Source organism: Saccoglossus kowalevskii, chromosome 16, assembly GCF_978046115.1.
Source record: "Saccoglossus kowalevskii chromosome 16, keSacKowa6.1, whole genome shotgun sequence".
Lineage (NCBI taxonomy): Eukaryota > Metazoa > Hemichordata > Enteropneusta > Harrimaniidae > Saccoglossus > Saccoglossus kowalevskii.
The window spans coordinates 31,657,376-31,717,422 of NC_140656.1; the positions used below are offsets into that span (position 1 = coordinate 31,657,376).

The window sequence follows — 60,047 nt, forward strand, 5'->3', positions numbered from 1 at the left end:
ACAAGCATATGGCATCTCATTACAATGGGATTACATTGTGTGTGTTATGACCAGATTCTACAAGCATATGGCATCTCATTACAATGGGATTACATTGTGTGTGTTATGACCAGATTCTACAAGCATATGGCATCTCATTACAATGGGATTACATTGTGTGTGTTATGACCAGATTCTACAAGCATATGGCATCTCATTACAATGGGATTACATTGTGTGTGTTATGACCAGATTCTACAAGCATATGGCATCTCATTACAATGGGATTACATTGTGTGAGTTATGACCAGATTCTACAAGCATATGGCATCTCATTACAATGGGATTACATTGTGTGTGTTATGACCAGATTCTACAAGCATATGGCATCTCATTACAATGGGATTACATTGTGTGAGTTATGACCAGATTCTACAAGCATATGGCATCTCATTACAATGGGATTACATTGTGTGTGTTATGACCAGATTCTACAAGCATATGGCATCTCATTACAATGGGATTACATTGTGTGTGTTATGACCAGATTCTACAAGCATATGGCATCTCATTACAATGGGATTACATTGTGTGTGTTATGACCAGATTCTACAAGCATATGGCATCTCATTACAATGGGATTACATTGTGTGTGTTATGACCAGATTCTACAAGCATATGGCATCTCATTACAATGGGATTACATTGTGTGAGTTATGACCAGATTCTACAAGCATATGGCATCTCATTACAATGGGATTACATTGTGTGTGTTATGACCAGATTCTACAAGCATATGGCATCTCATTACAATGGGATTACATTGTGTGAGTTATGACCAGATTCTACAAGCATATGGCATCTCATTACAATGGGATTACATTGTGTGTGTTATGACCAGATTCTACAAGCATATGGCATCTCATTACAATGGGATTACATTGTGTGTGTTATGACCAGATTCTACAAGCATATGGCATCTCATTACAATGGGATTACATTGTGTGTGTTATGACCAGATTCTACAAGCATATGGCATCTCATTACAATGGGATTACATTGTGTGTGTTATGACCAGATTCTACAAGCATATGGCATCTCATTACAATGGGATTACATTGTGTGAGTTATGACCAGATTCTACAAGCATATGGCATCTCATTACAATGGGATTACATTGTGTGTGTTATGACCAGATTCTACAAGCATATGGCATCTCATTACAATGGGATTACATTGTGTGAGTTATGACCAGATTCTACAAGCATATGGCATCTCATTACAATGGGATTACATTGTGTGAGTTATGACCAGATTCTACAAGCATATGGCATCTCATTACAATGGGATTACATTGTGTGAGTTATGACCAGATTCTACAAGCATATGGCATCTCATTACAATGGGATTACATTGTGTGAGTTATGACCAGATTCTACAAGCATATGGCATATCATTACAATGGGATTACATTGTGTGAGTTATGACCAGATTCTACAAGCATATGGCATCTCATTACAATGGGATTACATTGTGTGAGTTATGACCAGATTCTACAAGCATATGGCATCTCATTACAATGGGATTACATTGTGTGAGTTATGACCAGATTCTACAAGCATATGGCATCTCATTACAATGGGATTACATTGTGTGTGTTATGACCAGATTCTACAAGCATATGGCATCTCATTACAATGGGATTACATTGTGTGAGTTATGACCAGATTCTACAAGCATATGGCATCTCATTACAATGGGATTACATTGTGTGTGTTATGACCAGATTCTACAAGCATATGGCATCTCATTACAATGGGATTACATTGTGTGAGTTATGACCAGATTCTACAAGCATATGGCATCTCATTACAATGGGATTACATTGTGTGAGTTATGACCAGATTCTACAAGCATATGGCATCTCATTACAATGGGATTACATTGTGTGTGTTATGACCAGATTCTACAAGCATATGGCATCTCATTACAATGGGATTACATTGTGTGTGTTATGACCAGATTCTACAAGCATATGGCATCTCATTACAATGGGATTACATTGTGTGTGTTATGACCAGATTCTACAAGCATATGGCATCTCATTACAATGGGATTACATTGTGTGAGTTATGACCAGATTCTACAAGCATATGGCATCTCATTACAATGGGATTACATTGTGTGTGTTATGACCAGATTCTACAAGCATATGGCATCTCATTACAATGGGATTACATTGTGTGTGTTATGACCAGATTCTACAAGCATATGGCATCTCATTACAATGGGATTACATTGTGTGAGTTATGACCAGATTCTACAAGCATATGGCATCTCATTACAATGGGATTACATTGTGTGTGTTATGACCAGATTCTACAAGCATATGGCATCTCATTACAATGGGATTACATTGTGTGTGTTATGACCAGATTCTACAAGCATATGGCATCTCATTACAATGGGATTACATTGTGTGTGTTATGACCAGATTCTACAAGCATATGGCATCTCATTACAATGGGATTACATTGTGTGTGTTATGACCAGATTCTACAAGCATATGGCATCTCATTACAATGGGATTACATTGTGTGTGTTATGACCAGATTCTACAAGCATATGGCATCTCATTACAATGGGATTACATTGTGTGAGTTATGACCAGATTCTACAAGCATATGGCATCTCATTACAATGGGATTACATTGTGTGAGTTATGACCAGATTCTACAAGCATATGGCATCTCATTACAATGGGATTACATTGTGTGTGTTATGACCAGATTCTACAAGCATATGGCATCTCATTACAATGGGATTACATTGTGTGTGTTATGACCAGATTCTACAAGCATATGGCATCTCATTACAATGGGATTACATTGTGTGAGTTATGACCAGATTCTACAAGCATATGGCATCTCATTACAATGGGATTACATTGTGTGTGTTATGACCAGATTCTACAAGCATATGGCATCTCATTACAATGGGATTACATTGTGTGTGTTATGACCAGATTCTACAAGCATATGGCATCTCATTACAATGGGATTACATTGTGTGAGTTATGACCAGATTCTACAAGCATATGGCATCTCATTACAATGGGATTACATTGTGTGTGTTATGACCAGATTCTACAAGCATATGGCATCTCATTACAATGGGATTACATTGTGTGAGTTATGACCAGATTCTACAAGCATATGGCATCTCATTACAATGGGATTACATTGTGTGAGTTATGACCAGATTCTACAAGCATATGGCATCTCATTACAATGGGATTACATTGTGTGAGTTATGACCAGATTCTACAAGCATATGGCATCTCATTACAATGGGATTACATTGTGTGAGTTATGACCAGATTCTACAAGCATATGGCATCTCATTACAATGGGATTACATTGTGTGTGTTATCAATGATGTTAGCCTGACATGTAGGCGTGAGTGGCGCCTTCGCCACCGAACGGCATCAGACCTGGGGTTGGAACACCGCGGAGGGCGCAACTCACGCGACCTTGTCCGGTTATCACTGATGTGTGTGTTGCTAATTTTAAAGTAAATCATAGTCATGATTGTGTTGTTATCAAATTGGTGAATTAGTGTGTCACAGTCTGGTGATAATATTGGTTATTTGAGTTCATTACTCAGAGAAACTAAGATATCAGTAGAGTTGCAAAAGGTAACCATGGTGATAATGGTATTGCTAAAATAAGAACTAGATCACACCAGCCTGCGAAACACCAATTGGAGTCTTTGCAGTTACCTTTGTTTGTGTGTATATATGAGTATGTCTGTTTCACAAATATTTCAATTTTCAATTTTCGGCCTTTCCACCAATATCTCAAGTACTAATCATCTTATTTTAATGAATCTATGGAATTGAAATTCTAGTATGATATTTAACCAAAATTCATAATATGCATTATCATCACATCTCAATGTAACTCGGTACATAGCTGCCCTTGAATATTCCACAGACGTGATTAGTTTAATGTTGAAAAATATGCATATTGATTATTTAATTTTCATTTTCCATTTTCTCAGCAGGCGAGAGTTCATTCTAAGTTTTGTTTTGATTTGTGATATTATTCTTAACAGTAGTAACGTCTTTTGTATGTTGTTTACTTTTCTCTAAACATGTGTGACTTTTCCATTCATATCAGAATCTCCAGCCGCAAATAGACCCGCTTTTTCACTGCATTTTCGAAGCGCTATAACTTGCATTATAATATACGTTAGCGTTATTCCAAAAGTCATGGCCAGCACGACGTACATGAGAGAGATTGCGGCAAATGATTCGATCAAATAGCCCATCAACATTGGCAGTGCAATTATTGATAGCGATGCTCCAACAACGTAAACAGCCGTGGCTGTTCCCGTAATAACAATATATTCCCCCGCCCATGCAAGCCCTGTTGGATACACAGAGGCCATAGAGACACCAAGCAGAATAGTAGCAGCCCACAGGATATTCAGGTTTTTACTGGCGAATGCGACAAGCAGGATGCTTGCTGTACACATGCCACACAGGTCAGCATTTAACATTTTTGCAGGTGAGATAAACATTGCAACGCATATCGCGGCTCCACGTGCCAAAGCGAAACTTCCATAGTAAGCCGAGTTGAGATAACTTGCAGTACGTGGCGTGAAATTATGTGCTGACTGCATTGCAAATGTGTATAAGAATCCACCATAAATGGCTTCGTTACCAGCATAAAAGAACGCGAATAAAAACATCAGAGTAAGAAATGTGCATCGAAATATAGTGCCTTGATATTGAGCGTTCTCACGTATTTTCGTGTTGCAGGAAATGTTCTGTTTGATGACGCACTTCCGGTTGCCAGCACAAAATGAACTGATGTATAATAACGCAACCACAAAACAGTAGAGAGAAATAATTGTATAAGGAATCCAGAGACGTCCTACTGATAATGGTTTTGATTTGTAAACTGAGATGGTATCTGTAGTGGTTCCGTCATATGTGATATTCTGGCTTAGTGGCCTTAACGTTTCATTTGCCCCTGATAATACTGACTGTAGTAAATTAAATGGAGTATCTGTGACATAATCGAGAGCGATATTTATACCGATTGTTGTGTTTTGTGATGAATCAATGGCTGTACCCGTATCGCTCCTTGCAGGGTGATCATACGAAGTTAAAAATGGCGCTGCAATCAGAGGCGATATCGTCGCTCCCAGTGCGTATGAAAAGTGCAACCCCTGTATCCATGGTCCAGACTCCTTTCCCCAGAAGTTAAGACACATCATGTTGCAACCTAAAAATAATAAATGCAAATTGGAAGAATAATTACGTCATTCTTGTCACATGATATCCAGGCTGCTTGGTTTCAACAATGTTGAATGACAATGCCCCAACAAAATTTCTACATAATTCATTATACATACCCAATGTCTGGAAACCGCTTGGAGCTCCCCATATGACAAAGGCAACAATAAGCATAGGCAGAGAGCTGCACCAGGGCACCAATATGCCAATAGCTGTACCAAGCATGCTAAAACTAAGTAATAACTGGTTGTCAAATCGATCATAACAAGGAGCACCAACTGCAGATCCAACAGTGTAACTAATGGTACGTGCTAGAAATACATAGGTGATCTGTTGAAAAGTCACTCCAACTTGTTGCTTGAGATGAAGTAGACTGGGTCCAATGATACCAACACACATCCCCTGCGTGTAAAAGAAATATAAGCGGATATACACAGGCTGTACTACTCGTTACTTGTTCCATATGTCATAGAAATAAGAAACTGGGGTATTTTTATGTAATGTTGCTCGTAATCCCTTCCCGATTTCACTAGTAATTAATACCACTGATCTTCAAACGCAGCGAATTACTTCCTGTTACACATTACAACGAAACTGGTCAATGCGCAAACGTTGTACATATTAAAAAGATCCTAACACGAATTGTAACTCTTGTTCACAACTAATTGTTGTTCAATAACACAGATCATAGATCAACTTATCACACAATATATGCTACTTAAAACAATTTAAGGAAAACCTGAATGTTCTCAGTTACAACCCAATTGGTTACATAATTGACGTGAAACATCTGCACAATGAAACACATGATAAGGACTGCATGTAATCATTACACATTTCGTTACATGAGTTCTGTAAGAGAGAAGGGTAGAAAATGAAAATCCCAGTTCATGGAACATTTCAATAAGGGGTGTGATCACCTCTTGCAGTAACACATGCAACTCAACGTCGCCTCATGGATGTCACTAAACTCTGCAGTGAACGTTGTGGTATCGCTTGCCACCACTAGATCAGCCATTGATCTAGCTGACAACGATCCACTGCTGGGGGATGATTGCCCATAACACAGAGACCAAGTTGATCCAACAAATGTTCAATTGGTGCCATGTCAGGTGAATAAACAGGCCAATCAATTCTGTAGGACTTCCGCAGCTCCTATCCTCTGTAGACAAGGTAACACAATAGGTCACAGGGTCTCGTCTCTGTAACGTAATCCAGTTAATTTTCCATCAATAACATGGAGAGGGGTCCTTTGGTGGTAGCTGAAGCCACCCCATACCATGATGCTGCCACCACCGAACTGGTTGTGCCGTCTGATGGTGGCATCAGTGAAGCTTTCACCAGGGCGTCTATAGACAAGAATACGACCATCATTGTTCTGCAAAGTGAATCTTCACTCATCTGACGACGTGTCCAACGAAAGTGATGTCGATCCCAGTCTAAACGAGCAGTTCTGTGGCGTGAGAGAAGGACTTGCCAAACAGCCTGGCACCTAGGCCTGACATTTCTGGCCCTCAGAAGGTTCCGCACAGTCTGGTCATTCACGTTGGTACGAGTTGCTGCTCTGAGGGTCCTACGTTGGGAATTAGAAGTTACGGTTCAGTTACGAAGGACTGAGATGAGGATGTAGCGGTCCTCAGCAGGAGTTGTGACACGTGGGTCTCTGAAGCGCTGGGATAGTCTGTGAATAACAAATGGGCTCACATTTAGCACCCTCATTCAACCAGCCTGCTACAACGCCATTAGTGAGTGTATTCCGATTACCATAATCACAAAGATGCATTATGTGCAGGGAAAAAACTCAACATTCTTCGAAGCATAAGAATTAGAGCAGGTGTGTGATGAGCAATGTTCCATCTTTTCACCTGATTTTTTTCCTGAAAGAATACGTAACTGTGAAATTGAGGGCGCACCTATTCTCATCTACTGGGTTAAGAAAGAATGTATGGCAGATTAAATACTGCCATTGTGGCAATATTGGGGTTACATGACATCGTTTAACATGGTCCAAACGTATTTGATGTGAAAACTCAGTTTAGGATTAGAAAGTACTCTTATCAGATATGTTGCTCTCTCTATATATAAATAAAATATACTCCACCAATCTGTCAATTTACTTAGCCAAGAGATAAGAAATACGTTGTATTTTATCACATTTGTAACATGATAATGGTACACGGCGCCCGTATCATTATCATTTGTAATATTCATGTTGTGTCCTGATTTATTTCCATGTACCTAGAGATCGGTCACTGGTACGACTTGATAACTGGGTTCATGTGAAGTGCTGGTTAATATCATTCAACACTTTCCCATAACCTGCCATAGGGTTTATACAAGGTCCTAGACGGAACTTGAGTCACTGGTTAGAACTAATTACCATATAAACTTTGCTGACAGATTGTTATTCCCGACAGTTTGGTATGTGTAGTTTCTTAATATAGCGAACAATTAATCAAATGTATATGACGTGTTAAGTACTTCGTGTGATTGGCTACAGACGAGTTGAATGTTTGGAAGCTACTCCTTGAGCTTTTATTGGCTAAAGTTGGAGAAGTGAATAAAGCTAGTCTTGTTCTGTCTTGCCAAGGTCTCCACGAGGCAGGCGGAGAGTCTTGGCAGAGTTCTCGGCAGGCGAGCCAGCCTTGGCTAGCTCTCCGCAGGGCGACTGAGATTAGAAGTTGACACGAATTCTAGATCTGTATTTGTCTTTGTTCGGTGAAAGGTTGCGAATGTAACGATCATTGGTATCTGAGAAAGTTTAATAAGACAATAAATAACCCCACGTATTAACCGCCATCATTGTATACATATGTCCGAAATGTATGTCTAAAACACATCGTGTAATTTCAACCTGGAATTAGTCTAATGATGTAAATATGCATCTACTGACGTACTTAGAAGCTATGTGTTATTAGAATAAGGTATCATATAATTCCTCACCATTTCACTGGCTTTTCGACACTCCAATATTGCCTGATATCCCTTATTCTTAGTGGCACTAGCTGTATTATCATCATACATAATACTATCCCATGATATCACTCGTACCAACTAGTTTTACTAATATTTGATATCAGTTGATAACCTATTGTATTTTTGGTTAAAGATACATTTTAAAACAAATCATCTCATAACTACCTGCGCAAAAAACGCCATGTACAGCTGAAAAGTTTTCACTTTTTTGTGTCTCGCTATACTCTGGTCCTGAGGTGACACCGTGTTTGTCGACAAATCGATGTCATCTGCTTTTCCATTCTGCTTATCAACAATATCCTCCATTTCTTAAATCACTGGCCAATATTGAATAATCTATCAAAGTTGTATGTGAAGAGATAAAACCAGTTGTGTGTAGGTGGTTATGGATGCAACAAGAAACATAAAGATTATTAACGAACTGTAAAAAAAGTTTCCAACATTTATCCTACACATCGAGTTTTAAATGTGCATACAGTTTTTTTCGTGTTTGTGTTTTTTTTCTCAATAAAGTAAAATAGTTTGTGTTTGTGTTCACGACGAAAGCCGGCTTACATGCACGGTGATTGAACGAAATAATCTGTCAAGTTTTCTTACCCGAACTATTCACACTTGTTTGCATACATTATATAAAATTAATAGGGGTATATTAAAGTACAAAGTACAACTCGTGTATACACATTGAATAGTTACATGCCGTATAATCCATGTGATCATTTACACGCTATACTGTCAATCAAACACCCCAATCATTATAATGTACACTAATTGTGATGAATGTTATAAATACATTACAATATTGATACTGCAATTATCTTAAAAATCAGTGCAGTTCGACTTTTATAATGACACTGGCACTATTATAATGACATTGTATTTTTCTAATAAAATGAGCCAAAATAAACACACATCGACTCAAACAATCTGACAACGTAGCCGATGGTTATTATGCGTATTTGACGTTTTATCACTATAAATATATTAAGGCAAACCCGCCGTTGTTCAAAGACGATACACACGCGACCGATCTGTGTTTATACAATATTATACATGTTGTGATACGCTTTCAATTGCTGTTTCAGTAAAGAATCAAACAAAACAAAATGTTGCACATTATTCTTGTTGGACTGTCGAGCTGTAACAATTCCCACTGTAACTTACCTGCAAATTTAAATCAATTGCTTAATTCGTTGCTAGCCTGGACGTACATGTGCCGGCTAACACTGTGCGAGTTTAGTGTAGTATAGTATAGAGTGCGCATGTGTAATTTAAGAGTCGAGCTGCGCAGCTCATAGGTTTTCGAATGAGAGAACTAAATACCTCGGAGTTAAGTGCCACTATTAAAAAAACACAGACATGAATCATCATTTCGCTATGACATATGACTTGCCCAAAGTATATTGCTCAAGAGGTGTGAACAGTATTTTGAAACTATAGACATTCATTCTACTCTTAAAACAAATTATTCGCCAGTAAAATGATATTAGTATCAATGTGTTTGCGTGCATTGACGTATCTAAGGATTGTATGTATTTAACGTAAAATTTCGGTTTATATAATTCGTGTTCCTTAAAACAAGTTTTAATGTGTGGAAGGAAAACTACCATTTCACAATTCTTTAATATATCCAATAGAGTTGCCACGGAGGAGTAATTTCACCAGGACTTTTATCAATCATCTTAGCACTTGATAGCGATGTCGTATTATAGAAAATTATGAAAATTTGAGCTACGTGGATGACATGTGCGTCTTCTATCAAATAGAAGTGTTCGATGCCTTACAAAACAACACAAGTTGCTAGGTCCATAAAACGTAGATCACTGTTACAAAAATAGAAATGGACCTCTGACCACAGGGAGCCCAGGAACTATAATCAACTGTAATACGCAGTCTCTATGAGCGGGGGGGGGGTATCGGCTGGTATCTAGTGTACGAAATAGACAAAGGATGAAGGCTCCAGTCAGCTCATATTTTTTAAACTCGAAAAAACAGACAAAAAGAATGAAAAATAAAATCTATAAAAAATACCAGATTGAAGAATATTAGTTGCTCCTCCAAATTCCGCCAAAGCCTTACCCACATTTTACCGATATCTGCAGAATAAATCAAGAAAACTACACAAATTGACTCCATTTAAGAATTGGAGGCCTGGCCTGTTCAGCATTTGTCAACAACCAATCACAAGACTGGTTACGAACCACATCGAAATCACGACTCGGTTAGCCTTGCTCAACTGGTTCGTAACCAGTCTTGTGATTGGTTGTTGACAAATGCTGAACAGGCCACGCCTCCAACGGTGTCGTGCGTTCGGACTAACCGTTAGGAATTCCTAAATGGAGTCAATTTGTGTAGTTTTCTTGATTTATTCTGCAGATATCGGTAAAATGTAGGTAAGGCTTTGGCGAAATTCGAAGGAGCAACTAATATTCTTCAACCTGGTATTTTTTTTAGATTTTATTTTTTATTTTTTTCGTCTGTTATTTCGAGTTTAAAAAATGTGAGCTGGCTGGAGCCTTCATCCCTTGTCTACTTCTTACACTAGATACCAGCCGATACCCCCCCCCCCGCTCATAGAGACTGCGTTTTACAGTTGATTATAGTTCCCGGGCTCCCTGTGCTCTGACGTGTCAGCGGTGGTGCCAGGTGTCTGGAATGACTAAGCATACCTTGCTGATTAGTTACATCATAAGTCATAAGTGGTCTAAATAGACCTGTAATTAGGAATGCTGTCTTGTTTCCGCAAACTTGTACATATATACGAGTTATGAGAGTTATACGACGATGACATTCTTTATAACTTCAAAAAATAGAAATATATGTGCATACTCTAGTGGCATGAGCTTGAAGATTTTCTCACCATTGTATTTACGTGAGATTGCATATTTAGGTTTCTCTCTGATAACAGAGTTCAATTACCAGTGACCTGAAATACAGTGCGTACATTGATTGTCATTGATTGTAAAACCTTTGACTTGTGTGCAAGCAAACTGTATGTAGCAGTGAAGTCAAACTGTTGTTATTTAAAACATTTCGTTATAACATGTATTGCTGTCAGTTATGATGTACGTATCGAAACAAACTGTTAACAGTCTTGTAAAACAAATTGCAATACAAATATAAGGTGATATCATCACTCGTCAAATGACCATCTTGTGAGGTAACATTAACAACACAGGTGTTATTTGCACAATACTTGTCAAAGAGGTGATTTATTGCAAGGGTTCGGTAGATAAATACGCCAGCAATTGAATTAGTTTAAAATACAAACAATGAGGTTGACAAAATGATGACATATCTTGTCCACATTGATGATAAAGTATAACCAAAAGGTCAAAGTTCGATATAACACTTGAGTTTACGTTGTATATTCAATTGGAATACGTGATTTGTATTAGACACACTATGAGATAACGTGGGTTGTTAATTTACACAAAATGCCTGTTCTACACTGTGTTATTTTCCCATTGGTAATGCACCACCACGTGACATTGAAATGACCATTCTAATGAGTATATTTACCAAAAGCCTCTATACAAATTTACAATAGCTCAGTCGTTAAAGGGATTGACCTCTGTAGTTGACGTCAAACCCCGCTCATGGTCATCTCAATGACTATGTCTGCTCGTCAACCCCAGATGTTAACCGTGACTGCACAGTAAGAATGTTTAACAATCGAGCTAATGATTGAACTCTTGGAGATTCCGAAGGAGACTATCGCAAAATAGACTCAGACTTTTTTATGTCACATACTGCAGACTGCGTCACGGGACGAAAAATCTCATTGCAGAATCTTTTTTATTTTACCATTTTCGTTATGATATGAGTCGGTAATCGATCTTCATTAGTACTTTCATCATTTTTAGATGCTATGATTTGCATAATTATATAAACCAGAGATCAAATAAGCGACAGGGTCAAGAAAACATATAATAGAAACGCCCAATGACGTAAATAGGTAGCCTAACAACCAGGAGAAAACCATCTCTGCAATGGCAAATACAGATGTTGCTTTACCAGTCCTTGCTAACGCTGGATCGCACACAGACCCGATTATATCGGTTATATGAGCGCCTAATAAAACTGAACGATTTGTACCACCTTATGCTGCTAGAAGGAAACTGGCAAAATACATCTAATATCAACATTGCCTTTGGTGCCATGCACGCGAAAAATCAGAACTTCTCTAACAATGCCGAATTGCGATAACTAGCAACCTGGGTATTGAAGGTATGCACAAATCCGCCGTATACGCACTCCTATGTTTACGTTACACATGGTAACGAAACACGTACGTAACACGTGCATAGATATCACAGCTGGTGGTTCATTACGTATGTTCGTCGCCACTCACATTGAGATATGTATGAAATTATTATATTTTCTTTATTTAACAGTTGTTCCCGGGTTTGTGAAGGTGTATATTGAGGCAATGCTGTGTATACTGAGTTTCACTGTTTAATTGATTTACTCGCGAGGCCTTGTAACACAACAAACGCATATTTCGATGTTATACAAACTGTTCTACTTAACTAATGAGTCAACAGTATTACTGTACGCCTGATCAGTTCAGCTACTAAAGTTTAATAAAATAGTTATTATGTCCAATAACATATCATCACATAATATATTCTGTGTCAATAATTACAAGAAATACAGCCTTACCCCAATATATAATTTAAATATAGAATAGTGCTTGGTCGTTGATACCCAAATTGGCAAATATATTAAGATAAATGACTGCCTGTGACAGTGCATCGAATTAATGGAAAAATCTATACTTGCATACATTCGGTAGAATAATGGCCAAGGTAGATGAGATGCCATGCTAGCGCCCTCATTACTAGTCGATGTTTTATAACACGTACATCGCACTCACGAGTTCTGCAAGTATTCACACAGGCAAAGATACACACGATGTACAGTATTATTATGTGTATATTTCATGGCTATTGTCAACTTTCTAGAATATATCAGGCCATTAGTTTGCCGCATATCTGCGTAGAAACAACGATGAAGGATAAACATAGATCCCACGAAGATAGAACTTATTCGATAGCCATCGTCACGGCGTTAAATGTTTATTTGAGGTGTGTATGTTATGAAAATTGAGGGCGCATTACTACAGTATGGAGGATGTATAACTCATACATTTGATTCATGAGAATCATGCGTCCTTTTGCTACAATATCGGAATTATATTTCATGAAACAATAACACGCTGATTCTTGACGCTGAGTGATGGGCGATCGCGGGTTATACGCTTGTATCTACTAGTATGTCAGTATGATGATTTATTGACCGTATGTCTCAGGTATACAGACGATATGTATACGCTATCGTGGCATACTGCCAGATCGTCTAACATAGTAAAATTCTCCTGTTGGTGCGTTTTGCGACGATATATAACCATGTCATGGCCACAAGAGGTTATATAAAATCTGCCCTACATGAGTAAAAATTCCAAAAGTGACGTCACTTTGAGAAGAGTCCAACAGACTTGTTGTCACCACGCATGCGTACATACTTAATTCTTTCCTGTTTCCTCTCGCAAATAGAGTTTGCTTTTTATGTTTTCGTAATTGCAATTGGTTTCAAAATATATGTACGCATTTAGGGACGTTTTCCAGAGCTATGTTTGTGCATAGATACCCCTGCTCCAATTCGATTGCCGCGCCCAGAAAATTCGACCATTGACCAAAAGATGTTGGACTTTCAGCTCGGATGTTATCCTTTCAGCATGGAGTTGTGAGTTCGAATACAATATTGTCTAGTACAATAACTACATAATTTTATATTTTCTATAAATATATGAAGGTCATAAGGTCTCTAAATTTGACACGAGCAGTGACTTTGTATTCATATGACGGGCGGTCAATATCTCGACAATGCCCAGCGGGCGAAAACGAAATGTAAGATCACTCCAGTGATGTATTCTGGAATATGAATATAAAGTCTGACCCGAGATAACATTTTATCGTGTGAGGACTTTGTATCCAGAATAGTCCGCTCCAATAGATATCTATATTGGGCAAATTCTTGTAAGGCATTTAGTCAACAATTCTGCAAGAAAGACCATGTGCAAATTTCTAAATAAAATATGTTATAAAAGAGTCCAAAAAGGTGTATTGTGCAATGCGTATATGCGGCACGGGCTCATGGGCGTTTTTTTCTCTCATAAAATGTGCACATTTTACTAATTTTGCGGCAGGTGGATCGTAAGATGATCTTCATAACGATAAACTTCTAAACATTCCTTATCAAACTCTAAAAATCTTATTGTTCAAAAACCAATGACCGACCTCGTGTCCTATATAACCCAATAGCTCTCAGTTCGAACCCAATTTTTTGTTTGTTTTCTGTTAGCACAGTACAACTTGGTCTCCATCTATGATGTCACGTGATCTACATAATTGTTTTTATTATTGTATTTATTGTCTATAATAAAGTCCCGCACTTGAGCATTCTGATTAGTCGAGAAGCCCCTGGTGAATTTTAATAAAAGTTCACATATGTATCCAGTGAATACAAAATGTATTTACATTACTTTACAATCAGTTTAACCATGAACACAGATACTACATTTGCTATTTCAGATTTAATTTCTCACATAAGTATTGATCTGATTAAACGATTAAAAGATTATCTATCCCACACAAATCGTTATCAAATTGCTTCGTATTTCATAAATCGGAAGGTTTTTATTTAGCGCCACAGTGAGAAGACCTTAAACTAATCTACATAATCTGCACGACTTTCTGGTTTAGATATCACGTGGTTTTTGTCCGAGAATGTCGACTCCCACTTTTTCATTGTCATTCGTATCCAGTCGTATATATTGGTGACATCATGGGACAGAGGGGTGTTGTGAGGACATAGCCCGGAACAACTCTACAATGTCCCATGGTGTTACCTATTTATATACCAGTTGATTCAATTTAAAGTAGTAGGAAAGATCAACCTAATTCCCCCGTCAACAAATAATTCTTTAAATATCACCATATGTTGACATTGGTACTCGGTGTGATCGCCTCAACAACACTGAAACATTTGGGCCAGCTGCTTTAAAGGGTCGTCGCGCTACGCATTCGCCAGTCATGACAACTTTGATCGTTGCGCAGACTAATCTTTAACTAAGTAATTTCCTTGGTGATTGGAAGATATCGAAGGAATTACAGGCGGTAATTAGTACACGTTGCACCCTGGTCAAGATTCGTACTTGTGATTTTCATTAAAATAGCGCATTTGATTGGCTACTCGTGCTGTGAATCACTTGGCTGGTGTATAATCATTATAATCGTCCTCTAAATATCTAATATTGATTTGAAACAGAGTTAAATTATGAAAAAAAATAACCGTGATGCAACCTTTGGTATCAGACCCTATATCACCTATGATATTCAAGTCAGGTTTGTTCTGATACTACATTGGCATTACTTCTTTGTGATATAGTATCTCTGTCATCTTTATTATTTAAGTCTGTTGTAGTCAGGTCTTCATAATTACCTGCCCCGGTGGTAATATCGTCCATGATATTGGGTTTCTTCCCATGTATACGTGCAACAGCAAGAAGAATAATGAAGAACGTAGACATTCCAATCGTAAGCGCCAACATAACGTACATCAGGATCATAACACTATACGCTTCAAATGCATACCCCAGCCACCATGGTAATAATATACCGGACATAGCTGCAGAAATTGAAAATACGGATGTAGCTTTGCCAGTCAGAGTTATGTAATTCTCCGCCCATGTGATACCTGTAGCATATACTGAAGCAATAGATACACCAAGTAAAATTGTTCCAAGCCAGAGGATCGTCATGTTCTCAGCTCCCCAAATAACCAAAATCACATCAGCTGTGAGTATTCCGACATGGTCTAATATAAGCATCGTCTTGGGTGTTAAATACTTTGCTACAATTATGTTTAACCCACGTGATACAGCAAAACTTGCCCAAAACACGGATGTAAGTAAACTGGCCATCTCAGTAGAGAATCCCAGGTCACTTTCCATCGCAAATGAATAAATATATCCACCATAAATTACCTCATGGCCGACATACAATACATAGAATATACTCAGAAGGAACAGAAATCCGATTCGAAAACTCGTACTTTCTTTGGTCGTTCGCGTGTTTGGGTTGACAGGTTTATTGAATGATGACACTGATGTATCATCAGTATGTGTTTTTGCCTTAGGAAGCATACATCCTCGTGGTCCTGTGAAGTAGAAGATAAAAAGTGGAATTGACGATGTAAAATGTACCGCTGCTACTATAGTGTAAGGCACCCACAATGTTGGTGACACAGTCTCGTTAGCGTATGTATCTTCTTCGGAGAAAATTCCAAAGAATTCCTTTCCATACAAATTAAATTTCTTATCTGAATCATAGTCAATAACGGTGTCCATAGCATTAGTTATGCTCGTTGTCCAGGGTAGTGCAGTTGTTGTCGTTGTAGAATTATCCGGATCAGTTAAAAATGGTGCTGCGATTAGTGGACCAATTGCTGTACCAACAGAGTAGGAAAAATGCAAAGATTGCATATATGGCCCAGATCCTTCACGCCAAAGCCTAATAATCATAGTATTAGAACCTGTAACAAGATTTAGTTAGATTAGATTAAGAATAGATCACATTAGATTATAATTAACGAATACATATGGTATATACTTGCGTGGAAGCGTGGTAATGACTCATAGACATGTACAGTTGATAATGACATAATCTTTGCATATCGCCTACCAGTGTCAAGAATACCAGCACCCAATCCAACCACCAGCCGTGTTGTTAACAGTGGCTCCAGTGACGTCGTCCACGGGGACAGAATTGTTGATGTACAGGTGAACGCTCCAATGGCTACTACAAGATGATTCTCAAATTTATCCATGCACATACCACCAGCAAGAGCACCAATTAAATAGCCTATACTCCAGAAGGTAATGACCAGGCTTATCTCTGCAATGGATGATGCACCAACTTGTAGTTGAAGATCATATAGACTTGGTCCAATAATAGCATATCCCATTCCCTGAGTTGGAATCAAAGCATTTTATTCAAAACGCATTGTAACAGCCACTCTCAGAACATCATACATGTACAATTTAGTAATTGGCAGCGTTCTGCGAACAGTGCTTTCAATATTGTGACTGTGGGCACCCAGCCTTTGCCAGTATTGCTTTAAAGCTGCAATCCTGAATCTAAGTAAAGTACCACCCCCTGATTAGTATATACATCTTCAAATGTTGAGATTGTGAATGAATAATGAGAAAATAGAAGGTCAGTTGCATTGCGGTATTGTTTGTCTAAGGGATAATAACCTTCAATGCTCTCAAAATAAGAGCTGGGTATCCACTTTTTATATGATATTTTGTTCAGCAAACACTACATAGTTTTCAAACATTTTAGCACAAGAGAGTGATGTTTCCCATATTTCCAAAATGTCAATGCATCTTTGTGATTGAAATCAACATAAATGAAATAATTTATGTAATAAAATGATAGTTGTTTAAAATAGAGCGTATACATGTTTAAGTATCACGTGATGTTGTCCTATATTGTATATTATTAATCACGAGGCAAATGTTATTTCAAGTGGTTGCTATCCGCGTTGCATGTGACGGCATGATCCTAATATGAGATTTGATTGTTGACCTTACCAGAGCTATAAATGCATAGTACAGTGACAATGATCGGCAAAGACGTTGCTTGTAGGACAGTAAATGTAATATGTATCCATTGTTTACAATTGTGTCATCCAAATCATCAGCATCAACAATACACTCAGTGGACCCAGTACCTTCAATTATACCAACAATCTTCCCATTCTCTTCCACATTGTTCCAGACATGCATATGGCTCTCTCCGTCTTCAGATAAGTCAACCTGTGTCGCTGTGTCATTTGTCCTACCCATTGTGCCAGACGTGGTTTGTTCAACTGTCTTGATCAGTTTTTACTGTAATCATGCTCTACATGTATTAATATGTGCTTTATGATAAAAATGTTCATAGGTCAGATGATTATATGTCAGACTTTGTATGCATATCTATTGACTCAACCAGTAAAGAATGGCATGATGTACTATTGAGTGTCATGTTCAGATATTCTCTTGTCTTCCGATATAAACTGGTTATTTTGAGGTGATTCAAGCTCTCAAAACAGGACAGTCGGTGTAAATATACGTTTGTTCAGAATGACATAATTAGGAATCGCCAATATCATGGGAATACATTATAATCATGTTGTAATGGCGAGAGGCAACTGTAGTCACTGCAATAAATCACCGATATACAGTGGCCCCTCGCTAAGTCGCGGGTGTTGGGATCCAAGCAAAAACCGCGACTTATCGAGGGCCGCGACTTACCGAGGGACGTCGTGAAAGAGGGAGATCGTGCATTGAAAAACATATAAAAAGCACATATAAACCCTCGGTTTAGTTAATTGATGTATCATCACATGTGTCAGGCAGTATTCGAATAAAATCATGATTATGTTTGCTGTAAACATTGCGTTGATTATTTTGTTTGTGTCTGATATTATGTGGGCCGCTTGCTGTTGCTTGTGACTTCGACGGTAACAGCTTCCAAAATAAACCAGTTTCATCGCAATTATAAACATGTTCGTCAAAATAACCACCTTCATAGATAATTTCTGTCAGTTTTTCGGGAAAAGTTCCGACAGCGTCAATGTTCCCAGATCGAGCTTCGCCTTGGATTGAGACTGCGTGTGTCGATAGCGTGTCTTCTTTGCCATCGCAAGAACCACCCTGAACTGGCCTTAAATTCAAAGTCGTCATATCTGAGTTGTATGCATTGCATTGGGTGATGGGACCAGATAGTGGAGTTCCGGCAGACCGTTCTTAAAGAAACGTAAACAGCTTTATCGGTGTCATCATTGTCGGACACTTTCGCTTGTTTTTCTGTTCAGTCCCACCTCTTGGTCAACTTTGAAAACAAATTTACTTTTCATTTTTTACCCACCCACGAATAGTGGGCTCAACCACGTGCAACCCTTAACTTGGTTTGACACGGTCGATCGCCGTAAGTTTATGGCGTACGAACAGGCTGTATAGCTTTCGCTCTGACATGCTGCTCAATTGAGAAATAGAGATCAGAATTCTATGAATTCAACTCATTGTAGCGAGTTTTTGTAGTGGTATACCAAAATGGGACCGGCCAAGAAGTACATACGGTCACTACTCGACACCCCTGTTGACACCTTGAGTAAGGCCGCCGTCACCCATTGCGTCTCAGCAATTGACGGACAGTGGGTGTTAAGTTGTCTCTTTAACGGTTAGTTAAAAACACTATGCCACGAAACATTAGTCTTTGTACTTCAAAATTGCTGTCAAAACACAATAGAAATTTTGGGAGCCATCCAAGTACCCGCGACTTAGCCGAATCGCGACTTACCGAGGCGCGACTTAGCGAGGGGCCACTGTATCTCATTATTATAGGTTACACCACTGGAAAGAAAGGTATTGTGAGGGCGTAGAAACAAATTTCAGAGGTCTCGTGGTGTTACCTAATTATACACTGGCTGCTTCAATCAGCATATATTAGAAAATTGGTTGTGCATTAGAAAGCATTGATTTGAGAATTGTTGGACACAATTGGATATTTTTATTATAAAGTTTGAGATGACAAAATGTTTATCTCATAAACTTTGTTGTTCCCTAAATTAGATCTATGACAATTCTATTCAGTCTCAGTTTGTAAACAATGGTGCATATCTTGCACGTCATGGTACATTATGTGTATTTCCGCTATCGTATAGTAATCACTGCTAGGAAGAATTGCAATTCCGATTGTTGAAAAACACTCAAATAATTCTCTTGAGCAAATTGGATTAAGGCCTCTCAATGCAATTACAAAGGTATATCACCGATAAATACCTGGTATTGTAGGTTTTGATATATCGAATGCTGACAATGACATAATCGTTAGAATATCCTCTTTGGGTACCTGCTCATTTTGTTGTTATGACAACTTCTTTTATTCAGCATTTCATCAGAAAACCCCTCTTTTCTGGGTCAAAGCGTGGGTTATAATTTCAATGCTGGTCTCTCTTCTGTAATTCCAACTATAAGCCATACCTGATAAATGTCGTCGTGAAATTTACCTTTTTTTTATAAAGAAAATGTTTTCAGTACTTCTGAAATAAAACAAAACTAGAACAGAACAGAATTTTCCTGAGAGATAGTCGTTATCGACACTCTAACAAGCGCAGGCGATATATTAGAAAAATATATTCTATAACTTGCTAATTATAGGCACTTATACTAACATATTATGGTTCCCTGTACTTGATAATAATTAATAGCGGCAGCCTTTTGATCACATAACGAAAGTTATATACAGATAATAACTAATGACTTGCAGTTTAAAGTCAGCTACATCCAAGTCTGTCTATATCTCAGCCATGCCTCTAGTATCAGGGTTATTCACGATACAAGGTCTATGTCAATATATCTGTCAATAACGAGAATGACCACAAAGATCCCCGTCAATTCAGTTGGAACGTCAACACGACGTACATCAAGATCATGGCACTGTATGCTTCTAATTCATAATCCACCGTCCATGGTAAGTATATGCCATCAATCGTAAATACTGATGTAGATTTACCATGATATACTAGAAGGCAACATAGATGCAAAGAAAGACACTAAGTAGAATAGTTGCAAACTACATCAACTCTCATCAACCTACATTTATAAAATGCTGTTTTGTATACCAATGAGGTATCATTGTCATCTTCCTTGGTGACGTAAACTTCGCATCAATTATATTAAGCCCACGTGATACAACAAATTACAGATGTCAAGACACGGTCAGATCAATAGAAAACCCCAATTCACTTTCTATAGCAAATGAATAATATATCCACCATGAATAACCTAATAGCCAATGTAAATGAAGCACAATCTGCCCATAAAAGAACCCCAATGTGATGACGTATATTCCCATTACTGTTGTGAGAGACGACAGGGTGAGATATCAATACCTTATTTTTCCTTCTTTTTCTTTGGAATTACACATCAACGTGATTCAAACAAGTACAACTATCCCAAAGAATTCCAACAATCCAAAAGAAATCTTTTCCATATATAATATAGTTCCTATAAATTCGCACTATTGTATATGTTCGTTATGAAGGGCATTTTAGTTGTCATTATTGTGGAGTTAGCAGTTTCAATCAAAAATTTAGTTACAGTTATATGCCTAAATTTTTCCAACAGAGATAAACACCAAAGATTACATGAATAGTGCACAGTTTATAGTATAGACCATGATCACCGTACACATTGTGTATAATTATAATAATGAAAACTAGAAGGTATCAAATGTGAGAATGAAGATGTTGATCATGCATATATCGGTCTTTTGATCCGTCGGATGTGTGCCATGTATATTCTAGGAGAATATTTTGACATAAATGTATCAGGTTTCTTTAAAAGCATGTTATCAACATGGTCATATTTTAAGTCTTACCCATTCATAGAAAATAGCAACATTGTTACTCATATGGAAAAATAGACATATTTTTATAGGGGGTAGATCTTTATTCTCACATGAATTGTTCAACCATAACATAATGTTTGTTGGACAATTGTTCCATGAAATTGGTCGTCTATTACAATGGGGAGAAATTAAAGAAAAGAGTGTTTCAAGTAGATATTTTTTACAATGGTTTGGTCTAATCATGGGGGTAATTCTTATTACCTCCATGGTCTAATACATGCACTACCAGTTGAGGTACAAGTATGAATAATTTTAACATTCCAGAACAACAAATGTTATGTTGTGTAAATGGACGCCCCCTAGAGTAGATACAGATAAATGTACATTCTGTAATTATGAATCTGAAACATTAATTCATTTTTTTTGTAATTGTAGTTATATTCAGGAATTTTGAGAATGCTTGTTTATGTTATGGGGAAGGAAACTTTGTTTACATACTGCTCTCAATGTAGGACAAATTATACTTGGTGATGAACAAAAAACTTGCTTGCTTTTCTTATTCTAATTGCAAAATGTTTCATTTATGTATCTCGGACAAAGAAACAAATTCCTGATTTCATTGGATACAAAAAATATGTACGGCATATTCAAAAATTTTAATATTATACTGCCTTGAGAAGAAATAAATGAAATAGCCTTATAAAGAAATGGGGGTAATTACTTGAAAACAGTTATCCAAAGTAATTTACAAGAAATCTGAGTACATTTATTACTGTAATGTGACAATCATACTGTTACATATAAAACATCCAGATATTTCAATATTTTTAAAACAGTGATGTAATGTATTAACATTTAACAATCTCCATATTACTAAACATGTATCTTACATAATGAAGTTCCAATAACCATTTTCAAAAAAAATGTGCAACGCCCTCACACCACCTCGATGCCCCGTGGTATTTACTACCGTTTTTTTTTTGGTTCCCATACATCCTAAGTAATTGTATACATGTATCTATACGGGCATTGTTAAAACATTGGTGTCACACTGACTAGGAGACTATATTGCGTATGCTTACATTCGTATTCTAATTGTTGAATAGTGTTTGTTTCAAATGTGCCACTATCATTACGTCATGAAGACGTCATTATTCATGAGATGTTCGATTAAGACCAACAAAAATAAGTAAACAAAAGCTAAAATATCGACAGGCGTGTTTATAACTGGTGAAAACGTCTCTCGGGACAACGTTCAGACAATCAACTGAGTTTGGATTCACAACAAAATAACCGAGAAGTCACAGCAAAATAACACAGTTGTAGTTATCGTCTGTACACATTGCCCTCGTCTTTCGCGCGCTGTACCGCGTGCAACGATTACGTCAGTTCTTTTTTGTAAAATATCGTGATCGTGGTAAGCGCTTGTTTCTCGAGATATTCATAGAGTCGCAATAGCATCATACGTGTTAGGAGCATGCGCATGCGCACCAAAATAATTATACCCAAATAGTTTTTACATTCACTACACTTCCTGACAATGTTTTGTTTATTTTGAGAATAACAATTGCACAGAATGATGATTTGTAACAGTCAATATCCGGCAGGATATCCCCCTGCTTTCCTTTCATCTGAATATGCATGCAGCAGGTCACTGTCTCTCAATATCGACGTTACTACAGAATAAACTGGCATAGTTTCTGTCAATGTATTTCCAAGACCCTGTAGTCCATCCAAGACATCCTGTAACGAGGGGTGACATAGTTAACGTTATGGTTTAAATATGAAGACTTTTCTATAAAAGCAAGTAGTGTTTATAAAATACCATAAGCTGCAATATTGAAGCTATGTGTTATTAGAATAAGGTATCATATAATTCCTCACCATTTCACTGGCTTTTCGACACTCCAATATTGCCTGATATCCCTTATTCTTAGTGGCACTAGCTGTATTATCATCATACATAATACTATCCCATGATATCACTCGTACCAACTAGTTTTACTAATATTTGATATCAGTTGATAACCTATTGTATTTTTGGTTAAAGATACATTTTCAAACAAATCATCTCATAACTACCTGCGCAAAAAACGCCATGTACAGCTGAAAAGTTTTCACTTTTTTGTGTCTCGCTATACTCTGGTCCTGAGGTGACACCGTGTTTGTCGACAAATCGATGTCATCTGCTTTTCCATTCTGCTTATCAACAATATCCTCCATTTCTTAAATCACTTTGGTGGCCAATATTGAATAATCTATCAAAGTTGTATGTGAAGAGATAAAACCAGTTGTGTGTAGGTGGTTATGGATGCAACAAGAAACATAAAGATTATTAACGCACTGTAAAAAAAGTTTCCAACATTTATCCTACACATCGAGTTTTAAATGTGCATACAGTTTTTTTCGTGTTTGTGTTTTTTTTCTCAATAAAGTAAAATAGTTTGTGTTTGTGTTCACGACGAAAGCCGGCTTACATGCACGGTGATTGAACGAAATAATCTGTCAAGTTTTCTTACCCGAACTATTCACACTTGTTTGCATACATTATATAAAATTAATAGGGGTATATTAAAGTACAAAGTACAACTCGTGTATACACATTGAATAGTTACATGCCGTATAATCCATGTGATCATTTACACGCTATACTGTCAATCAAACACCCCAATCATTATAATGTACACTAATTGTGATGAATGTTATAAATACATTACAATATTGATACTGCAATTATCTTAAAAATCAGTGCAGTTCGACTTTTATAATGACACTGGCACTATTATAATGACACTGTATTTTTCTAATAAAATGAGCCAAAATAAACACACATCGACTCAAACAATCTGACAACGTAGCCGATGGTTATTATGCGTATTTGACGTTTTATCACTATAAATATATTAAGGCAAATCCGCCGTTGTTCAAAACTACACAAATTGACTCCATTTAAGAATTGGAGGCCTGGCCTGTTCAGCATTTGTCAACAACCAATCACAAGACTGGTTACGAACCACATCGAGGTCACGACTCGGTTAGCCTTGCTCAACTGGTTCGTAACCAGTCTTGTGATTGGTTGTTGACAAATGCTGAACAGGCCACGCCTCCAACGGTGTCGTGCGTTCGGACTAACCGTTAGGAATTCCTAAATGGAGTCAATTTGTGTAGTTTTCTTGATTTATTCTGCAGATATCGGTAAAATGTAGGTAAGGCTTTGGCGAAATTCGAAGGAGCAACTAATATTCTTCAACCTGGTATTTTTTTTAGATTTTATTTTTTATTTTTTTCGTCTGTTATTTCGAGTTTAAAAAATATGAGCTGACTGGAGCCTTCATCCCTTGTCTATTTCGTACACTAGATACCAGCCGATAGCCCCCCCCCCCGCTCATAGAGACTGCGTGTTACAGTTGATTATAGTTCCCGGGCTCCCTGTGCTCTGACGTGTCAGCGGTGGTGCCAGGTGTCTGGAATGACTAAGCATACCTTGCTGATTAGTTACATCATAAGTCATAAGTGGTCTAAATAGACCTGTAATTAGGAATGCTGTCTTGTTTCCGCAAACTTGTACATATATACGAGTTATGAGAGTTATACGACGATGACATTCTTTATAACTTCAAAAAATAGAAATATATGTGCATACTCTAGTGGCAATTGCTTGAAGATTTTTTCACCATTGTATTTACGTGAGATTGCATATTTAGGTTTCTCTCTGATAACAGAGTTCAATTACCAGTGACCTGAAATACAGTGCGTACATTGATTGTCATTGATTGGTAAAACCTTTGACTTGTGTGCAAGCAAACTGTATGTAGCAGTGAAGTCAAACTGTTGTTATTTAAAACATTTCGTTATAACATGTATTGCTGTCAGTTATGATGTACGTATCGAAACAAACTGTTAACATTCTTGTAAAACAAATTGCAATACAAATATAATAGGTGATATCATCACTCGTCAAATGACCATCTTGTGAGGTAACATTAACAACACAGGTGTTATTTGCACAATACTTGTCAAAGAGGTGATTTATTGCAAAGGTTCGGTAGATAAATACGCCAGTAATTGAATTAGTTTAAAATACAAACAATGAGGTTGACAAAATGGTGACATATCTTGTCCACATTGATGATAAAGTATAACCAAAAAGTCAAAGTTCGATATAACACTTGAGTTTACGTTGTATATTCAATTGGAATACGTGATTTGTATTAGACACACTATGAGATAACGTGGGTTGTTAATTTACACAAAATGCCTGTTCTACACTGTGTTATTTTCCCATTGGTAATGCACCACCACGTGACATTGAAATGACCATTCTAATGAGTATATTTACCAAAAGCCTCTATACAAATTTACAATAGCTCAGTCGTTAAAGGGATTGACCTCTGTAGTTGACGTCAAACCCCGCTCATGGTCATCTCAATGACTATGTCTGCTCGTCAACCCCAGATGTTAACCGTGACTGCACAGTAAGAATGTTTAACAATCGAGCTAATGATTGAACTCTTGGAGATTCCGAAGGAGACTATCGCAAAATAGACTCAGACTTTTTTATGTCACATACTGCAGACTGCGTCACGGGACGAAAAATCTCATTGCAGAATCTTTTTTATTTTACCATTTTCGTTATGATATGAGTCGGTAATCGATCTTCATTAGTACTTTCATCATTTTTAGATGCTATGATTTGCATAATTATATAAACCAGAGATCAAATAAGCGACAGGGTCAAGAAAACATATAATAGAAACGCCCAATGACGTAAATAGGTAGCCTAACAACCAGGAGAAAACCATCTCTGCAATGGCAAATACAGATGTTGCTTTACCAGTCCTTGCTAACGCTGGATCGCACACAGACCCGATTATATCGGTTATATGAGCGCCTAATAAAACTGAACGATTTGTACCACCTTATGCTGCTAGAAGGAAACTGGCAAAATACATCTAATATCAACATAGCCTTTGGTGCCATGCACGCGAAAAATCAGAACTTCCCTAACAATGCCGAATTGCGATAACTAGCAACCTGGGTATTGAAGGTATGCACAAATCCGCCGTATACGCACTCCTATGTTTACGTTACACGTGGTAACGAAATACGTACGTAACACGTGCATAGATATCACAGCTGGTGGTTCATTACGTATGTTCGTCGCCACTCACATTGAGATATGTATGAAATTATTATATTTTCTTTATTTAACAGTTGTTCCCGGATTTGTGAAGGTGTATATTGAGGCAATGCTGTGTATACTGAGTTTCACTGTTTAATTGATTTACTCGCGAGGCCTTGTAACACAACAAACGCATATTTCGATGTTATACAAACTGTTCTACTTAACTAATGAGTCAACAGTATTACTGTACGCCTGATCAGTTCAGCTACTAAAGTTTAATAAAATAGTTATTATGTCCAATAACATATCATCACATAATATATTCTGTGTCAATAATTACAAGAAATACAGCCTTACCCCAATATATAATTTAAATATAGAATAGTGCTTGGTCGTTGATACCCAAATTGGCAAATATATTAAGATAAATGACTGCCTGTGACAGTGCATCGAATTAATGGAAAAATCTATACTTGCATACATTCGGTAGAATAATGGCCAAGGTAGATGAGATGCCATGCTAGCGCCCTCATTACTAGTCGATGTTTTATAACACGTACATCGCACTCACGAGTTCTGCAAGTATTCACACATGCAAAGATACACACGATGTACAGTATTATTATTGGTGTATATTTCATGGCTATTGTCAACTTTCTAGAATATATCAGGCCATTAGTTTGCCGCATATCTGCGTAGAAACAACGATGAAGGATAAACATAGATCCCACGAAGATAGAACTTATTCGATAGCCATCGTCACGGCGTTAAATGTTTATTTGAGGTGTGTATGTTATGAAAATTGAGGGCGCATTACTACAGTATGGAGGATGTATAACTCATACATTTGATTCATGAGAATCATGCGTCCTTTTGCTACAATATTGGAATTACATTTCATGAAACAATAACACGCTGATTCTTGACGCTGAGTGATGGGCGATCGCGGGTTATACGCTTGTATCTACTAGTATGTCAGTATGATGATTTATTGACCGTATGTCTCAGGTATACAGACGATATGTATACGCTATCGTGGCATACTGCCAGATCGTCTAACATAGTAAAATTCTCCTGTTGGTGCGTTTTGTAACGATATATAACCATGTCATGGCCACAAGAGGTTATATAAAATCTGCCCTACATGAGTAAAAATTCCAAAAGTGACGTCACTTTGAGAAGAGTCCAACAGACTTGTTGTCACCACGCATGCGTACATACTTAATTCTTTCCTGTTTCCTCTCGCAAATAGAGTTTGCTTTTTATGTTTTCGTAATTGCAATGGGTTTCAAAATATATGTACGCATTTAAGGACGTTTTCCAGAGCTATGTTTGTGCATAGATACCCCTGCTCCAATTCGATTGCCGCGCCCAGAAAATTCGACCATTGACCAAAAGATGTTGGACTTTCAGCTCGGATGTTATCCTTTCAGCATGGAGTTGTGAGTTCGAATACAATATTGTCTAGTACAATAACTACATAATTTTGTATTTTCTATAAATATATGAAGGTCATAAGGTCTCTAAATTTGACACGAGCAGTGACTTTGTATTCATATGACGGGCGGTCAATATCCCGACAATGCCCAGCGGGCGAAAACGAAATGTAAGATCACTCCAGTGATGTATTCTGGAATATGAATATAAAGTCTGACCCGAGATAACATTTTATCGTGTGAGGACTTTGTATCCAGAATAGTCCGAGTAGAAACTTTACCTGAATTAAAACCAATCGCTCCAATAGATATCTATATTGGGCAAATTCTTGTAAGGCATTTAGTCAACAATTCTGCAAGAAAGACCATGTGCAAATTTCTAAATAAAATATGTTATAAAAGAGTCCAAAAAGGTGTATTGTGCAATGCGTATATGCGGCACGGGCTCATGGGCGTTTTTTTCTCTCATAAAATGTGCACATTTTACTAATTTTGCGGCAGGTGGATCGTAAGATGATCTTCATAATGACAAACTTATAAACATTCCTTATCAAACTCTAAAAATCTTATTGTTATAAAACCAATGACCGACCTCGTGTCCCATATAACCCAATAGCTCTCAGCTATAACCAAATTTTTTGTTTGTTTTCTTTTAGCACAGTACAACTTGGTCTCCATCTATCGTGTCACGTGATCTACATAATTGTTTTTATTATTGTATTTATTGTCTATAATAAAGTCCCGCAATTGAGCATTCTGATTAGTCGAGAAGCCCCTGGTGAATTTTAATAAAGGTTCACATATGTATCCAGTGAATACAAAATGTATTTACATTACTTTACAATCAGTTTAACCATGAACACAGATACTACATTTGCTATTTCAGATTTAATTTCTCACATAAGCATTGATCTGATTAAACGATTACAAGATTATCTATCCCACACAAATCGTTATCAAATTGCTTCGTATTTCAACGATCGGAAAGTTTCTAATTAGCGCCACAGTGAGAAGACCTTAAACTAATCTACATAATCTGCATGACGTTCTGGTTTAGATATCACGTGTTTTTTGTCCGAGAATGTCTACTCACACTCTTTCATTCTCACTGTATCCAGTCGTATATATTGGTGACATCATGGGACAGAGGGGTGTTGTGAGGACATCGCCCGAAACAACTCAGTCTACAATGTCTCATGGTGTTACCTATCTATATACCGGTTGTTTCAATTTAAAGTAGTAGGAAAGATCAACCTAATTCCCCCGTCAACAAATAATTCTTTAAATATCACCATATGTTGACATTGATAACTCAAAGTTATCGCCTCAACAACAACACTGGAACATTTGGGCCAGCTGCTTTAAAGGGCGGTAGTCGTCGCACCACGCATGCGCGAGTCATGGCGTCTTTGATCTTGGTGATTGGAAGGCATCGAATGAATCACCGGCGGTGATTAGTACACGTTGCACCCAGGTCAAAGTGTTCATTAGAAAAGCGCACTGGACTGTGGGAAAATCAATGTTTATCAACACAAATGTCGCACATGCGCGACGCGACGACCTTTGAGTTTGCAACGGCGAAATATGTCACTAAATCATGACCTGTCTTATTGCTGTCTCACTTTGTAGGTGTTTAATTATTAACATTTTCCTCCGAATACATAATATTAATTTGAAACAGCGTTAAATTATGATAAAAATAACCATGATGCAACCTTTGGTATCAGACCCTATATCACCTTTGATATTCAAGTCAGGTTTGTTCAGATACTACATTGGTATTACTTCTTTGTGATATGGTATCTCTGTCATCTTCATTATTTATGTCTGTTGCAGTCAAGTCTTCATAGTTACCTGCCCCAGTGGTAATATCGTCTATGATATTGGGTTTCTTCCCATGTATACGTGCAACAGCAAGAAGAATAATGAAGAACGTAGACATTCCAATCGTAAGCGCCAACATAACGTACATCAGGATCATAACACTATACGCTTCAAATGCATACCCCAGCCACCATGGTAATAATATACCGGACATAGCTGCAGAAATTGTGAATACGGATGTAGCTTTACCAGTCAGAGTTATGTAATTCTCCGCCCATGTGATACCTGTAGCATATACTGAAGCAATAGATACACCAAGTAAAATTGTTCCAAGCCAGAGGATCGTCATGTTCTCAGCTCCCCAAATAACCAAAATCACATCAGCTGTGAGTATTCCGACATGGTCTAATATAAGCATCGTCTTGGGTGTTAAATACTTTGCTACAATTATGTTTAACCCACGTGATACAGCAAAACTTGCCCAAAACACGGATGTAAGTAAACTGGCCATCTCAGTAGAGAATCCCAGGTCACTTTCCATCGCAAATGAATAAATATATCCACCATAAATTACCTCATGGCCGACATACAATACATAGAATATACTCAGAAGGAACAGAAATCCAATTCGAAAACTCATACTTTCTTTGGTAGTTCGCGTGTTTGGGTTGACAGATTTATTGAATGATGACACTGATGTATTATCCGTATTTGTCTTTGCCTTAGGAAGCATACATCCTCGTGGTCCTGTGAAATAGAAGATGAAAAGTGGAATTGACGATGTAAAATGTACCGCTGCTACTATAGTGTAAGGCACCCACAACGTTGGTGACACAGTCTCGTTAGCGTATGTATCTTCTTCAGAGAAAATTCCAAAGAATTCCTTTCCATACAAATTAAATTTCTTATCTGAATCATAGTCAATAACGGTGTCCATATCATTTGTTATGCTCGTTGTCCAGGGTAGTGCAGTTGTTGTCGTTGTAGAGTTATCCGGATCAGTTAAAAATGGTGCTGCGATTAGTGGACCAATTGCTGTACCAACTGAGTAGGAAAAATGCAAAGATTGCATATATGGCCCAGATCCTTCACGCCAAAGCCTAATAATCATAGTATTAGAACCTGTAACAAGATTTAGTTAGATTAGATTAAGAATAGATTACATTAGATTATAATTAACGAATACATATGGTATATACCTGTGTGGAAGCGTGGTAATGACTCATAGACAAGTACAGTTGAGAATAACATAATCTTTGCATATCACCTACCAGTTTCAAGAATACCAGCACCCAATCCAACCACCAGCCGTGTTGTTAACAGTGGCTCCAGTGACGTCGTCCACGGGGACAGAATTGTTGATGTACAGGTGAACGCTCCAATTGCTACTACAAGATGATTCTCAAATTTATCCATGCACATACCACCAGCAAGAGCACCAATTAAATAGCCTATGCTCCAGAAGGTAATGACCAGGCTTATCTCTGCAATGGATGATGCACCAACTTGTAGTTGAAGATCATATAGACTTGGTCCAATAATAGCATATCCCATTCCCTGAGTTGGAATAAAAACATCTTATTCGAAACGCATTGTGTCAACTACTGTCAGAACATCATACATGTGCAATTTAGTAATTAGTAATTCAATATTGTGATTGTGGGCACCCAGTCTTTGTCAGTATTGCTTTAAAACTGCAATTCTGAGTCTGTGAAGTACCATCCCCTGATTGATATATACATCTTTAAATGTTGAGATTGTGAATGAATGATGAAAAAATAGCAGTCCTCCCAAATTGAAGGTCAGTTGCATTGCGGGCTTGTTTGTCTAATCGATAATAACCTTCAATGCCCTCAAAATAAAAGCTGAATATCAACTTTTTATATAATATTTTCTTTAGCAAATACTGCATAGTTTTTAAACATTTTAGCTTTTAGAGAGTGATGTTTCCCATATTTACAATATGTCAATGCATCTTTAGGACTATAGCAACATAAATGAAATAATTTATGTATTAAAATGATTTCAGTATCACGTGATGTAGTCCTATATTGTTATAATATTAATCACGAGGCAAATGTTATTTCAATATGTTGCTATAAATGTTGCACGCGACGGCATGATCCTAATATGAGCTTTTATTTTTAACCTTACCAGAGCTATAAATGCATAGTACAGTGACAATGATCGGCAAAGACGTTGCTTGTAAGACAGTAAATGTAATATGTATCCATTGTTTACAATTGTGTCATCCAAATCATCAGCATCAACAATACACTCAGTGGACCCAGTACCTTCAATTATACCAACAATCTTCCCATTCTCTTCCACATTGTTCCAGACATGCATATGGTTCTCTCCATCTTCAGGTAAGTCAACCTGTGTCGCTGTGTCATTTGTCCTACCCATTGTGCCAGACGTGGTTTGTTCAACTGTCTTGATCAGTTTTTACTGTAATCATGCTCTACATGTATTAATATGTGCTTTATGATAAAAATGTTCATAGGTCAGGTGATTATATTTCAGACTCTGTATGTAGGTTATACATATCGTATTCATATCTATTGATTCAACCAGTAAAGAATGGCATGATGTATTATTGAGTGTCATGTTCAGATATCCTCTTGTCTTCCGATATAAACTGGCTATTGTGAGGTGATTCATGCTCTGTAAACAGGACAGTGAGTGTAAATATACGTTTGTTCAGAATGATAGAATTGGAAATCGCCAAAGACATGGGAATACGTTATTATCATGTTGAAGTGATGTGAGGCAACTGTAGTCACTGGAGTAACTGGAATATTTCGCCGATATATCTCATTATTATAGGTTACACCACTGGAAAGAAAGGTGTTGTGAGGGCGTAGAAACAAATTTCAGAGGTCCCGTGGTGTTACCTAATTATACACTGGCTGTTTCAATTTAAGTATTATGAAAGTCAACACTCTACAGCCAGGGCCAGGGCCTGCTTAACATCTGTATTACAATAATGGATGATACAACAAATCAGCATGTGTTAGAAAATTGGCTGTGCATTGGAAAGCATTGATTTGAGAACATTGTAGGACACATCAGCCACAAGAGAGGGTAAGCTACAATGTTGGACACAATTGTGTTGTGATATTTAAGTTTGAGATGACAAATTGTTTATCTCATAAACTTCGTTGTTCCCTCGATTACATCTATGGCAATTCTACACTATTCAGTCTCAATGGTGCATATCTTGCATGTCATGGTATATTATTTCGGTTAAAGCCACTTTTACAAGCACAGCTTGTATTTACTTTACACATTTTCTTGGCATGTGTATTTCCTTCATCGCATAATATCACACAAGATTGAGTCTTTGGGGCTTATAGTAATCACTGCTAGGAAGAATTACAATTCCGATTGTTGAAAAACACTCAAATAATTCTCTTGAGCAAATTGGATTCAGGCCTCTCATATATCTTGCTTGGATAATTTCACTGACGTCGTAATGGTAACCTAGTTCGATTGGCATGTGTATGCGAAACGATATGCATTTCAGTCGAATTAGTGACTTCATCATTCTATAGAGAATATTTTGAATGCGATTACAAAGGTATAGCATTGATAAATACATAGTCTTGTAGGTTTTGATATATCGGATGCTGACAATAAAATAATCGTTAGAATATCTTCCTTGGATACCTGCTCATTTTGTTGTTATGACAACTTCTTTCCTTCAGCATTTCATCAGAAAACAGCTCTTTTCTGGGCCAAAAAGTGGGTTATAATTTCAATGCTGGCCTCTCTTCTGTAATTCCAACTATAAGCCATACCTGATAAATGTCGTCGTGAAATTTATCTTTTTTAACATAATTATTTTCAGTACTTCTGAAATAAAACAAAACTAGAACAGTTAGTACTTGATAATAATTAAGATCAAGAGTAAGATGATGGCACTGTATATAGTTCATACCCCAGCGACCATGGCAATTATATGCCATCAATCGTAAATGCTGATGTAGATTTACCACTAATCATTATGCACTGTTCTGCCCACGATATACTAGAAGGCAACACAGATGCAAAGAAATACACTACTAGTAAGTAGAATAGCCACGTCAACTCTCATCAACCTACATTTATAAAATGGTGTTTTGTATACCAATGCTGTATCATTATCATCGTTCTTGGTGACGTAAACTTTGCATCAATTATATTTAGCCCACGTGATACAGCAAAACAGTTGTCAGAACACAGTCATGTCAATAGAAAACCCCAAATCATGTTCTATAGCAAATGAATAATATGTCCACCGTGAATAACCTAATAGCCAATGTAAACGAAGCACAATCTGCCCATCAAAGAAACCCAATGTGATGACGCATACCCCCATTGCTGTTGTGAGAGACGAATGGTTGGGATGTCGATACCTTGCCTTTTCTTTCTTCTTCTCTGGAATTACACATCCACGTGATTCAAACAAGTACAACAGTGTCTCAAAGAATCCCAAAGATCTATTCCATATATAATATTGTTCCTATAAATCCGCGTAAATGTTCGTTATGAAGGGCATGTTATTTGTTATCATTGTAGAGTTAGCAGTTTGAATCAAGAATTGAGTTACAGTTATATGCCTAAATTTTTCCAACAAAGATAAAATCCAAAGATTACATAAATTGTGCACAGTTTATAGTATATACCACAGTCCCTCTATATACCTATGTGTATGACTGTGTATATACCATGATCACCGAATACATTGTACACATTGTGTATAATTATAATGAAAAACTAGAAGGTATCAAATGTGAGAAACAATAATGAAGATGTTGATCATGCATATATCGGTCCTTTGATCTGTCCGATGTGTGCCATGTTTATGTTAGGAGAATATTTTGCTCCTTACAGCAGGCTTCTTACCAATATCAAGAGTGCTGTACCCACGCCCACAGCTATCCTCCTAGTTGCCTCAGTGCAGTTGTCCATGATATAATGGCAGTGGTTGTGTTGAAGATAGGTGTCATTGTTGTCACGGGTGATTCTCGAATTATCTATGTACATACCACATAACAAAGTAGCCCAAACTTTTAAATGTAACTATCACATTTATTTCTGATATAGATGATACACCAACTTGTAGTTGAAGGTCATTTAGACTGCGCTGCATCATTGACAGAAAAATCATAGCCATGATTCCCCACTATAAGCTTGCCTGAAAGTGTCAGCAAATGTATAAGGCAAGTAGTACGCCCACAGGGCTTATTATGCCAGATATTTTACAATCTATAGAGCACAGACGATAAAATGGAGAAAAACTTCCATCATCCACGGAAAATAATTTTTAACACAATACTGAAAACAATTTTTGTGGTGTAAATTTGCTGCTTGACATAAATGTATCAGGTTTCTTTAAAAGCATGTTATCAGCATGTTACCCATTCATAGAAAATAGCAACATTGTTACTCATATGGAATAATAGACATATTTTATTGGGGGGTAGATCTCTATTCTCACATGAATTCTTCAACCATAACATAATGTTTGTTGGACAATTGTTTCATGTAATTGATCGTCTATTACAATGGGAAGAAATTAAAGAAAAGGGTGTTTCAAGTAGATATGTTTTACAATGGTTTGGTCTAATCATGGGGGTAATTCTTATTACCTCCATGGTCTAATACATGCACTACCAGTTGAGATGAAACAAAATACAAGTATGAATAATTTTAACATCAAGAAGAACAAATGTTATGTTGTGTAAATGGACGCCCCCTGGAGTTGATTCAGATAAATGTACATTCTGTAATTCTGAACCTGTAACATTAATTCATCTTTTTTGTAATTTGTAGTTGTAGTTATATTGAGGAATTTTGGGAATGCTTTTTTATGTCATGGGGAAGGACACTTGGTTTACATACTCGTCTCAATGCAGCACAAATTATAATACTTGGTGATGAACAGGAAACTTGCTTGACTAATTTTCATATTCTAATTGCAAAACGTTTCATTTATATTTCTTGGACAAAGAAACAAATTATTGATTTCGTTGGATACATAAAATCTGTACAGCATATTCAAAAATTAGAATATTTTACTGCTTTGAGAAGGAATAAATGAAATAGCCATATAAAGAAATGGGGTAATTACTTGAAAACAGTTATCCAAAGTAATTTACAAGAAAACTGAGTACATTTATTACTGTAATATGTCAATCATACTGTTACATGTAAAAACATCCAGACATTTCAACATTTTTAAAACAGTGATGTAATGTATTAACATTTAACAATTTCCATATTACTTAACATCTAAAATGTATCTTTCATAATAAAGTTCCAATAACAATTTCCAAAAAAATGTGCTACGCCCTCACACCACCCCCGATGTCCCGTGGTGTTCACTACGTTAATTAGTTTTCATACATCCCAATTAATTGTATACTAGTACATGTATTCAAATAAATTAGTGAATTTTCTGAAGTCGCAGAGAATTTGAAATTCAATAAAATTGAGTCGTCATTTCTATAAACATAATTGTATTGGTAATCCTAATTATATGACCGTCTCCATTACTAATATGCTAAGTTAAAACATTTCTTCACAATTATATTACAGTAGGAAATCTTCTTTGTACCACATTGAAATGTGGGGGTAACTCGTTTCTGGATATTTTGATGAAATGTTAAGTATTTTTCTCAATGTTCTTCCACAAATCAGACATAAAGCATAGTGTACAACACCCAAGTCGAAACAACTACGAGCAGTGTTAAATCACTAGTAGTGTCACACTGACATAACTACGAGCAGTGTTAAATCACTAGTAGTGTCACACTGACATAACTACGAGCAGTGTTAAATCACTAGTAGTGTCACACTGACATAACTACGAGCAGTGTTAAATCACTAGTAGTGTCACACTGACATAACTACGAGCAGTGTTAAATCACTAGTAGTGTCACACTGACATAACTACGAGCAGTGTTAAATCACTAGTAGTGTCACACTGACATAACTACGAGCAGTGTTAAATCACTAGTAGTGTCACACTGACATAACTACGAGCAGTGTTAAATCACTAGTAGTGTCACACTGACATAACTACGAGCAGTGTTAAATCACTAGTAGTGTCACACTGACATAACTACGAGCAGTGTTAAATCACTAGTAGTGTCACACTGACAATGACACTATATTACGTATGCTCACATTCGTATTCTAATTGTTGAATAGCGTTTGTTTCAAATGTGCCACGTCATGAAGACGTCATTATTCATGAGATGTTCGATTAAGACAAAAAAATAAGTAAACAAAAGCTAAAATATCGACAGGCGTGTTTATAACTGGTGAAAACGTCTCTCGGGACAACGTTCAGACAATCAACTGAGTTTGGATTCACAACAAAATAACCGAGAAGTCACAGCAAAATAACACAGTTGTAGTTATAGTCTGTACACATTGCCCTCGTTTAATCTCTTTCGCGCGCTGTACCGCGTGCAACGATTACGTCAGTTCTTTTTTGTAAAATCTCGTAATCGTGGTAAGCGCTTTTCAATTTGCAAACGAAATGTGTTTCTCAGGATATTCATAGAGTAATAGTAGCATCATAGGTGTTAGGAGCATGCGCACCAAAATAATTATACCCATATAGTTCTTGCATTCACTACACGTTCCTGACAATGTTTTGTTTATTTTGAGAATAACAATTGCATAGAATGATGATTTGTAACAGTCAATATCCGGCAGGATATCCTCCTGCTTTCCTTTCATCTGAATATGCATGCAGCAGGTCACTGTCCCTCAGTATCGACGTTACAACAGAATAAACTGGCATAGTTTCTGTCAATGTATTTCCAAGATCCTGTAGTCCATCCAAAACATCCTGTAACAATGGATCACATAGTTAACGTTATGGTTTAAATATGAAGACTTTTCTATAAAAGCAAGTAGTGTTTATAAAATACCATAAGCTGCAATATTGGCATATTTTGGAATATAGGTAAATAAATGTCACCGGATATATCCTTATAACAGTCAGATAGCTAGAACACGACATAATGTTTAGGTGCATTGACGAAACATTCTAACAGTTTACACCCTATACAGTCATTTAGTCTTTTAAAATAACGGAGAAGGCAACTTTCTACAAGCGTCATCTCAGAGTACAACTTCAATACAACCACCGTTTCGTCGATGGAGGGCGAGATAATACAACCACAAATAGATGTAGCGATCGTTTCAGCATGATCATACCATAGAATAACTATCAATCCACTTTGGGTGAAAAATAGATACAAATACACAAACCTGTTCGAATGTCGTTTCGTATTTAATTTCATCAGGTAGGAGTTGGTGATGTAATCTTTCCTTGGTCACAGCGATCTTCAAGTTGTCCCCGAACCAAAGAGCGTTCATCGTCACCTACAATAATGTAATAATTTGCAGACCTAAAAACCTTCTTTATATATTTGGAATTACTTCTTACTCATGGAAATGGATTACTATACTAGAATTAATTAACTGTGTAATGTAATCCTTATGATGTAATGTTGCCAATAAAATATAAAAAAAAAATTGCAGTCACATGAATTGCGAGAGAGAAGGGGTCGGTGTTCGTTTCAGGCCATAACTCTGACTTTAACTCACCAAACTGGACGTTGTTATAATTCTCGTCCCACCAGCAGCGCCAACGACCATTTTTGCGTCATCGTTACTGTCCAATATTATCATCGGCGACATAGACGACAGGGGGCGCTTGCCTGGTTCAATGAAGTTAGCCTCAGATGGCGGTATACCAAAGAAATTTATCATGCTCGGTGAAGAGAAGTCGTCCATCTCATTATTGAAAATAATTCCTGTCCTACTTCCACGTACTTTGGAACCAAAACTGCAATACGTAATCATGATTGAAAACGTTTGAATTTCTTTATTTATTAACGCATGCGCGTTAAATTATACAGGGACTGGCATCTCTCGAACGGATTTCTAAACTTACTATAAATTAATGGAAGAAGTAACAGCTACGGCATTTCCCATTTCATCAATGACAGAAAGATGTGACGTCCCAGCATCTTCCGGACTATAAAACATACCACCATAAACACCAATATCTTGAGTTCGACTGTCATCGATCTGCCATCGGAGATCTTCGGCGTATTTATCTGAAGTCATATTGCTAATAAGCTGGTTGAAAAAATGCCACAGTAAAAAATATTACATGGTGTTCTAAGCACGTACATATGAACACATGAACAAATTCCGGGTTATTATGCTTTGAATATCATGTAATGTACAATCATTTATGCACAGTGAGTTTGTAACTGAACAGGACGAAAGAATACCCGTGGACAGCCACCGAACACTGCCGTGGACAGCCACCGAACACTGCCGTGGACAGCCACCGAACACTGCCGAGAACAGCCACCGAACATTGTATGTTATTAGTGACATGCCAACATTGTCGCCAATCGTTTGTAACAATAAATTAATTAACAATAAACTCCGAAATCGGGAGAACGGCTCCACAAATGTGGCAGAATGCAATCTAATTTTTTTATATCATTTTTCATTCTTTGGATATTCAACCTTTCATCAATATGTAGTCCGCCATCTTAATTCTCCCACAAAGGATTATGGGTAAAATATGACATCATTGCTACTTTTGTGAGAAATTGACAAAAGAATTTCACCTATTTCAATGTGTATATAATTATAATAAAAATTAGAATGTTGCAAAGACACAAAAATTAAGGATATTACCAATAAGGTAAACTAAATAAAAATCGTTATTTTGATCATAAAAATAACTACTAGTAGTAGTATGACACTTGTGTGTCTTCTTTTGGGGTTCAACAGATTCTATATAAACCATATAAGCCACTCTTGCCGATAAATTGTATAAAATATACAAATGATTGAGCATTTGGTAGAAAGTTATAGATAAAATTATTTTCTCAATTTTTCACAACTATATGTGTGATATAGAACTTTACCCACAATCCTTTGCTGGTTCAATATCTAGAGAATGAAAAGTGATATAAAAAATGTAAATTGCATTCCCCTACATTGGTGAAGCTTTTTCATCTGGAAGCATTCTGTTTTTTGCCCTGATTTCTCCTGGTAATTTCTGCAGATATAGTATAACGATAATTTCCACTACTACACATGTATATACATGTACATGAAATTTAATGACAACTGCTTGCATTTTCGAGAGGGTTAATTGGGAATTCTTGATAATGAATTGGTACCACCAGAAAGTACAGGATATTTGACCTTTTGTAGGTCCTGCATGAAGCATACGGCATACAAAATACTAGTTCTGAGGTTGCAGTGACGGTACTAAAACAATACGCTACAGCTTCCCGCCAAAAATACTAGTATGAAAACTTACGTCAGTGAGATCCACAAAATCTTCGTCTGCAAGTTGAGTTCGTCTGGCAAATGCGAATTTAAATGCTTCAACGATCCTATGGTATGTGCGAATTCTCGTCTCTGTAGTTTCCAGGTCTGATTGGTCGAAGTTGTAACCTTATGACGAAATGTATAGAGTTTTGTGAATTACGAATAGTAGTTGAACGCACTCAGCGACGAGACTCTATAATGTTTATTGGATTTAAGGTAGAGATGCACTTTATTTGTGAATTTCAATCAAAAATCGTTTTTTCGTTTTTTATATAGATTTTTATCTAAAGAACATTCTGTGAAAATTTGACCAATGAATTCTTATTGGAACACCGTTAAAATTGCTATTTATTTTCTGGTTAAAAATAAAAAACACTCACACGTGGCAATGTTTATGTCCAATTGCCTAATTTGCATGAGTAACCAAATAACAAGACCTTTGATTGACAATATGCAAATCGAGATTGTACGAGTCATAGTTCATTCAATTCACGCGCATGTGCAATTATTCTCAAATCAGTTCTCGCTCGCTAGCAAATCAAACATTATATTTCCTCAGCGTTTTTTTCTTAATTTTTATCATTACATTATGCGTGGTGTGAAAAGAAAGAGAGGTAGAAAGAAGATTCAGATGATTTCTATGTCGGAAGAGGCAAAAGCTACACTGAAGGCATCAGCCCACCGAACGAAAAACAAATCGATGTGAGCGTCCAAACGTGACTTTCCCTGAAGGCATCAATCCGAGTTTCTGATTGACTGAGAGGTTTTATTTTTAAATAATTGTTCTCAAAAAATAAACTGAGTATGTGAAGAATAATTTAACATTGTTTACAGTGATAACTGCTCATAGTCGAAACGAAGCTGACCTATTCACGCTAGTCACAATAAACATCATATTCTTGAATGGGCGTCAATGACTACGGTAAAACTTAGACTCTATTTTAGGCATCAGGAATGATTGAAATGTCCGAAAATGACACCAAAATACACCTTAAAAGTCCCATTTTATTTTATTTTTCTAAATCCCATCCCGAATTTACGGCAGAATCTGGTTCCTCAAATAAGGGACACGTGAGCTTTGATTCTAACCGGATATATTGCACTGGGTCGGGGAGATACAAACTTGTGTGTATCTTTTTTCCAATGGGTACCTGTACTTCGATCATTCGCAAGTTTTGCTCGGTGGTGCGAGACAGCTTTGTTTGCAACCGGACGAACTCCGTTTAATTCAATGAAGCAAACAACTGACAATGCAACTGATAAATTGCAAAGGTACGCTAAAATTAATTGAAAACAACCAAATAATTTCAATGAAAAATAAATCACAGAGAGAGGTAACTTGATACATTACGGTAACAACTCTTTTGACGCGCTGACCCCCTCTCCACGTCTGATGTTTTGTTTTCCTTGTCATAATACTTACTGATTGATGATTTTGTTTTGATTTTTGAGTTTTTTTAGCCTGCAACTCGGCCACGACCTTTGCTTTTTCCGTGAAAAATGGGGAAGTTTACGTCAATTTGCGGACATTCCATTTTTTTAAACTAACGAAGCACACTGTTTAGCACTCCCATTTTTTTCATTTGCCGATTTCTATTCAGAAAAATTCGACCGCTCGAAAATGCACCTTAATTTTGCACTCTTAAAACATGTCAGATTTCCAACACAAATTATTTAAAACCGGTCGAAATTTTAAAACTTTTACGTTAGGAGCTGGAGCTCTCTTCTTGCAGGCGACCGTCGCCGGTAGTACAACAACATGTTTTGTACGTACATCTGTGCGCTGATTGTCTGCGACTGTCTTAGAAAATCCCTGAATAAGGCGTTACTAAAATCGTAAAAAAATAAAAAAAATGCCTCCTTAAAAAACGAACAGAATTCAAATATTTCTTTTAACAAATATGTTGCAGTGGGAAAAATGGGATTGGAAACGATGAACAAAACTTCTGTGCCTCGCGTTTCGATTCTAGGATTACGCGATTAATCATTATTGTGCGTTCGCTTCCTGGAGTTGGTTCTCAATACTACATAAAAATCATCAAGGATAAATAATTTAATATCCCACTTTGTACTCTTCACGGTAAACCATAGGCTCTGAAATACTCGTAGATTTTTTATTGAAAATACATCGAAGAGATCGAAGCCATGATGTTTTGATCGTGATAAAAGGTCACCTTCCTAGGGCCGCCCCCTGTTTAATAATTCATGAGATGACGTCATATTTACTGGGCATTGCCACGTGTTTTTACCCCATCAAAACACTGGTATGAATGACGTGTTTCTGATTTATATATTCAAGAGCAGTTGTTCTGGTCCAACGATTTTACATAAAATGTCTATGTCTATACGTTAACTTTCAATTTCAATAGTCTAGAAAGTATGACAAAGTAAGACAAAGCAGTAATTCCCGGTTTAACGCGCAAATATGCAAATTAGCCTTTTTCTCGTCTTCTATTTTTGGTGAATTCTTGGGCTTTAAATTAAAATAGCTGATAGACGCTTTGGCCATTTGCCTCGAAATTTTCACACATTATTGACAAGGTGTCCCCCCTTCAAAATGCGTCCGGACAGTTTATTACAGCGAGTGGAACAAAAATAACAAGTCCGCAATTAACATGGATATATAAATTATGCAAAAATAGAAAAGAGTGAACTTAGAGGTCATGCTGTGCGACTTTGAAAGCCGTTAGAGAGATGAGTGGATGCATTTGAATTAGTAGTATACCAAGGTATCCAGTGATGTAATTTTACCCACAAACGGACTTGAAGTTTTTAAGCTAATTTTTTTTAAACCACTTTTGTCCAAAAAAGCATATTTTGACCCAAAATCTAAAACGCATTCTGAATATTTAAAATAAAGACAAGTTTTACAAAGTTTGTATAATAAGCTTTCAGAAAATATATAACATGTTGGATATATAATACCATCTTCATTGTCTAATTACTCAATTAAAAAGCAAGCCAAATATACTGCATCTCTACCTTAAACATTGAATACTAGTATACACTTTTTACCTAATAAAAAAGGCGCCCTCTTGTTGCTATGTGCTCTGTTAAAACGACGTGGATGGATGAGAGCAATGTTGTCCAAGGCGACAACTGCGTTCGGTTGTGATGTCTTTCCCCACTTAGATAATTACACATCTCCCAACAACTTTATTTTATTTTGTCGTAGATCGAAGCAAAACGCCGTGAATGACTTGGCTTATATCACAATAGCGCTTCGTCGCCAAATAGCGCGATTTATAACGAACGGTATACTGATTCAATGAATTTCTGGATTTTTAAAGAGAACATTGATAGTAAATATTGTTTACGTGAAAGGCCTTGCCGTTATTTGTCACGTATCAGGTGACTAATGTAATGTTTCACACCTTTTAGAATATTGAGTATCAATGAAACCACTGCACCACCCGACGGTGGCGGCGCTGTATACGCGGTGAAATCGCCAAGTTGTATCCTGAGAGGTGTCTTTGTCTTTGCTCGGTAACTAAGAAGATCTTCAACAGTAATTATCCCACCTGTAAACAAAAATAACGTAATATATACGTATGTAAGTCTGTCGTGTTCCCGGATATAACAGTCGTGTTCCCCGATAACAATTAATACCTGGTAGTCGTGTATCCGGATGCTAGTATAAATTACAGTCGTGTTCCCAGATATAAATAATAGTCGTGTTCCAGGATACTGTAAAACCTGTTATTTTTCCTGATATTTTATTTCACTAATTTGATTTTTTGAGCATATTGACTGTGTTTTAATTGCACGAATTTGTCAAGGAAACAATTAACTTTATTGTACATGTTCACCTATATTTAGCGGATTTTACTTTTCAGCGAAAATTATTTTAAAAATTATTATTTTTTCAGTGAATTATTGAATGCATTTACAGTATAAATAATAGTCGTGTTCCCGGAATCGTGTTTTCAAATTATACGTGTGCCAGACCCAGAACGGAAATACACACTGGTGACGAGAATGATATAAGCGGGCGATGTCTAGAAGCAATTTTTCGGTGATTTCACTGTCGCATACGACTTGTTTACCACTTCCGTGTGACTGAGAATGTTCTAGAACCGTACTGTCTGGGTTGAATTTTTAGAAACTGGTTGAATAGGTAATAGAACACTGTAGGAGGCAATAGAAGGTAATGGAACATTCTAAAAATTTGTAGTAAGTTCCAGACTCATTATGTATGCTGATGTAATGGTCTATTTATAGAGAGTGTGGGTATATATAGGGGAGTTGTTCAGCACTGAGATCAGATCGGAGATCTCGTTGAATTGTATTGGAGTTTAAGTATCTAGTTATTGGAGTAGTGGAGTTTTACCGCGTTAATGTACTTGATGTACAGAGTATAATAATACCAGTACCAGTTGAAACCTCATCTGTTGGCTCCGTGTTCGTATTTTATCATCGCCGCCAGGGAAGTCTTTCTGTTACTGTTGCCATTTTGGTATTTGAACCATCACACCTGTACTATACCAATTACGGTAATATTACGTTGCGTGCGACATTCACTCAAAAATCTACCGGAATGCATAAATGCTATGAGTTGTTAACAAAATATAATGTATGTATAAGAAGGCGGATATTTTACTCTCGGAGACATCACGATATGCGTTCAATTTTAATAGGATAACCCATATAGTACGAAATCTTTTGCTATTAATTAGTAAAACGTTTGTTTGAATGGGCACTCTTGAAACAATGTCCTTAGGAATAGTAAATGGCTCGAAAATCCTGTTTTTTTTTTTATGTTCGGAGAAAAAAATGTGAATGACCATATTTAGTCCTACTTCCACGCCAAAATGACGTAGATTGGTATGCCAAAATGACGTAGATTGGTATAAACAATCTAGTCTAAAACAAAAACTCTAGTAGGCTATGTAGCCGTTCGTCATTTAACATTACGCAATCTCTGAAATTATGTTTTTTGACAGCCATTCACAAATCGGCGCTATGGGCGGCATCTGAGTTCCTTGTTTTATTTACGTAACGGAGTGCTTCGTCACTAGAGGGCGTGACGTATACGGACGGTGTATAATAGGGCCACCTACCAGCCTCTTGGATATCCGCCACGATGTCGTACGAAAGTCGGCTAAGGTAGAAAGTATCACTGCCTCCAGCCGCGATTCGTCTCAGTGTTTCGGCTAACTTCGGGCGAGTCATGACGTCACCAGCTTTCATCAACTCGCCATTTGGTTTAACAAAGATTTCTCTGTGAGATACCAACGCAAATATTGGGTTAAACACGATACTATTGTCCTTTGAGAAAACATGACATGCTCAGATCCACAATCCACAAACTCGAGTATTTATAACTTACTAAGATCAATGTTTTATAGGTTTTATAGGTTTCTGTTATTGCGAAGATGCCACAAAATTTCTAACCGTAATGCATTATGGTAATAGTAAATTTTATCCATCTTTCCGTATATAAATAAACTCACACAAGGTTCGGCTGTCGCAATATTGCGTCTTCGCTTTTGGCAATTGCATCAGCCAGCGCCGTACCAACGATGAATCCCTCTTCGGCCATGCGAATAGCTGGTTGGAAGAGATCTTTCCAGGGAAGGTTTCCGTAACGCAGATGAGCCAATCCGAATCCATCTATCTCGCCTGGTACTCCGATCGCAAGACCACCTGTTAGTAAGGAAAAGACGTTTCTAGATATAAATAGATATATATGATGATGTAATTGTGTTTAAATGATATGCAAACATCCCACCATATTCTGGCATGTTCCAAACAACGTGACGTAGGTAGCGACGTGACGTAGGTAGCAACGTGACGTAGGTAGCAACGTGACGTAGGTAGCAAAAAACGTGTTTTCTGTAAAGCAGCTTTTCAAATGAAAATATCGACGCGCAAAACAGAAAAGGTTGACGCGCAAAAATGGAAAAACATTTAGTTGTTTGGTTCAACATTATCAATGAATTTTGAGAAATCGCTAAAACTGCAAAGTGGATGAGAACATGCGGGTTCTAATAATGTTGTTTGATATTGTATGTTATGAATACAGTGGAAAGTGTTTTACCGCGTACTAAAACGCTGTTCTTGTAACAGACATGCAATTCTGTAATACAAAGTACACTAAACGTGCGTATTAGTGCTTTTCATCGAGCGCATACTACTTTCAGGTTGTATTACTAGTCTGAGGACTATTATAGTAGTAGGGCTATATACAGAGTGTTGGAAAAGAAAGTAAGTTTTATCCACACTCAAGGCAAACTCTGGTAAAATACACCGATAGGCCTTATTTGCGAATTATGATTTGAGGGAACCTCATAAAAATATATGATCAGTTCCCATTGGTTTTGATTGATTGGTTCCGTGAAATGAGTGCGCGCTGATTGGTGCATTTGTAAGCTACTGAATGCTACAATGTAGGCGTATTTTACAACGGCTTTCTAATGTCGCAAAGAGGCGAGGATTTACGATGATGATGTACCAGAAAACTCGTCATCGCTTGATTGTCATGTGACTGTCTGTCTTACCGGTTCTAGAAGACATAGGGTCCGGATTGTCAGAATACATTGTCTGTGTGGCGTCTCCCGAGGCAACTTCTCTTGCATCTATCACCTCAACCTGGTTTTTGTCTTTAATGTAAATGACCATAAAATGTCCACCTCCAATGCCATGACTTTGTGTATTGTAAACCCCATTACAAAGCATCGTCGCTATTGCGGCATCTATGGCATTTCCGCCTTCCTTTAGTATATCTCTGGGGACGAACACATATTTCTTTTTTAATATGATTGTATGTATACTACCAGAGGTACATTACTTGGGGTTTGCAACGCACATAGTACTGTATGGTGACATCATGCCAAGATCCCATTCAAGTCTCATCTCGTAGATAGCGAGACGGATGCTACTACCTTCGGACATGACTTTTGTAATAAAACAATAAAATATGTATTACCACATTCATAGTGAAAAAATATAATACATCGAAAATGTACAGAAATATAGTTATCGTAATCCGTCATGTCGTGAGCAGCTATTTTGATCCACCTGGACATCCCAGTATCCTAGTTACCTCGGGCATGCGCATTCGCATTTTTCTGAGTTGGAACGCTTATGTGAGAGCGAGATTGTAACGGGATCTTGGTATCATGACACATAGTTGCAAACCCCAAATAATGTACCTCTGATACTACATATTGGAGAAAAATATATAATTGGTTATAATTTATCATATAGTCCAACATTGTTATTGTACGTACCAAACCAATCAGTGTACATGCGTATTAAAGATTTGCATTGCGTTATCAGAGTTATGTGTTCATTCACATACTGCATTGACAACAGTATTAATAATTATGTGTGTTGCATTCACTACTGACCATACCGTGACTAGCCCACTCGTTATGGTCCATAAACGGTAATGCAGAAAATTAAAATGAGTCACGTACCCAACATTTCAAGAAAAAATGATATATTTTTTGAATCAACCGAAAAAATTAACATCATCATTGAAACAGTTGACAATCCCAAATAAAATATGATCATACTGTTTAAAATAGTATAAAGCCACCCTTTAGAGGAAGCATTGATACAATTTAAAATCGTAATACAGTACCTTCCAACCTCTGAACAGGTGCCGCTATCTGCTGCCACGGCGGCGTTTTTGAAGACGAATCCTGTACTGGAATTAGACGGATTGTTTTCCAGGCATGAGTCGAACATGCAAGTACTGTCCTTAACGCCAAATAATACTGCCAATGTAATGGCGGTAGCAGCTACGACGACGAGGCAACAAATCAGACCTATCCGCCCCTTTGACATCGTTTTTCTGTATCAAGAGAAGAAACACCGTTATTTAGAGTAATGTTTTTATATTAAGCTCACTTGGGTACATTTTATTATGAAACTTAGACTTGCATACATGAGTCTCTAGTTTATTTTGTTGGTGTTTTTATAAAATAAAATATCAGAGTGTATAAATGGCGAAAACCTGGTGACCACGAAATAAAGAAGAAGAATAAGCCTTTCAATCATTGCATCACACATTCATTGAATCCAGGCCGGTAACAATCATCACCGGTATCGCTAGAGGGCGTCTACAAGGGTCACAAGTACCTTGTTTATTTCGCGGAAACGCGACTTTCGCCATTTACACATTCCCATGATATTTCATTGTATTGAAAAAAAAACCGCCATTTACACACTCCTATGATATTTTATTTGATTGAAAAAACCACCAACAAATAAACAAGATACTATATACAAGTCTATATGGAACTAAAAAAGACTCCATGGTAAGATGAACCTTTTAGAAACGGGTACTACCACGACCCCAGTTGCAGAAGTTAGAAATCATAGACAATCATTTGACAGGCGACAAGGACCGTCAAATGTAAGTTGTTTCTAAGTTTATTGTCACCACCTTCAAAAGCAAGTTATTTCCGAGTTTATTGTCGTCACCGTCAAGACAATAAACATTCAACATCAAATATTTACGCATCGACATCCATGTGATTTTCGAGACAGCTCTAAGTTAATTTCAAGTAACGTTTACTGAGGGTTTCCCCCGTAGTTTAGCCATGAGGTTGAAGCATTAAATGACATTTCTATCTTACTACATTTGTATTAGTATTCCCTAAACCCAATGTACATGTATTGTGCATTTCGAATCAACCTGTTGGTTATTTGAATAATAGCTGTAGCAAAGTGAAGATTGTAAATTGCCAGCAATCATGGAGTAAGAGGCCGGCAAACGCATAAGTGCATTGAACTACATATGTCGAAACCTGTTAAGCGCAGCACTCACAACCAAACCCGGCGGAACAACATTCAAAATGGCGACTCGTCAACAGGGTTGACCCTCAGCATGGAGGGGCTGTAAACCGCGACAATAGCAAATTCCCCCCTTTTACATTTTGAGGAAGTCAATACGTTGTCGGATTCTTTTTAAGATTTCAGAAGCCGTACTTGTTTTATAGTTTGTCCTAAGTACGATATAAAAAAATGCTTGACCATGGAAGTGAGCTTGAATTGTATCCACAGTGACATTGACCATGGAGGTATGTATCTGTTTATACCTCCATGCATTGACCAACTGAGACTTAACTTTAGTATACCTTTCGATCGCATGCTTCATACTTCGTACACGCGATAAACCCCGACTTTCTTTCTTCGTATAGTCGATTACTTCCATGATAAAATGTGTAAACACCTACGTTGATTGGAGAGTTGGTTTACGTCATCGGAGTATATCTCGACTTTCTAGCTAACCCACTGTTACTCAAAAAACTATTCATATGCAAATTGAAGTTGACATTTGCAAGAAAATCGCGCCAAAGTCAGATAATAGTTTTGGCCAGACAAGGGAATGCAAATCTCGGTAACGTGCTGGATATGGTATCATGATTGTACCATAGATAGTTTAGTAGTACTACTACTATACTGTCTATGATTGCACCAACTAGTTGACTTAGTTACGATTGTATTTCACGTACAGTATATACAAACTAAATAGAGCCGAATAAATGAAAATACACCAACAAAACATGCAAGATGTATTGCACAAATACTCCGGGCGTACACGATTCGCTCTCATGAGTGTTTCAAAACGTTTTATTCTAAAAAAAAAACACTAATGAAATCTTGATCGTGAAAATGCCATTATGTTGTGGCTTTGTTAGAAACAATTCGAAGGCCGAGTTGAAGGATTTGATTGACGACTGCATTGTAGGCTTGAAGGCTGTAATTGAGGGACTGTGGTCAGAGATACGAATTCCACAGCAAGATAATGGGATTACATGTCTTAAGACTGCATTAGCTGATATTATCAGAAAAATGTCAGCTGCTCATTAAAGCAGTTCGGAGACTGAAGTTACTCGGCTTCATTAAAGGGTAGTTTCTAAGCAACAGGTGGGAAATGATTCATTGAAGATGCATGGTGGTATACGTGAAGCGGATGATTGTTTGAATAATCAGTATTTAAATAATGAAAACGCAGTCCCTAGAACTGTTATTTTTGGTGATTCGTATCCTGTTTGAGATGGGACTCACAGTGACGTACACAACGCGTGTGGTACATTGAATTCAAACACGCGCTGCACGACGACCACCGCCCTTTAATATTCAAGTTACTGAGTGTGGTACTGCATTATCATACGGGTTTAGGAAGGTTTTCCTTTCTAGTGGATCACAATCAGTCAGAACCCTGATTATGCACAGAGCTTCGCATTGCTCATATAATAACCTTTTTTGAGTGAATTTTCGGTACCGTGACTTTTAATCTATCTAAAACCCGGACATTTGCTTATCACAAGTGACTTTAATGTACACGTTGATGATGCATACCAATTCTGGTGGTAGAAGTTTTGCATGAGATTATTTCTCATATCGCACACAAAATGTATACTCATACGTCGACATTGGACCGGATCGTACAACTTTTATCTTCAATTAATTATCTATATAAACTGTAATCATTTGTAAAAAGGTTTAACAACATCAACATAGACCAGTTTAGGCGGGAGGTACCAACACAATTGATTCGTGTACCAGTTGTGGATATGGATAAGATGATGTAACATCGAGTAGTCTTATAATAAATGAGTTTGAGCCTGTTATTACCAAGTCAGTCCCAGTTCGCGTATATCGGCCATGTAAGTAAGCCACGAAAGAGAGTGGAGCCGCGCTAAAGATTATGTAGACTTTATTATATTTAAAAGAAAGCATCATGAGACAAAACAAAACTTTCTAACAAAACCAGAAGGTCCATGGATAATGACAGTCAAAGGAATTACTAATATTTTCTATTGTATTGATGCGCTAGAAGTGGGGTATTTTCAGTTATTTAAACGTCGAGTCGCCGGTCACGAGCAAGCGAAAATAACGATCGATCAAAGACAAGTGTAATTAACAATGTTTCCATTCAATTATGTTTCCATGATGACCTACAATGCGCACTATAACACAGTGACATTTCTGTAGAGAAATTTAGTTGTTAGATCCATGCAGAAAACTTCATGAAAGAATTTACTCTCTAACTGTATGACCATATAAATAGTGTTCATTTTGTTTTGTTTATTACTGAATATTTTGTTTTTGTTGTTGTCTTGTGCTCTTGATCAATCAGTATTGTAAAACGCGCAAAAAAGGTGAATAAATTATTAAACTAGCAATGATTTCACGTATTTTTTTAATATGCATTTGTACAGCAGACTTTTGTTCTGTTGTTTCCTCCCTTATATTCCCATTTAGACTTTAACTATTCGCATTTTCATCATTACTCGGTGAATTAGGCATGTCTCGTGTATTGTCTGTTGTTGACAGACATAAAGTTGCCAGGTATAGGTGTAAACCGAACGTTCAGTGAAATCCAAAAGCAACTGTAAATTGTCTCTGTCTAAAATTAGAAAACATATGTCGAATATATCAGTATACGCATTTATATTAAGCGCTTCTCTGCTCGAAACAGTTTTAAAATGATTATAGACTGAAGTAGCTGGTCGTTACCATTTTCGTCAATCATAGTTTATCTATAACTCAGTACTCGGATAACAAACTAAATACTCAATTAGTTGAACACAATCATTCATTTCTTCTATTTTATTTCCATTTTTCTCATCAAGCATAAGTACAATTCTAGATCTACAAATATTATTATTTATGAATTATAGTACACATGAGCCCATTCATTCACTTTTATATCTACTTCTCTCACGATGTATACGAGGTTTTACTAAGATTGGATATCATCTCGACGGCATTTATCAAATGTATCTTTAATCCATGTATGTTTATTCTGTGTACATCATTGTGATAGCAACACTAATATATTATTGAATTATTATTTTAAAAAATAAACCAACATTTTAGCTGGCACCTTAATTGGATTCAAGTCATCACAAGTGTTTATTTTCACGTATATTAATAACTCACTGATCTTCACATTTATGATACAGTAACTCTGATTGGTTGCGCCAGCTCCTTGGTGCGTCCATGACTCAATTTAGCTGCAGTGAAATACAGCGTTTCCTAACACGATCACGCACGGGTTCATGGGCTATGAATGGTCGGCTTTAGCGAAACTGTACGATTCGGACGATGTATGTCTGGCTACGTATGAATAATCACACGTCACATCATCTGAGATTAAGTGGATTATCGTATTCAATACTAACAGTATACATGCTGGTAGGCTCAACACGTGACTCGTTTCTACTACCGTTAAATTGCTTGCCTTACTAGCACCAATGAACGACATGTATTAAGTTGTATAACGCATCCATATTGTTCATAACAATTTCGTCGTTTATATCATATCATATAAAAACGATATAAGGGCACAGTGACGTCTGTCTCCACTGCGCATTGTGGTTAAAGACGACTGGAAAATTAATAACTTAATGTATAATATATAAAGACTAAGAACGGTCAAAGTACGAATGTAGATATGCTACCATGTGTACAATATTTGCTACCTGAGTTTACATACAGCCTAACTTGGACACTGATTTGTCCAATTCCCGGCTAGTCTGGCCATGTACCATCAGCTGTAGTAATTTGTAAATTATGGTCTCACCTTTGTTTGTATCGGTTCTCCCCATGACGTTTGCGCCCCTCTTCGATTGCCAAGGGGTCGATGATTTCAATTTGACCTTCTCGACGTCCGATGATATGAGGTACGGGCACGGTATTGTTTGCCACCATCATCAAGCAAAGCTCACTGGTCGGTATCGATAATGTTGCTGACGACAGCGAAGATTTGATCCATTTTGAGGCGTAAAAGCTCGATTTCCTGTCTGCGACTGACTCAGAATTGAGTAACAATCGCGGACATTGCTCGGTTGCCACTTTAGACGGATGTTGAATTCATATCAGTGTCAGTAAATCATTAACTTGTATTTTAAACTTCAACTCATTACAAGTTCCTCTGACTATGACGTCATCGTGTCTTTGCTGCTGGCTTGGCAGTCAACCAAATGTTACACTTATCCAAAGTAGACAAATCGCGGAACTCAGAAACATATATATTGGTTTGAAGTAGAATAACGTCACCATTCAGTGGAAATGTTGGGGCGTCCGCCAAAAATAAAACAGAAACCCTTCGTGTCAGCAAAATTTGCCCTTCCAAATGCAGGAAATAGCGTTTCTAGATTTCAGCCTGAGATCTCGCCCTCATGCCAAATTTCTTGCCGCCGCCTCTGGATACAATCCGTGTATTGTGTAAGGTAAATAATTGCGCGTTCATAAGCAAGTGGAATGTTCTGATGATTTATACCTATTTAATAAAATAATGCTTCAAAATCCATTGCTTCAAAATATGAGTAATGAAAATTGCCACCACAATGTATTCTTTCTATAAGTTGCGCCCTCTAGCGACGAAGCACTAGTGTGACGTAAATGAGTGAACAGAGGGTCGTTCACACTGTGAGATTCGTTGTTTAGTCGTCCGTCACCGAAAAATAAGTGAATAAAAACAAACACAGCTTTGAGCTTTTTATTGTACTACACAGCCAAGCCGTGTTGAACTTTATGACTGTTTACGTCCATCTACGTCATTTTGACGTCAAGAAACGCCTCGTCATTAGAAAGGTGTATCATATTTTATGTAGAATTGTTAATTATTACCATGCATATATGTTTCTTCTTAATTGGCCTACCACTATTTACTAACTCCAAGTTAATGTATATTTAAATTCTTTCATAAAAAAAATCACATAAGTTTTCCCAACTACTTGTGCTATGATAATTAACTGGAGGCACTAGATGCACGCCATACTTTAAAAAGGACGTACAATCTCTCCGCACTAGATTAAAATTTCAATAAATAAATGCAGGTTAGGGATGACTTAACTCGTAGAAGCTTACCGGACTATGGGCACTAATGTCTGTACTACATATTTATATTAAACGTGCACTGGAGGTTTTCTAAGTATGGGAATATTTAATGTTATCTCTATAATATAGAGGCCTATATGTTCAATGAAAAAGCTCGGTGGATAAGATAATAGTAATTACGCAATATACTAAACGTTCAAAACATGCCTAACATGATTTTTCTGGATTGGGAACGGAGGCATTAGCAAACAAATCACTTTACGCGGACCAAAGCTGCATAATATTTTCAGTAATTTGTCAGTTTATAGTAAATTTATTTCTGTAATGAGTATCCGTAGCACACAGATTAATACGACATAATTTATTAAACACATTGCCTCAAAAAACACCAACACCTCATAGTAGGAGTATAATTAGAGTGACCTTACTGCTGTATTCTCCAAAGTCAGTGTTGCGTCAACAAATAAATAACCAAATAAGTCAATAAACAAACAAACAAATAAATAAACAAACAAATAAATAAATAAATAAATAAATAAATAAATAAATAAATAAATAAATAAATAAATAAATAAATAAATAAATAAATAAATAAATAAATACACGTTTCACACGTTAGCTTCTGCTCTAATATACGTAACCTGCTAGGAGAAGGGAAATCTGCTAAATTACCCGACGTTTGGCCATGGATGCATTTACCAACGTAGGTAAATTGTGAGTAAATCCTTTTTTTGAATTTAGGGCACCCGAGGGGTCTATAAATTATGTTTAAAATTTGTCAAGGGGCCCCTTTTTGACATTTTCAATCGTCAAGGGGTTTCTTTTAAGTTTTTGACATTCAGTTTTCAGGAATTAAAGGGCTGGTATTTTTGTTGTGTTGATGTAATGTGTGATATGTCTATTTTACCATGATTTTGAATTTCTGAAATTGTATGACATGCGATAAATATCGTTATTTTCATCACAAGTTGGTGCTTGACATGCCCATTTTTAAATAATACAAGTGATCCCCGAGGGAGTTCTACCGATCGGACGATTGGCAATTCGGTTTGGAGAAGTGCGCCCTCATAAGTCGTGCAACGAAATAATATGGTCGTCCCATCTAAAGTTTCGTGCGTATTTCCCACAATTTTGACACAAAGGCCCAATGATGACCTCACGTAGTAGCTATTGTGTCATAAATAACCAAAATACATTATATGAAGTGCAATCGTTGCTGTTTACACTTTCCCTTTTCAAAATAGGTCAAAAGGCTGAGCTCCGCCCTGTTTTGATGTCAATCAACACAGAGCGGGATTTGTGAACGAAATCGCAGTTCCTCCACGATCCAAACCATATTGCAATAGTTTTGATGTTATGCGTCAACACCAGCCGACACTGAAGTTTGGTAAGTTTAATATTTTCCTGGAATGTCATTTGTTATACTAGATACTAATCCGACGATGTGCTGTATACAATCATTACATGCTCGACGACTGTGTACATCTTGTAATCTGAAATTGTCTCAAGTCGTACGTGTAATGTCCGGCCCGAGTCCGGTCTCTTTATAAATTTTCCACTTGCTAGAAACACTGTGCTTCATGGAGGTTTATTAAGTGACCATGTACCAGTCAAAGAAATATTGAGAACTTTAAGTTGAAGAAATGGACCCTTCAGATAATGCCCACACTAACAGTTATTTTTATAAAAAAAAAAATCACTTAATTTTCAGTTAGAAACAGTTTAAACATTATCTCGTGTCTGGTTACGACACTTGCCCGAGCTTGTATCCCGCCGTGGCCCGTTGTGTGTTCTGACCACCGTCACGGACGTTTGAAAAAGCCAACTTTATTGTACAACAATCATCAAAGCGCTTTTCTTTCTAGTTGAATTAGGGATTTATTTGCAAATCGTGCGACATTCTCTCTATTAGTATCCATTATCTAGTTGTTCTCATCACGCTCACTCGACAGCTTGTTTATTAAAAAAATTCTTGATTCGTCCCTCTTGATTACTAGTATGTCAAACAACAGGTTTTACTTAAAATTTCTCTATTTTGGAAAACAAATATATAGAAATACAGCATAATCATTGCATATTTGGAATGCACATTTTCTAATGTGGTAATTTAAGGTGCAGATAGGCTGTGCAATACTGCAAAAATACGACACAATGTACTAGTATATATTACCTATGGCTGTACATGTATAATAATAACTTGACTTTATTATCTGTGAATACAGTATGGTAATCAGATCAATAAATAAAATTACAATCACAAATTAAACAATTGAACAAACAAACAAACAAATGAATGGAAATAAACTTTGTCATCTTTCAACATTTCAATTAGAATCTGCAACCAATTGAGTATTGCGTTCATTTGGTCCAAAATTATCATTATATTTAGAAATTCATGTCAGGATTTTGACAGAAACAATTAGTAAATCCTAAGATTTGACAAATTTGTTGTTATTTGGATAGTACCATAACATGCAGTATGGCCAGTGTTCATATGCACAGTTATATTATTTAATATAAACTGTTTAAAATCACCTCATTTAACAATGATTCCAGTACTGTGCCATGAAAAGACAGTTCTTTATTGTGCAGTAGACCATTTAATCACTTCAATACAGCTACAGAACAAAAGGCTGCTTTAGTGCCTTATTTTTGTATGTTTGTCATGTGGCTCGGCACATGTGTGTTTTATTGTCTGCTTGGGTTTATTTGTTGCAATGAAACAGGAAGACAATTGTCTAATTACTTTGCAGTAAGTTTAATGAGTATCTAAATAATGGAACGATTTTGTGGTAAGAGTGTTTGTTGCCTGAAAAAAATGTAAAAGTCATATGTTCATGAATTTTTCAGGTCAGCAAAAATTGTGAGAAATCTCACTTCAGGATAAATTACTTTAGGCTATTGTACCACTGTTTACCCTCTTTCTACATTCATCTAGCATGGTGCTACATTTTCTGTTCCAGAGAGTAGTCGTTTTTGCCTTCAAACATGGTGACAATAAAAAAATATTAGCATCCCAATGTGTCATTTTATTGTTGACTTTTTGCATGCACAACTACTCTGTAGAGGTACCCTTACATACTTACTATCAATTGATAGTTACCACCCTATTCTTCACGAAGTTGTGAATAAATTGACATACTTAATGAGCAAGATATTAACAACATCCAGACTAATATGGAGAGGGCCTGACACTTGTATTTTTTCCAGGTTGGAATTTTATTCCAGTGTAAATTCTCTTTAGACAGGCATCACAACTTGGGACAAATAATTTTTTCACAAGATGTTCCCTGATTGGTTATATTGAGTGTTAGGTATCCAATCATTGACAGTCTTCTGACTCCTGATTACTTCATGCCTAAAAAGTGTTTATAAGATTATTCCTCATTTCTTGTTTTCAGATTGGTTTCTATGGTTATGGTAGAGCCACACATCTTATGCTGATCACAGTATGTTTGCTTTGAAAGCTGGTATTCTCGAAAAGTACAAAATCAAAGGTAAGTGATTGCAGCAATGTCGCACTCTTGATAAGGTCAAATCAACACTATGAACACATTCAGTACCGGTATTGTTTTGCATTTCTTCAAGTACTATAAACTGGTTTGTTTAGATGAGAGACAAGTTATTGCGATTAAGAGAAAATATGCAATTTTGAGAATCCAGGAAACATTGAGATCTTAAAAGGCCCATATATAGTGTACATAAACAATTTTGTTTCCATGGTGATAAATGCAGTCAACTTATATTATGAAAATTTATAGCATCGAAAATTTATAAATTAACAATAAATAAATGGCCATGGATCATGAAATGTGTTTGAAAAAAAACCTTTCTCTAAGAGTCTATGGTGAGAAGTATAAAATAACTAACATTTTATATTACTATACTATCTATTAGGAAAAATTTATACATTTTGTCACATTGGAAGTGTTTCTTGAGTATGCTTGTAGAACACACCATTGTATTTGCGTGATGTTAACTTTTGAGTGCTAGCACATGGACATGTGATGTTAACTTTTCTGAATACTGCCCTCAGTGGTGAAAAATAAGCATTATGTTATTGGGTATCCTCTTGTCACATTCAGACTTCGTGTTATGGTGATACTGCCCTCTTAGGTATTAACAAAACTGACATGGACCTATGAGGTGTTAACCATTATGTCTGCTAGGGGTGGGTGGGATGCATATGAGCTCAGCAACAAATATTTTACGACTTTAAAATAATCTGTATTCAAGTGTCCCAGTCGTTGTGTAGTATGCATTTCAAACAGTGTGTTTTACGCTCGCATGGGACTCATATCGAAGACAGAGAAATTCTAGATTCTAACAAAATAAGCACAATGCTCCTCTGAGCTAAAACATATTTATTTGCATGTAGCTTTCATGATTGGTAAAAGGTAGGACAGAAAGATGTAACTCACAAAAAGTGTCTCTTTGGGACCCCCCTCCATCAGCTTAATGGCCTATCCCTCACTTCCATCTAATCTACTTTAGCCATATAACATGGAAAATATACTTATCCAATTATGGTTGGCAATAAACCATTATTTTTTTTTTTTAAATATCTGTAGTACACGCCTGCTATGTAATTGGTATAATTAGTCTAAGTTTATATATATCAGACAAATCATTTTTCAATAACATGAAGGTGAACAGAATTATCTTATTCTGATGCATGACTGTATATAGGCTTAGCTACTTTATTAACAGCTGGGGATAATTGAGGTTATAGCAAGAATACTGCAAAGTGTACACAAAAGCAGTATGTATCTACTGATGCAAAGAGAAGATCAATGTGAACACACTGTCTGAATGCAAACTTTGACATATTCTGTTTCCTGTTTGTAGAATTATACATTTGTTGAGAGATGACAGCCTAAAATAGCAATGAGAATGTTTTGTGTTGTGTCATGTACATTCATTGATAAGATTCTATTTCTGTCATTTGCTATAAAGCTTTTGCATTGAATAGACAAAGAATAGTGTCGGAATAGGACGTCGATAATATGACTCCAGAGGGTAGTGAAATTATCCAAGAAATACATTCACACGTTGGATCGTATATATTGGGTATGAACTCAATATTGACAACATGGTTATTGGTACCTCATACACACTATAGTGAAACACCATATGAGTTTGCCATATGAGATTGTTGAAACAATTTCCAGAAAGACATTTTAAATTATTCAGATTCACAGGCCAGTGACTGTGAAACTGTTCTGTTCACTGTGTATTTTTCGTCAAATTTTCCACTTTTTAGTGGTATTGACAACGCTACAAAAAATACCAATAATGAACTCCCCGCCAACCCATAATGGACTCAAGCACATTTTGTGCTTTATGTTGCACAAAGTGAGCTTTCATCCATTATGGGCTGGCAGGTTGTTCATTATTGTTTAAATTGGACATTAAAAATTAAAATTGTAAATTAAATTAAAAATTCCTGTCCCAATTACCAAGTTGCCAATCACTCATCTATAACACGACATACATGTATTTTTCGACGCATGCATAAATAACTCTCAGACCATCATAATGAACTTGTGAAAACTCTTTATTTACTTGTACACAGAGACAGACAATTTCTGCAATTACCTGTTCTAGCTAATACCTGGCATTCTCAGACAGATGGTCATGTCTTATAGTTAATTCCTGGAGCATAGAATCATGTGTAGAATTGACTAATAATGACGGTAATACTTAACATCATTATTTTGTTGTCGTCCACTTCTTTCACTTTAATTCTGTGATTCAATAAA

The 60,047-nt window shown here is 36.8% G+C and overlaps 4 protein-coding genes across 4 annotated transcripts; all 4 read right to left on the reverse strand.

The window, feature by feature from the left end:
* Positions 1-4,128: 4,128 nt before the first annotated feature.
* On the reverse strand, positions 4,129-8,566 carry LOC102803975 (sodium-dependent glucose transporter 1A-like). The gene is made up of 3 exons (XM_006819307.1): positions 8,426-8,566; positions 5,404-5,686; positions 4,129-5,273 (listed from the first exon to the last, which is right to left on the reverse strand). The coding sequence occupies exons 1-3, from the start codon at positions 8,564-8,566 to the stop codon at positions 4,129-4,131; spliced, it is 1,569 nt and encodes a 522-aa protein (XP_006819370.1).
* Positions 8,567-15,662: 7,096 nt separating this feature from the next.
* Positions 15,663-18,173, reverse strand: LOC102803858 (sodium-dependent glucose transporter 1A-like). Its single transcript, XM_085490992.1, has 3 exons — positions 17,919-18,173; positions 17,005-17,290; positions 15,663-16,855 (listed from the first exon to the last, which is right to left on the reverse strand). The coding sequence occupies exons 1-3, from the start codon at positions 18,171-18,173 to the stop codon at positions 15,663-15,665; spliced, it is 1,734 nt and encodes a 577-aa protein (XP_085347118.1).
* An 11,864-nt stretch (positions 18,174-30,037) lies between these two features.
* LOC146733832 (sodium-dependent glucose transporter 1C-like) lies at positions 30,038-32,517 on the reverse strand. The gene is made up of 3 exons (XM_085490993.1): positions 32,263-32,517; positions 31,380-31,665; positions 30,038-31,230 (listed from the first exon to the last, which is right to left on the reverse strand). The coding sequence occupies exons 1-3, from the start codon at positions 32,515-32,517 to the stop codon at positions 30,038-30,040; spliced, it is 1,734 nt and encodes a 577-aa protein (XP_085347119.1).
* A 5,162-nt stretch (positions 32,518-37,679) lies between these two features.
* Positions 37,680-49,739, reverse strand: LOC100376430 (glutathione hydrolase 1 proenzyme-like). The gene is made up of 11 exons (XM_085491664.1): positions 49,569-49,739; positions 48,068-48,280; positions 46,980-47,206; positions 45,933-46,125; positions 45,540-45,700; positions 43,854-44,000; positions 40,469-40,605; positions 39,071-39,258; positions 38,722-38,962; positions 38,383-38,496; positions 37,680-37,957 (listed from the first exon to the last, which is right to left on the reverse strand). The coding sequence occupies exons 1-11, from the start codon at positions 49,643-49,645 to the stop codon at positions 37,808-37,810; spliced, it is 1,848 nt and encodes a 615-aa protein (XP_085347790.1). The 5' UTR covers positions 49,646-49,739; the 3' UTR covers positions 37,680-37,807.
* Between the last annotated feature and the right edge of the window lie 10,308 nt (positions 49,740-60,047).

Coding starts and splice junctions, on each gene's coding strand:
- LOC146733832 (XM_085490993.1), bottom strand. CDS start 32,517: ATGGGTAGGACAAATGACACAGCGACACAGGTTGACTTACCTGAAGAT. Junction 31,666..32,262: donor ACTATGCATTTATAGCTCTG/GTAAGGTTAAAA, acceptor ATTCCAACTCAG/GGAATGGGATATGCTATTAT. Junction 31,231..31,379: donor TGCTGGTATTCTTGAAACTG/GTAGGTGATATG, acceptor ATCTTGTTACAG/GTTCTAATACTATGATTATT.
- LOC100376430 (XM_085491664.1), bottom strand. CDS start 49,645: ATGGAAGTAATCGACTATACGAAGAAAGAAAGTCGGGGTTTATCGCGT. Junction 47,207..48,067: donor ACCTGTTCAGAGGTTGGAAG/GTACTGTATTAC, acceptor GTTCGTCCCCAG/AGATATACTAAAGGAAGGCG. Junction 44,001..45,539: donor GGCGGATATCCAAGAGGCTG/GTAGGTGGCCCT, acceptor TTTTGTTTACAG/GTGGGATAATTACTGTTGAA.
- LOC102803975 (XM_006819307.1), bottom strand. CDS start 8,566: ATGGAGGATATTGTTGATAAGCAGAATGGAAAAGCAGATGACATCGAT. Junction 5,687..8,425: donor ACATGGCGTTTTTTGCGCAG/GTAGTTATGAGA, acceptor TTTTACACGCAG/GGGATGTGTGTTGGTATCAT. Junction 5,274..5,403: donor AAGCGGTTTCCAGACATTGG/GTATGTATAATG, acceptor TATTATTTTTAG/GTTGCAACATGATGTGTCTT.
- LOC102803858 (XM_085490992.1), bottom strand. CDS start 18,173: ATGGGTAGGACAAATGACACAGCGACACAGGTTGACTTATCTGAAGAC. Junction 17,291..17,918: donor ACTATGCATTTATAGCTCTG/GTAAGGTCAACA, acceptor ATTCCAACTCAG/GGAATGGGATATGCTATTAT. Junction 16,856..17,004: donor TGCTGGTATTCTTGACACTG/GTAGGCGATATG, acceptor ATCTTGTTACAG/GTTCTAATACTATGATTATT.